At 49.5% G+C, this 54,214-nt stretch overlaps 2 protein-coding genes across 3 annotated transcripts; both read right to left on the bottom strand.

The window, feature by feature from the left end:
* Nucleotides 1–19,565: 19,565 nt before the first annotated feature.
* On the bottom strand, nt 19,566–33,996 carry ACVRL1 (activin A receptor like type 1). Of its 2 annotated transcripts, XM_014481910.2 has the most exons (11): nt 33,848–33,996; nt 33,171–33,362; nt 28,411–28,479; nt 27,614–27,862; nt 27,217–27,428; nt 26,866–26,965; nt 26,359–26,505; nt 25,800–26,075; nt 24,850–25,047; nt 21,968–22,098; nt 19,566–20,648 (listed from the first exon to the last, which is right to left on the bottom strand). In XM_014481910.2, exons 3-11 carry the CDS (start codon nt 28,472–28,474, stop codon nt 20,514–20,516), a joined length of 1,512 nt encoding a protein of 503 aa, XP_014337396.2. In that variant the 5' UTR covers nt 28,475–28,479; nt 33,171–33,362; nt 33,848–33,996; the 3' UTR covers nt 19,566–20,513. The 2 variants fall into 2 exon arrangements, with proteins under 2 accessions (XP_014337396.2, XP_005907040.2); XM_005906978.2 differs by lacking the exons at nt 33,171–33,362; nt 33,848–33,996 and adding an exon at nt 32,592–32,613.
* A 16,282-nt stretch (nt 33,997–50,278) lies between these two features.
* On the bottom strand, nt 50,279–53,596 carry ANKRD33 (ankyrin repeat domain 33). The gene is given in 6 exon segments (XM_070369983.1): nt 50,279–50,736; nt 50,739–51,131; nt 52,229–52,369; nt 52,548–52,677; nt 52,886–53,137; nt 53,479–53,596. Coding segments are annotated over 5 exon segments (1,191 nt in total). The 5' UTR covers nt 53,093–53,137; nt 53,479–53,596; the 3' UTR covers nt 50,279–50,416.
* Nucleotides 53,597–54,214: the final 618 nt, after the last annotated feature.

Genomic DNA, 54,214 nt, shown 5'->3' with positions numbered 1-54,214 from the left:
TCCTCTTTTCTCACTTCCACTGGTTTGAGTGTGTTGGTTCTCTTAGCCTAGGAGCCCTGGCTAGAACACCAGCTCAAGGAATTCTACCCATCCTTCAGACAGAGCTCAAAGCCCTCCTCCTCCAGGAAGCCTTTCCCCTTCCTGGGTGTGCTGTTCCTGCTTCCCCAGACAGACCATAAACCCCGCCTCTTCCACTGCCCTCCTCATGTTCAGAATGTACTAACTTTGGGACACCCAGCTCTGATTTTGCCATCTGAAGCTGGATTATCTTTATTCCTATCATTTTATATTCTGGCAAATCCATGGGTCCAGCCATCATTTATTCATCCTGGAACATATTTTGAATGTGTTTGTGCCAGGCACCAGGCTAGACTTTGGGAATGGTTCAGATGCAGTTCTTAGTTCTTTGCCCAACCGGAGTTCAAAGGCCAGGAGGGAAGTCCATGTTCTCCTTGCCAAACTAGTCACACCAACACTGCCTCCGGTTTCATGATTCCAGACACGCACACACACACACACATTCCCCAAACAAGACTATGAGACTGTCAGGTTGTCACACACAAACCCAGACCTGGGCTCTGTCTTGTCTTCTCCCCCTGGTTCATCCATTCCCTTCCTCAGGCCGAGTGCCCACCCTTCCAGGGCCTGAGCTCACACTTGCCATGCTCTCTGCTCAGGAAGATGCCCTGGAGTTTCCACTCCTCTCTCCCCCAATTTTGATCACTCTGTGGTATGGGAATTGACACTATAGTCTGAGTGTGTGTGTGCCTTCCTGCTATTTTAAGACCCCAGCACTTTTCAAAAACCTGGTGGAGATTATAGCCAAAGCTAGAGGTGGGGGAGGGGAGGATAAGCAACCTGAGCCCCAGGCGGCTGGGTGTCTGTGAGCCCGGTTAGCCTGGAGCCAGCTGCAGAGGCTCCGCTGTGGACTGCTGGCTGCCTGGCCCGATCTGGCCCAGCCCGACCCGTCCTCTACCTTCTCTTTGTTATGTCGAGGCCTCATCCATCCCCAGGAGTTACTTTGGAGTTTGCACACCAGGCAGCATGTAAAATTGTTTGTGCTTCTGGAAACACACTCACACACACACACACACACACACAGGCACGCACGCGCAGAGAAGCCTTGAAATTCTTCTTGGAACAATTCCAGGGATTTATTTATGAAATTCCCAGGGGGTGGGAGAGACAGAAGTCTGGACTTTGCAGACTGAGTGCTGTGCCTGTCATCTCATCAACATAACCAGCGGCTCTGGTGTGCTCTTACTAAGAGCCCGCTGCGAGCCTGGGCCAGGTTGGGTGGGGGCAGGGAGCATGCACAGGTGCCCTGTTCTCAAGGCAGCAGGGATGCCCTGCCCACCATTCCCTCAAGAGGGAAAAACAAGCATGATATTGACATATTTTGGCCGTGGTCCCTGCCTCTGCTCTCTCTTCCACCACCCCGTTTCCTCACTTTCTGGCTCTCTTTCTTCCTGAGCCTGCAGCTTCTCTCCCACTTGTGCACTTCCCTATGGAGTCCGTCTGCCCTGTGGTTGGACATCTGAGTCCTCTAAAGACAGGCTTCGTAGCTGGTTTCTCCACAGGTGAGAAGCTGGGAGCTGCCTGTCGAGTGTTCCCATCCCCACATCATTCTTCTCTGATCCCTGGCAGTTTGGCAGGGTCTAGGCACAGGCATGGCAGGGTCTGCCAGCTTCTGGAGAAAACTGGGGTGTCCAGGCCTCCTAGGATGGCTTCCAAGTTGTTCCCCCTGGACATGCCATGGGAGTTTCAGAGAGAAACTGGATGGAGGCAGATGGTCAGGCTGATAAGAGTTGGGGAGAGAGCCTTAATTCTGCTTCTAGTAGAAAAGGCTGCAGAAGCTTCCTGCTCCAGACAGGCTTCAGTAGGTCTTCCAGCCCCAGTCAAACCTTCTGATGACTGAAGCCCCAGTCAGTATTATAGCTGCAATCTCATGAAAAACCCTGGGCTGGAACCACCAGTAAGCCACTCCCAAATTCTAGAGCCACAGACATTATGTGAGATACGTGTTTATTACTGTTGAAAGCTGCTACAGTGTGGGGTAAACAGCAATTGATAACTAGTATATGACTTACAAGTTTGCATGATATATACCCCTCCTTTGACCCTTAGACCACATCTGCTACAACTCTCTCCCTTGTTCATTCAGCGCCAGCCACAATTTTTACCTAGTTGGTTTTACCAAGTGATCTCTAAAATCACTTATAAGCCTGAGGGTTTAGAATACAGATGATAGAGAATAAACTAAGAAAAGAAATCATCTGTGTTTAAGAAATAGACTCACAGACAAAGAAAACAAACTTAAGGTATAGTTTGTTTGTATCATATATATTAAAACACTGTACAGTGCAGGGAGCTATATTTAATATCCTGTAATAAGTCATGAAATTAAAAGACGCTTACTCCTTGGAAGGAAAGCTATGAACAACCTAGATAGCATAGTCAAAAGCAGAGACATTACTTTGCCAACAAAGGTCCGTCTAGTCAAGGCTATGGTTTTTCCAGTGGTCATGTATGGATGTGAGAGTTGGACTATGAAGAAAGCTGAGCGCCGAAGAATTGATGCTTTTGAACTGTGGTGTTGGAGAAGACTCTTGAGAGTCCCTTGGACTGCAAGGAGATTCAACCAGTCCATTCTGAAGAAGATCAGCCCTGGGATTTCTTTGGAAGGAATGATGCTAAAGCTGAAACTCCAATACTTTGGCCACCTCATGCGAAGAGTTGACTCATTGGAAAAGACTGATGCTGGGAGGGATTGGGGGCAGGAGGAGAAGGGGACGACAGAGGATGAGATGGCTGGATGGCATCACTGACTCGATGGACGTGAGTCTGTGTGAACTCCGGGAGTTGGTGATGGACAGGGAGGCCTGGCGTGCTGCGATTCATGGGGTTGCAAAGAGTCAGACATGACTGAGCGACTGAACTGAACTGACCTGAATAACTTTTAATGGAAAAGAACCTGAAAAGGAAAATGTATAATTGAATCACTTTGCCATACACCTGAAACATAAATCAATGATACTTCAATTTTAAATGTTTTTCTAATAATAAAAAAAGATAGGTTTGAAGTCTCTGCCATTCGGCTGGCCCACCACCTGAGAGGAACCTGACAGAGTGTGAGGTTCTCTTGCCACCCACCCTTAACTCTGTAGAGGTGGGAACAGGTGGGTCTAAATGTGTCTTTAGTTTTTGGTGCAAACTCTGCCTTTCGGGGGAAAGTTATAGGATCAATATCTGTGCAATGACTGATCTAATGCAAATGTTGTGGTTTTACTTCAAGACCTTAAAGGTAATCTCCCAGGTAAAACTATGGGATGGTCTGACAGAGATGAGACAGAAGGACACACAGAAGGCCACCACACTTACTGCAGGGATTGCAGGACTTTTAAAAATCAAAGACCACTACCCAGAAAATAATTAAATGAGGGGAGAAATAATTAAATATATTAAGTAAAAAAGGGACACCGGAAGAACAACAGGAATGATGTCCTTTAGGAATAACAGAACCTCCCCTTCTTTAAGGAGCCCAGACTCCGAGCTCTGAAGTTTAGGCTCCCCACTCTCTTTAAGAGAAAAAAAAAATTCCCAAAAGTCCCAGCAGCCTCACAGACTTCCGGAAGTTTCTCCCTCCATTGGGAAGTCCCAGCCTGGTTATGCAGCATGAGCTGGGGTGGAGAGACGTGCCTTCCAGCAGCCTCTCCCAGCTGAGGCAAGCAGGTGTGGGCAGGCTCACTCCTGGGAAGACTCTTGTGAGTGGGCGGGCCCACTCCTGGCTGGGAGGAGGGCAGCGTCATCAGCCTGCCAGGGCCTGTGTGCCTGTGTGTATATGTGTGTATGCGTGTGTGTGTTGACACAGTGCTAAAGGCACAGAAACACACCCCCCACGCATGCCAACCACACACACCCCTAAAGCTATAGTAAGCAACCATAACCTGTCTCTCCAGGCTTATGGACAAATGGACCCAGGTGAAGATGTGAAGGTCCAGATTGATTTCCTTAAAAGTAAAAAGGGCCATGGGCTCTGGGTTCAGACAGATCTGAGTTCAAATCCCAGCTCTGCTATTTACTAGATGTGTGATTTGGGGCCCATCATTTAACCTCTCTGACCTTTGGGTTCCTCATCTGTATTATGGGAATAATGAGTTTTATCTTAAAAATTTTGGTGAGGATAGAATGAAGCCATCCTTTATCACCTGCCAAAGGCTGAAGACAGGAGAGTTATGACTTCCAAGAGGTCTTTGATGCAGACACTGAAGTCAGACTGCCAGTTTTTAAACCTCACCATGCTAGTCTCTTAAAAGACGGGCTTGTTCCTTGGAAGAAAAGCTACGACAAACCTAGACAGCATATTAAAAAGCAGAGACATTACTTTGCCATTTGCCAACAAAGGTCTGTCTACTCAAAGCTATGGTCTTTCTAGTAATGTACGAATTTGAGAGTTGGACCAGAAAGGAGGCTGAGTACCGAAGAACTGATGCTTTTGAAATGTGGTGTTGGAGAAGACTCTTGAGAGCCCCTTGGACTGCAAGGAGATCAAACCAGTCAATCCTAAAGGAAATCAACCCTGAATATTCATTGGAAGGACTGATGCTGAAGCTGAAGCTCCAATACTTTGGCCACCTGATGTGAAGAACCAACTCATTAGAAAAGACCCTGATATTGGGAAAGATTGAAGGCAGGAGGAGAAGGGGACAACAGAGGATGAGATGGTTGGATAGCATCACCAACTCAATGGACATGAGTTTGAGCAAGCTCTGGGAGATAATGGAGGGCAGGGAAGCCTGGCGTGCTGCAGTTCATGAGGTTGCAAAGAGTCAGACACGACTGAGTGACTGAACAACAACAATGCTGGTCTCCTCACCTGTAACACAGGTAAAAGAAGGGCCCTACCCTGCAGGTTTGTCCTGAGGATCAGACAGGTCAATACATATACAGCAGCACATTTAATGGTGTCCAGCCACGAGAAGTCCTCCATACATGTCAGATATTGTTCCATAGATTGCCTAGCACTGAGCCTGTGCTCACACCTCACCACAGAGCCCCTGTCCCAGCTTGCCTTGCCTGTGGCTTCTGATCAGTTTTTCTTACAGTAAAATCTGGTTTTTCCTCAAACTGGTCCTTCCCAGGCGTGCCGTTGTCATGGGAACCTACAGGGGCCGCCTGGGTTTGGGGGAGGAAAGGGTTGTGGATGAAAGCCAAAGAATCCCACCGCTGCTGTTGCAGCCACTACAGCAGTAGGCTGGCCACCATTCTAGCCCCCCAAAAAAGATCCTGACAGTGCCAGAGGGTAAGGTTTATAGGGGCTTACTCCCGCCCTGACTTGCCACAGGTCACATGGGTGAAATCCCATGATTCAACATGCTCCACCGTCACATCTCCATCCCATTGTCCGGAGTGGATTCTGATACTAAACACAAGTGTTTCTTTCTGAGGCTGAACAAAGGCACAGCTTAGAATAGGGATTTATAATTGATATATTATTACTCCGCCTTCAAGACAAACTACAGGACTCCAGAGTAGGTATAATTAACATCTGTAGATCTGTAGATCTTGGAGCTTCTGTAGATCTGTAATTACTTTACAGATGGGATAACTGGTGAGTCCTCAGAACACCTAAGTAATTTGCCTGAATCATTTAGCCAGTAAAAATTTGGAACTCGCACCTGGAACCCAAGTCTTTTGAGCTTTGCTATTGCCCAGAAGTGACTGGGACTGGAGGGGAGTTTGCCCCAGAGAGCAGGGGAGGAGGGAGGAGGACCAAGAGCTGGTCCCACAGCCCAGTGCTTGCCGCCTGCCTCTCCTCTGGGAGGTGATTCAGAGAGGACAAAAACCCTCTCTCCTATCCCACTAAAATTCCACTCAACAATTAAGACAGCCTTTTTTTTTTTTTTTTGTCCTAAGAATTTCTATGTTTGGACCTCATAATTCCACTCCTGGGAATTATCCCAAGCATATCCGTATACTTCTTGACCCTACAATTCCATTTGTAGGAATTTATCCTAAAGAAATATTGTATTCAGATACCTGCATAATGATTTGAAAATTAGGAATGTCATCACAGCTTCAGCTGAAATAGTAAAATATTGGTAACAAATGAAAGCTATGACAAACCCAGATAGCTCATCAATAAGCATGGCTTTGCCAACAAAGGACCCTATAGTCAGAGCTATGGTTTTTCCAGCAGTCATGTACAGATGTAAGAGTTGGGCCATAAAGAAGGCTGAGTGCTGAAAAATTAATGCTTTCAAACTGTAGTGCTGGAGAAGATGCTTGAGAGTCCCTTGGACTGCAAGAAGATCAAACCAGTCAATCCTAAAGGAAATCAACCCTGAATATTCATTGGAAGGACTGTTTTTGAAGCTGAAGCTCCAATACTTTGGCCACCTGATGTAAAGAGCTGACTCATTGGAAAAGACCCTGAGGCTGGGAAAGACTGAGGGCAAAAGGAGAAGACGGGAGTGGAAGATGAGATAGTTAGATAGCATCACCTACTCAATGGACATGAATTTGAGCAAACTTCAGGAGATAGTGGATGACAAAGGAGCCTGGCGTGCTACAATCTATGAGGTTGCAAAGAGTCAGACATGACTTAGTGACTGAACAGCAACAATAATAAATGTTCAAAAAGAATTGTTTGTGTAAGGTACATCTGTATAAAGGATTGCAGAAAATTTAAAGATGTTTATGATCTACAGTTAAAATGGGGAAAAGAAGGTTATAAAATATGCAGTATAGTATAATCTAATATTACTTTTTAATTATTATAAAAAAGATCTGGAACGATATTTAGCAAAATGTTTACAAGAGTTATCTCTGGGTGGTTAAAATACAAATATTTTCCTCTTGACTATACTATCAACACGTTCAAAGATGACTATATATTATTTTTATAACTAAAACAATCATTTTATAACTTTAAATGGAATAAAACCTATAAAAATATCAAATCACTATGTTGTACACCTAAAATTAGTATAACATGGTAAATCAATTATGCTTCAACTAAAAAAAATCAATGTAAGCTGATTTGAAGTAGCAGTTCCACAAAGATACATATTGCAGCATGATTTGCGACAGAAAAAAACAGGAAATATATATATTTTTGGAATGCCTTAATAACTACATTATTTTGGCATGGCTTAATAAATTAATGGCTTAATAAATTACTTAAGACCACCACTGTTCTTATAGAAATAACTTACTTAATAAAGTAGCATTTCCACAAAGATACATATTGCAGCATGATTTACGACAGACAAAAACAGAAAATATATATATTTTTGGAATTAAAATGATTATGAATTCTATATAGAATTATTTAAATGTTTACGATAAAAGTAAATAATACTGGCCACAAAATAGAATATGCCTCACGATTATAATCATTTAAAGTATGTATGCAAATATTTGCTTCAGTTTGGTAGGATGAGATAAAGTGTAATTTTTTCCCTTTCTTTCAGGAATACAAAAATACGATACTTTGCCTTTTCAATTAAAAAGAAAATACCCATGGGATGATATGGTGCTAAGCACTAGGCCCTATTTCTGAGACTGTTCTAGAGAAATGGTTGCAGAGAGTTCTGACATCCCTTCCTCAGTCATTCATCCTTTGAATGTAAAAATAATATTATCATCATTATTTCTTGATTACCTACCATATGTGTACATACCTCATTTCTAACTTTCACAATAACTCTGTAAGATAGATATATTACTTCGGACTTCGTTGATTCTAAATAATAGAAATTCAAGCTATTTAAGAAAAAAGAATTTTTTTCTTTAGTTTCTCCCAGATTCAGTGCAGCTGGCCTCAAGCTGTGCCTGGAAGCAGGAGTCAAATGGACAAGACTCTCCATTTCCACCCTCTTCCCCTCCCGCTTTTGCTTCATCTGTGCCTGTGGTTCCATCTTCCTTGATGTAGACCACCGTTCTTTGTGTCCCATCCACAAGGAACATATGACTTCAAGAGAAGTCATCAGGTCTATATTCTCAGGGGAGATTCTGGTATGACGCTGTATGGGTCCCAACGCCTCATTCAGGAGGTAGGGACTGATGATCCAGGTTGGGTCAGGTGTCAACCTCTGGTCCAAAAATCTGTGGGGAGGGGATTTGGTCATGTTGTACAAACCTGGCTGCAAGGGACCACCACTGTTCTTATAGAAATGGGGAAGAAAGTGTGGTACCCGAAAAAGTGGGTGAGGAGAGGTGGAGTGAGCCAGGTAGTTGAAAAGAAAAATCTGTATATGCTAGGTATCCTTCTTCTTTATACAGATGAGGACACATAGGCTCAGAGAGGTTAGTTGACATGCTCAAGGTCATACATAAAGATTGAAAACAACAGAGCTGGAATTTGAAACCCAGGTCTGCCTCTCTCTGCAGTCCACTTCATCACACCACCATACCCATTTGCTGACAAATGCAAGTAGTCAGACCAAGAGTGTCTTAGACGGAGGGGAGAGCATGTGCAAAGGCCCACAGACAAAGGAAACTATGGGTCTAAGGAGTTGAAGTCCAGTGTTACTGGAAGGTGAAGTTGGAGGAAAGCTATGGAAAGAGACATGGCCAGAATTGTGTGCTGGGTCAGATCGAGCAATAGGGGCCTGTTAATAAGGAGCTTAGACTTTAACCTGAAGGCAGCGACATTCAGCAGAGAGCATTATGGAGTGTCCATTTGTATTTTAGAGAAAGTTCTCCAGTTTCGGTGTAAAGTATGAGCTGGAGGGGCTAGATGGATGCAGGAGAGCAGGTGGATGACCCACTAAACTAGAGGAGAAAAGGGGACAGAAAGAGGTGGATGGAATTGGTAAGATAATTGGGAGGTAGGATGGACAAGAATTTGTGTTTCATTGATGGGAAGGGTGGTAGGGAGATGATGGTGGTGATGGGAGAAGGTGGTCATGAGTGAATCTGTTTGCTTGGATTGTAATACCATTTTCTGAACATTAGGGGCAGAGCAGGTTTGGGGTGACAGATAAGGAGTTATGTTTTGAACATGATGAATTTGAGACGTCTGGGAGACATCCAAGGAGCTGTTCGAAAACAGCTGGATCTTGAGGTCTAGAGCACAGGGTGGAGGTGGGGGCTGGAGACACAGATTTGAAAGTCATCACTGGAGAGCCTTAGAGGTGTCATGAGCTCATACAGGGGGCATGTGTTCACGAAGAAGAGGATCTCAGACAGAATGCCGGGAACACCAGCATTTCCAAGAGAGATAAAGAGACGTCTTCAAAGACATCTGAAAAGGAGCCACCAGAGAAGCTGGAGAGAGATCAGCAACTTGTGGCAGGAAAAGCCAAGAGGCGGGAGCAGTCAGTGGTCAAATGTTGCTGAGAGGTCGAGTTAAAAAAGGAAAGACTGATAAGGGTGCACTGGATTTTGCAACAAGGAGGCCAGTGGTGACCTCCAGGAGCAGAGCCAGAAGGTGGTGGGCTGAGGAATGAGTGGGAGCTGTGGAAGCAGAGACTTCACCAACAAATGTGACCATGAAGGGAAGGGAGAGAAATTGGGGTGGTTGGAAGGGAGGTAAAGGTGAGAGTACTTTGTTTGCAGCAAGTTCACACCCCGGTGGGAAGGACTCCATAGAGAAGGGCAAGTCAAGGATTCATTTTGAAAAGTAAGGGTGAGGACCTGAGAGGGGACCTAAGGAGGGAGATATTCGGATGCAGCAAGTTTATGGGTTTGGTGTCTGCAGTTGAGAGCATCCTGGTGCTTCCATTTTCTATGAAAGAAAAGGCAAAATCGATGGAGATCTGAGAGTTGCAACCCTCTCATTTACACAACTGTGATATGTCCATTTTTGTGTTTTCACCTCAATACCATGGAATCAAATTCTCAAATTAAAAAAAAAATCAAACTTTTATTGAAATGGGAGGAAAGTGCAAATCCAGTAGAATTGTGGAAAGGCCAGTTTGAATGAGTGAATATTGGCTTAAAAAAAAAGAAAGAATTTTATTCATTTCAGGTACATACAGTAACACAAAATATTGCCTAGTAGTTGGGAAAGAATCATTTGCAATTAGCATAGAAATTGTTTGGAATGTAAATTAGTTTTTCTGAAGTACTTGACTGTGCTTAAAAACAGTACTTTAGTATTTTAAGAATTCCCCTTGTGGGGTGAAACCACTTTATATCTATTTTAAAACCTTGTTAAGTCTGCTTAAATGTAGTTAATTTTTTTTTTCTGGAAAAGATACCAGCTACATCAGAAAACAGTTTCTGGCAAAGGTAAGATTGTGCAACTGTGCACCGCACAGCACTTTCCAAAGGCCATTTCCACCAGAGAGCAGATCTGATTGCCGGAGATTGTTACTAAGGGAACGGTGGGCGTGAATATAAATTTCATTTCACAAAAGACCTAACCAAAGTATTGATCCAAAAGGAGCAGCCAGTAAGTACAGGATGAAGAATCTTTTTCTCATTGAAATAAGTACACATAAATATCCATTCACATGTACCTATATATGTATATGGCTTATACATGTATACACATATATCTGCAATCACATTTCAAATCTCCCTGGAAATCTCTCCTCTTAAGCTGTTTCCCACATGAGGAGGCTGGGGAGATTTGAGAGCCCGCCAGGGCCTGGGGAGAGGGACTGCCTTTGATCTTAGTTCTCTGACTAGGGATTGATCCCATGCCCCCTGCAATGGAAGCAAGGGGTCCTAACCACTGGACCACCAGGGAAGTCCCAGCAAGAGGTATTGACCCCAAGCTAGCCTGTAGCTCTGCAGAGCCAAAGCTGTGAACACTACTGGCAAGGGCAGAGCACTCTCAATGCTATTATTATTAATTATTGAACAGCAGTTTTGGCCAGGCCCCTTATCCAACATGATCACGATTCCTCAAGAGTATTTCCATTTCAAGATGAGGAAACCTAGTATTATGTGCTGTTTCATGTCCAAGTCACGAACTCCTGAACTGCTGAGTCAAGACTCAGACTCTGTGGTTTTGTCTTCTCCCCGTGTATGTGTGGGCCTCAGGTTAATCACACAGTAGCTTGTTATTATCACTGGCCTGTGCAAGGCAGCAAGTCTTCTCTCAGATTGTATCTTCCACCTCTTTTTCCAATCCCCTTTTCAATCTCCGTCCACCTTGCTCCCTCTCCGCACAAGCATTCTAGTGAGCTTGTGTCCTTAAGTACATGCATATCCTTGTTAAGAACGCAGTACTGTTTTGAATATGTATGAATTCTATTATTATTGTGTGTGTGTGTTAAGAACACTTGACATAAGCTCTCCCCTCTTAGTGTATTTTTAAGATTACAATACTGTATTGTTAACCAGAGGCTCTCTGCTGTACAGTAGATCTCTAGGTCTTGTTCTTTTTGCGTAAATGAAACGTTGTACCCTTCTAATGACTGCCACCCCATTTCTACCTCAGCCATTCTACATGCCTATTTTGTTTTCATTTTGCTGCGCTGGGTCTTAGTTGCGGCATGTGGGATCTTTAGTTGTGACATGTGGGATCTAGTTCCCTAACCAGGAATTGAACCCTGGCCCCCTGCATAGGGAGCCCGGAGTCTTAGCCACTGGACAACCAGGGAAGTCCTGAGTCTAACTATTTTAGGGCCCTCATATAAGCGGTGTTCTGTAGTATTTGTCCTTCTGTGTCTGGCTTATTTCACTTAGCATGCGGTCCTCTGTGTTCACCTACATTGTTGCACATGGCAGGATTTCCTTCTTTTTAAATATTAATATTAAAATGAATTAATGGCTGGATAATATTCCTTTGTATGTATATACTACGTTTTCTTTGTTCATTTATCTGTCAACGGACATTTAGTTTGCTTCATGCCTTGGCTATTGTGAGTAATGCTGCAATGAACACGGAAGTGCAGAGGTCTCTTTGGAATTCTGATTTCAATTCCTTTGGATACATACCTAGAAGTGAGATTGCAGGATCACAGGATAGTTCTATTATGCATTCTAAATTTATATAAAAGGCACTGTGATTTGGCCCTCATTGTCTTCCGCCAATCAGTTCTATATTTTAAAGATCTATCCATATTGCTGTATGTTATGTATATCTGGTTCCATCTGATGAATGACATAATACCCTGAACTATTTGATCCCTGCATCAGGAAGATCCCCTGGAGGAGTGCATGACAACCCACTCCAGTATTCTTGCCTGGAGAATCCCATGGACAGAGGAGCCTGGCGGGCTACAGTCCATAGGGTTGCACAGAGTTGGACACGACTGAAGCGACTTAGCACGCACGCATTCATCCACAACATTTTACTTATCTGTTCCTCCAAGAATGGACACCGAGGTTGGCTCCAGCTCCCCGCTATCATAAGCACCACAGTGTTAAACATCCTTGTGCATGTCCCCTGTGGGCTTGTATGAGAATTTCTCTGAGATATGGACCCAAAGATGGTATCTCGAGATCAAATCAAATGGACACACCCACTTTCATTAAGCAATGCTGAAAAGGCTACACCAGTTTAGACTTCTCCAAGAAGTGAATAAGAATTCTTATTTCCCCATCTCCTTGCTAATACTTGACATTACTCACTTTTCTAATTTTGCCATTTTGGTAGATATTAATTTTATGTCATTTGAATATGCATTTCTCTGACCACTAGTGAGTTTTAGCATTTTTTTTTTTAAATTTTGGGTTTCCTTTTCTGTGAATAAACTCTCAAGTATTTTGCCCATTTTTTAAATTGACTTTTGTTGATTTGCAGGAGTTTCTCATATACTGTAGATATCATTCTCATATCTTGTAGAGTTTTTCAAGGATTGTAAATATCTCTTTTGGTCTGCCATTTATTTATTAGTTCTATTAATTCACTGATGTTAAATTGATGGTGTATCTCTGAAAATGTACTGATGTCATCGTATCTGTATAGTTCTTCATTTTGTAGTTTGTCTTTTAAGAGTCTTGTTTAAATCTTTCCCCATACCTGGGTCACAGGGATGTCCTCTTACATTTTCTTTTATTAGCCTCATGGTTTTGCCTTTCACATTTTGGCCCTTAATCCATTTGGAGTCCATCTTTGTCTTCACTAATATTTCAACAGCTTTATTGAGATATAACTCATATACCATACAATTCACCCATTTAAAGTGGCTTTTAGTATATTCACAGAATTGCGTAACAGTTATCATAATTAATTTAGAAGATTTTCATCACTCCCCCTGGGAAAAAACCCAGTATACCCTTTAGTTATCATCTTCACCAAATTTTGATGACATCTTTATCACATATCAGTTCTCAAGTGTATATGGATCTTTTCTGAGCCCTTAATTATGTTCCACTTGTCCATTTGTCTGTGTCTGTCCATCGTCTGGTACTATACTATTTCTATTACTATGGCTTGTCATGTTTTATTTTCTGCTACGGCAAGTCTCCACTCTTCACACTATTTTAAAACTGGCTTGGCCAAATTCATATATTGTTTGACCTAGGCACTTCACTTTTTAGAATTTATCCTATGGGTATGTTTGAATGAAGCAAAATGATACACAAACAAATTTAGTCATTGCGGCTTTGTTTGCTGTAGCCCTAAACTGGAAACAACCAAAACTTCCAATATGGGGGACTGGTTTAATTATGGCACATTCAAACAGCAGAATACTATGCTGTTTTTAAAAACCAGAAGATGAAGGAGAAGAGGAAAAAGAAGGAGAAGAAGGAGAAAAATGAAGAAAGAATCTTAAAGCTCTCTGCTGGATATGGAAAGATCTCCAAGGCATATTATTAAGTGAAAAAAAAACAAGGCGTTGCATAGTGTATATAATGTTACTTTTGTATAAAGATGGGAAAGGACAAGGATCCATATTCAAATTCACTTAAATCCATATAAAGAAACTTTGGAGAGACAGAAGCATAAGAAACTAAAACCAGTCATTTCTTTGGGGTTCAAGGAACTTGGGCAGATGGGCAACAAGGATGAGAAGGAGACACTTCACTGTCTGCCTTTTGACACTTTTGTTTCCTAACAATGTGAATATATAACCTATGCAAAAAGTAACCTAAAATAAGGGAATACTGACTTAGCTCTTCATGAGTTTATATTCTTCCATATACAATTTAGAATACATTTATTGAATTACTAAAAAAAAAATTCCAACTAGAATCTGGACTTGGATAAAACCCTTGGCACCACACTGCTCCTCCCCTCACGGGTCAGAATTACACTGACAGCTTTCAGGGCCTGAAGCCAAGAGAAAGCCCTGGTCAGGTGTAAGCAGGAGTGGAAACAATTCCGAATTCAGGAGAAAGACCTCAAGTTGTAGATGGCTGTTGGTTTTCTTTTAAACACTGGCCATTTAGAGATATATTTCACCCCTTTACTTTGGCCTAACTGTTGTATCAATAAATGCTCTCTCTAGGGGAAAAGGAAGAAGTATGGAGTACAAATCTTTAAAACACCCTTGTCTGTGATCCATGACTACTTGCGTTAGTGAGGACAAAGCCTCATCAACCGCCTGGTGGCAGGTCATCTTAACTGCAGGCTGAGCACTTGAGAAAAGGGCCTTTGTTGAGCTGAGCTTACAAAGCCAAGCCCAGGAAGGGCAGTCGGACCCACTTTGCAAACTTGTTTGTTTTTTTTTCTAAACATCAGTCCAGCTTCTTGTCCCGAAGGATCATAGATTCCAAATTAGTAGAGTCAAAATTAATGAGATTTTCCAGTAATGAGCCCGAGACTAAAATGATGGAAAATCCACTAATTATCGACTAAGCGGCCACCTAAGCACGACTTGGATCCAGGCCTCTGGGGGGAGGAGGAGAAGGGAAGAGTGAAGGTCGTAGATGCAACCTGATCCTGACAGTCCTTCCTTCCTGCTGCCACTGCCCTTTCCCCTGGACTTGGGGGCCTTGCAGCACCCAGAGCTTCCTGCCTCTGAGCTCCTACCGCCTCCCCGCAATCCACGCCCCCCAGGTCAAACGAGGCCCTGCTTCTAAGGGCTCTGTGAGGCGAAATTCCTGGAAACTGCAGATCAGGGCCCACAGTGGAGGTGGGGGGCCTGTTTTCGCCCCAGTTCTGGGAAGCAGTGGGGGAGGAGTACTGGAAGAAGGAGGAAGGGTAGAAAAGGCAGACGGAAATGCCCAGTATACCCAGGCCCCGTCAATTTCCTTTTCTCATCTCTTTATCAGTGTTTGTTGACTGAGCTTCTTATCAACAGGAAACGCCTGCCTAAGGGGACGAGGCAGGTCCAGGGGGACTGGGCGCCAGGGGTCAGGAACTCTGGGTGGTATGGTGTTGCTGTCCAACCTGCCTGACGGAGCGACCTCATGACTCCCAGGACCCAGCAAGTCTCCCAGGCTCCTTGCCTTGGCATCTGGTGAATCCTTAGGTGTCCACAGTAAGACAGTACAGCAGACAGGCCCTGATCACAGCCTAGGTGGGGCTTCAGCCCTAGCCCTCTGTGACATGAGAATTGCCCTCGTACTTAAAACCCACCAACCCCCCTCTTTCCTAGCTGAGAGGCCAAGGGACCTGCCAAGGTCAATAGTCAAGGTCTTAGTAAGTCACCCCAACTGGCCCTTCTATTCTGTTTGCCTTGTGCCTGTTCTGGGCATCTAGGCCCGGGACAATTAGGTGCTTGGCAGAGACTTCTAGAGGAAGGAGAGGAAGGGGACTCTGGCACTGAGTGACCTCCTACTACGTGCCAGATGTTTTATAAACACTGATCATCAGACTAGCTTACTGGTCTCCCAGATGGGGTTCCCAGGAGAGGGACAGAAAGAGGGTCAGATTTCACAGGAGGCTAAGATCAAACCTTACTGCTGAAAATAAATGCCCAAGAGGGATAGCTGGGCCAAGCCAAGCTTTATGGTGGCTGAGAGGAACAGGTTTATCTAGATGTCTTCCTTCAAACTGGCATAAGACTAAATCGAGGGTATGGGAACTGGCTGTTCTGGTAGAAGAGGCGGGAGCAGTTTGTGCAGAACAGAGCATGAGCCAGCCACCTTGCTTCCCGTTCCTTGCCTCTGCCTATCGGCTGCCCTTGAACAGCTCCACATTGCTTTGGGTGGTGGTGGTAACAAAGGAAATGCCAGTGTGCCTTTTGCCCTGCCCCCGTGTCTCCCCGGACAACCCCAGTCTGCCCCCCACCCTGCCGCTGGCTCCTGCAGTTGGGGATCTAGGTCAGTAAGAGTGGGTGGGTGAGAAAGAACAGAGAAGAGACTCATCCAGACGTGACACCCCGCAGGGCAGCAGTGACAACACTTTAACCTGAAAGCTGCCTGAAAATAGACTGTGTGTCTATGACATTATGCAAATCGTATGCAAAGTCAAGAAGCCCTCTGTCTCTATTTCTAGCAAACTGAATGTGGTCCTGGTGGAAGCAGCTCGTTCCAAGAGTCGCCCACCCACAGTGACGACTGCATAGTCAGCATCCGTCCCCTCTCTGGACCTGCACCCCTCCACGCCACCCCCAGGGCTGAATAGACATGGAGATTTGCTACCTCTTGGTCTGTTAATCTTGATGTGAGTGAAGCTCTGGAGGAAGACGATCCAGCCTCTGTGAGGGCAGATGTAGGCAGGGCTGAGGGAGAATGGGGACTTCGAGAGTAGGGAGAACTGCGTACCACAAGGGCTTGGCAAAGGAAGTCGTGGTCATCAAAGCACATGCTCCAGGAAACAAGCAAGCTTCACTCTCATTTGGGCATGTGATAGACACTCATCACCCCTGAGGGAGCATCCTTACCACTTAGATGATCCCGTCTCTCTTTATATAGGTAAGGAAATTAGAGCCTGGGGTTCCCCCAGGAAAGCAGGACAAAACAGAAAAAGTTGATGGATTTTCTTCTTTCAAAGGCAGGCAGATTCCCTGAGGCTCTACATGGAGGCAGTGGCTTGGATGCCATGACCTTCTAACCCTGGAGGGCAATGGGCCAGTTCTTCTTTCCCAGATCGCAGCCTGTCTTGTGATTTCTTTTCCGCAGTGTACTCACTGCATTTCTGCCCATAGTCAACGTTATGCGGACATCACGTGGGATGTAAGGATCAGGGTCTGGCAGAGACAGGAGGGGAAAAGAACACTCATTTTCTCCTTTTCCCAAAGCTGGTTTAAAAGGTCCTCTGGGAAAGAGGGCATTGTCTTTTGTGGGGGAGTCCATGGACAAAGGCTTCTGGAGTCAGTAGCAGGCTCCAGGCACGAGCCACCTTGCAGGCTGCTAGGAGGAGGGGAAGTCCTCCGTGGTAAAAGGGAGGTCATCCTTGGTAAGGGTACCCCAGTTCTGTGATTCCCTAAGGGAGCCTCTACTGCAAAGGCACAGATTTCCTAGGATGGGCAGTCAAATATAAGAGTCACCTCTTGGCTTCTTCCAGTACCTGCCTCCCCTATGGCATGTCCCCACCCTCAATTTCGGGGGTGGGGGGAGGTGCTTTCTGAAGCCTCCCTGGACGCCAAGGTAGGTCCGAAGGATGGCGGTCACTTTCCCATCCTGGGGATGAGGAGTGACTCCTGGCAAGGTAGGGGTGGGCATTTAAAGAGGGAATTGAGAACAACGGATTCAGGCGGGCGTGTCCAAGCTGCCTCTGAGTGAGGACGCAGCTCCTTTCTAGATGTGGTTTTCGGGGGACAGTCCCTACAGAACAGAAGCATGGGTAAGCGCACGCACTCTGCCGCCTGGGAGCGGCCTAAGAAGATCCCAGGCAGGGAAGGGCTCGCGGCGCTAAGCGCGGGGTGGGGCGGGAGGCGGCTGCTGGGTCGCCCTTTGGCCAGCAGAGGGCGTGCGGAGGCGCCGCGAGAGGGCTTCTCCCAGCCGGCGGTGGGAATTGAGATTTGGGCGGCAGCTTGACGTCCAAGCAGCCTCCTCCACCAACTGTGACTTCTCTCTGAAGGGCAGAGCCCAGGCAGGATACTCTGGGACCATCTCCTTCTGCATCCCCTGTTGTTCCCTCGGCGAACCAGAGGGAACCAGAGGCACCGACCTGGGAAGACTTAGCCAGAGCTCTGGACTCAACCATGCTTTATTGAGGACCTACTATGTGCTAAGCGGCTTCCCTGATAGCTCACTTGGTAAAGAATCTGCCTCCAATGCAGGAGACCCCAGTTCGGTTCCTGGGTCGGGAAGATCTGCTGGAGAAGGGACAGGCTACCCACTCCAGTATTCTTGGGCTTCTTGGTCTGGTAAAGAATCCGCCTGCAATGCGGGAGACCTGGTTCCTTTCCTGGGATGGTAAAATCTTCCTGGAGAAGGGAATGGCTACCCACTCCAGTATTCTGGCCTGGAGAATTCCATGGACTGCAGAGTCCATGGGGTCACAAACAGTAGGACATGACTGAGCGACTTTCACTCACTCATGTGCTAAGCAGGAGTTAAGCACTCCCACAAACAGTACCTCCAGGCTAAGAGACCAATATTGGGCCTGGAACACCATCCTGAACTCAGCAGCATTATGCAGACTTCTTTCACCAATGTCTCCTACTCTGGCCATAGCTGTTCTCCCAACTCTGGCCCCTTCTCTCAACCCTCCCCCATCACTTGGCCTCCTGCCTCAGACTTTATCTTCTTAGGGATTTTCCACCCTTTGGGGAGCTGCTGCCTTCAGTCTCTGGCTTGGAGCCTAAGGAGACTTTTTGCCCCCCAAATCCAGTAGAGATAAAATCCTTCAGGGGGATTCCTGGTCTAGGTGGGTTCCAGTGACCCAGAAGACATGACTCTGCCAGGAAGCAAAGTGCCCTGCGATGTTGTGGGAACCTGGCAGGTTCATGCAGCTTTCTGTTTCACCCAGTTTCACTTCCTGCTTCTCCTCTGGGCCTTGCACAATGCTGGGAGGCAGCCTGGGAAAGTGCTGCTCTGATGGTGGAAGGAACGCTCGAGAAGCTGACCAGGGAGGCTGTGCTGGGGCATTTCCAGTAGGAGGGGAGGAGGCTGTCTCCTTCACCTCCTGTAGAGAACTGAGGGTCCTTCTCCATGCCATCCCAGGGCCGAGGGATGCAAGACCAGGTCTTTCCAAGTTTGGGGCTGTCGTGTTCCCTAACCTGAGCCCCGCGCCTCACCTCCCAACCCTTAGGCCCTACCTCCAACCCAACTGCCCTCCAGGCCATCCACCCACTGAGGGCTCGGGTAACCTCCTCAGCGCATGGACATACGCCCTGGAACATCAAAAATTTGATATTTCCAAATGGTGAACTTTCCATGTGTTTCTCTACAGCCATCAGGTTCTTCCTAGACACATATACTCTGGGGTCTGGCCAAACATGTGGGACTAGGAAGGCCACACAGGGGCCCGTGGGGGAAGAATCTGGGTGCTGGAGGCTTGTTGGTTAGAGCCAGATTTCTTCTGAGCCTTGGATGCCCCGCAGGAAGCTCCCTCGGACCCTCTCAGCCCTGGGGAGAGAAGGTGAAGCCACAGAGCAGGTGAGTGGCTGATTCGCCTGCCAGACGACCCAGGGTTGTCTGAGCCCAAGGATGGCCAGAGGCATCGGTTAAGACAGGAACTGGAGCTTGCAGAATTAGACTAGGAAACATTTCAGATACTCTTGGCCTCAAATAAAGTTATTTTCAAATTTCCATCTTGCAAATTGCCAGGGGCTGGGGCATAAGGAGTACAAGACACTGATGAACAGAGTTTTGACACAGGCTGAAATTTCAAAGAACTTTAGAGCTGAAAAAACTTCTAAGGACATCAGGACAAAACCTTTCGATATAGAGATGAAGAAACAAAGGTCCTGGTTCAGGGAGGGCCTCCTTTTTGTCGCATAGAGCAAGCACCCAGACCAGACTCTGGGACTTCTGACTCCCAGATGGGCCTTTCCCCAGCCATGCTTGGCCCCAACATCCTCTCGTTTATTCTGGAAGTCCTGGGCCTTGCCCATCTGCCCTGCCACTTCTCCACTGGCCACACCCACAGCAAGACTCCTTGGGTTTCATGTCACAATAAGTCAGCTAGGAAGGGGTGGGGGAGGGGCTGAGGATCAGGCTCCACCTCTGCGGGGCGGAGGCTGCGGGGGCTGGAGGGGTGGGTCATGTCTAGAAGACAGGGGCCCAAGGTGGCCTAGAGCTGAAATACAAACCCACAAAGAAAAGCTGATGGGCCCTGGGTGTCTGGGGCTTGGGCCAGAGGCTGAAGCCTGGCAGGGCAGGGTGTCTGCTGAAGGCTGGACAGGGCTCTGAGCCACGCTGGCAGCTCCAGTGGGGCAGTGGGGTTGATGGAGGGCAGGGGGTAAAGTGCAGGTCCAGGCTCTGGGCCCAGGAGGGTTCCCTGGATTGACCACTGTGGCTCTGGGATCTCTTGCATCCTGTCCTGAGGGTGGTAGGGGGTGCGTCCAGGGCATGTCAGGTAGGGAGGGAGCCAGGCGGCAGAGAGCCTGCTGCCTGGAGCAGGCCAGACGGTGGGGGATCGGGTTTCAGCCCAGCTGTATTTTTGGCTGGATGGGCTGGGGGCCGAGTCGGACAGGCACAGCTGCCCATAGAGGGGCACCCCCCTCCTCAGCATACACACTCACAGAATGGCTACCCAGGCAGGCTGCCATCCACCAGCCACCCCACAAACACTGCAGGCAGAGGGGAGTCAGGCTTCAGCCCCATGGCTAGGGAATAACTTTGGGCTTCTGGAGACCATTGCTGAGTTTCTGTAGTGTCTTCTTGATCCGCAGCGCAGTGAGGCGGGCAGAGGGGTTGGGGTACCAGCACTCCCGCATCATCTGAGCCAGGCCTGAGAGGACCTGGGTGGGGGGAGAGTGAAGGAGAGGAGAGGAAGCAGAGACATGGGTCAGGGACCGTGGAAAGGAAGAGACAAGGAGGATGCCCAAGTGAACAGAAAAGTCGAGAAGAGGGAAACGAGAGTGTCGAAAAGGAGAGGAGAGACAGCAGTGGTGAAAGGGAGATAGTGGGAACAGGGCAAGGATGAGAAAAGAAAGACAAAAATGGGAGAGAAAGGGAGTGGAGTGAGAAGGGGATAGAGAAAGGTAGGCAGGACGGAAAGAGAGATGTAACTCAGGCCGTCACGGACACCCTCCGGTGAGTACCCCCACCCTCGCTCCACCAAGACCCAAGAGAGGGGAGAGCTCAGGCCTTGGGACTCTCACATCCCCGCTCTGAGGCCAGACCTCACTGCAGAAGGCAGTGGCTCCCACCACCTCCACCAACCCTGGCCTGCTCCAGTGGACACTGGGAGATTGGGTGGTGGGTGCTGCCCTCAAAATGCCTGTGTCCAGGAAGCTCAGTGGTCGCAGAGTGAGCCAGCCTCACCTCTGCCTTGGAACTCAAGCCAGTTCCTGGCAGGGACTGTATGTGTGTGTGCATAGGAGTGGCTTTTTGTGGCTCTGTAATGTTGTGCAGAAATGTACATGGGTCTGTGTATATATACATGTATACACATATCAGTGTTCAGTCATTCATTCCATAAACATTGCTTGAGTACCTAGTGCGTGCCAGGCACTGTGACAGGGAACAAGGAGAAAAGTGCCAAGAGAGACAAAAGGTCTTTTTCTCTGTCATCATGGGGCCAACATGCATGTGTGTGTACTTGTGAGTGTGTGCATGTGTGTGTACTTGTGAGTGTGTGCATATGTGTGTACCTGTGTGTGCATGTGCGTGTACCTATGAGCGTGTGCGTGTGCGTGTACCTATGAGCGTGTGCGTGCGTGTGCATGTGCGTGTCCCTGTATGTACATGTGTGTGTTTGTACAGAAGTGTGTATATGCCTATATTTGCCTATATATACGTATGTGTGCATTCTATATAAAGTATGTGGAGTGCTTTGAGAAAAAAGAACAACAACAGTAACTTCACAGCAAAAAATAGCAGAGAACCTCTGTCTTTGCAGGCAAGGTGAAATGTTCTAAAAAAATCCCAGAATAACCAGAGGGTCTCTGGAGGTCCACAGGCAGGAATGTGGGAGGGAGTACCCAGAGAGGTCCCCTGGGATCTGTCCCCTAGAGCCTACCCAGGGGAAGCAGAGGCCAGACACGAGTTCCTCAGCCCAGAAACCCCAGTGCTGAGCCACCACCGCACACCATCCCAGCACCCCCAGGGGCCTCACCGGATCTGCAGCCAGCCGGTTGGGGATGGTAGGGGTCTGCTGGTCAACACACACCACCTTCTTCATGTCCTCAAAGCTGGGGTCATTGGGCACCACATCATAGAAGGGTGGCCGGTAGTCCTCCACAATGCCTGGGGATGAAGGACAACGGGACAGTCACTTGGGACCGCAAACAGGTCCCATACCACCCAGAAGTGAGCTTTGCCCACACTCAGTCCCAGGGTCCAGGAAGCCAGCTGCCTGCCCATGCTACCTCTGAGAGGGACACCATAATATAATAAATATATTTATAAACAATAATTACTGCCATTTATCTTACACTTACCAAATATGCCAGGCATTGTGCTATAAACACTTTACATGCATTATCCTGTTAGTCTTCACAGCAACCTGACCACCCATTTTACAGATGAAGAAACTGATGCTCAGAGAAGTTAAGCCCAAGGTTACACAGCTTGTAATGGCAGAGTTGAGAATTAAACACATTGCATTCGTAGGACAGACCTTGTTCCAGTCTTTCCACAGCTGCCTCTAACCCAGGGTCTGGGTACTGCTTCCAGGCCCCAACTATCAGAGATGCCCCAAAATATCTAATGTTTACCAAGCAATTACTATGTGGCAGGCACTGTCCTAACAGCATGGCATTAGATCCTCACAAAACAACCCTATCAGATGAGGAAGACTATTAGCTCCACTTTATAAGCAATGAAGGGGCTCCCAAGTCACACTAGTGGTAAAGAACACATCTGCCAATGCAGGAGACATTAAGAGACTTGGGTTCGATCCCTGGGTCAGGATGATCTCCTGGAGAAGGGCACGGCAACCCACTCCAGTATTCTTGCCTGGAGAATCCCATGGACAGAGGAGCCTGGCGGGCTACAGTCCATGGAGTTGCAAAGAGTCGGACAGGACTGAAGCGACTTAGCACACACACACACAATGAAATTCAGGCCAGATTCAGGCCCGAGAGGTTAAGAAGCTTGTCTAAAATCACACAGATAGTAAGTGACAGAGCTAGGAGTTAAGCCTAGGAAGTCTTACCAAAGCCCATGCTCTTGATCTCCAAGCTACACTTAAGGGAGGGAGGCAGACTGCTGGGTGAGGATGTAGAATGAGGAGAAGGGGAAGAAAACACATCTTCTAAGGGAAGGAGATTTACCCAGGTCCAGATCATATCCACCCAGTCTCAGGGGTGGCACAGGCCTCTGCTGACCCTCCCAGCCAGCAGCACCCCTCCCCTCATCATCCCAAGTGTGCCATCCTGAGCAGGATCTTTCTGAAAATGATGCTGGTGAAGCGGCAGTCACTGGGCCAGAAGAGGCCAGACCCCAGAAAAGCACCTTAGGCCCCACCCTTCTTCCAGCCCGAGGCTGGGGGCTGCAGCCGCACAGAACAGCCACAGCCTCGGGAGAGCCCGAGCCAGCTGTGCTCCCCGTGGCGGGCGTCCAGGCCGGCCCCTGTGCTGCTTGAGCCCTAATCAGTGCTGCGCAGAGGCCTGAGCGTGTCTAATGGGCCTTTAATCAGCGCCGGGGCTGACACCAGATTACAGTGTTTATAATGCGCCGCGAATCTGTGTGGAGCTGACAGAGCTTCCCTCCTCCCCAGGAGTCTGCAATCAGCCTCCTCTTCAGCCCAGGCTGCTCCAGCCTTCCTTTCCTGCCTGTGGCTGGCTCCAAGGGGCCTCAGTTGCTTCCAGGTGCCCCCTTTACCAGCCCCAACCTCTGGAGTTTGTGTCTGAAGCTGAGCCCAGCAAGAGGGTGGTCCCCAACCTGTCAAGACTCCTGGCAGCCCCTCTCCGTGGACAGCCTCCACAAAGACTGACCAGCCTCCCTACCTGGTCCCATCCACCCCAGGACTGGGAGGGCACCAGCCACAGGGCAGGCCCTCTATATGGGACCATGAAGAATGAGGTCCCTGTGCCTGCTCCCCTCCAAATTTCAGTTCTCTGTAGCACCCATGGTAATAATGAGGCAATAGGGACTTCCTTGGTGGTCCAATGGTTAAGACTCCACTCCCAGGGCAGGGGGCACTGGTTTGATCTCTGGTCAGGGAACTAAGATACTGCATGCCGCACAGTACAGCCATTAATAATAATAGTAGTAAGGCATCAATAAGCAGGAAGTGCAGGCACTATCACATCCCGAATTTCTGTGGAAACAAGGACCAAGGGGTGGAAGTAGCACAGTAATAAAGAGCACTGGTCCTGAGAGTCAAATTGCCTGGTTTCAGACCTCCGTGCTGCCTCTAGCCAGTTGTAATTCTGTGCCTCAGTCCCCTCATCTGTAAAATGGGGGTGTTGCTGTGTCAAGTATTTGTCATTACAACAACAATTGCCACCAATATTTACTGAACTCCACAACAGTTCCAGATACTGCCTGATTACCTTATTTGGATTATCTCAACAACTGGAAATTATTTTTCTTCTCATTTTACAAATGAGGAAACTGAGGCACAGAAAAGTAAAGTACTTTGCACATGGCAAAAATCAGGAACTGAGTCTGATTTCCCACCCTTGCTCTTAACCACTAAAGCATACCACCTCCCTGCCAACACAGGACAATTCAATAAGATAATACATGTATACAGCATGGCATCTGGCACGTACTGAAACTCAATAAACATTAGCTGCTATTAATACTTCTGTTATTATCAATTACCCAAGATTTCACAGCCAGAATCAGACTCAGAGGAACCTGAAAAGGTCACTCAGCTGAACCAGCTGGTGAGTGACAGTAAAGGGAATTTGGAAGGTCTGACCACAAGCCCCTCAGGCCATGGGCACCAGCTGGTGGCAGGAAGCCCCGTCTCCCACCTGTCTGCCTGGGTATCCACCTGCCCTGTTCCCCTGCTCCACCCTGTGCAGTGGGGTGCCGGAGGCTCACCATTGACAATGGTCCGGCGGGTGATCTCCCACAGCACCAGGCCAAAGGCCCAGATGTCCGTCCACTTGTAGGATTCGAAGCAGTCGGTTCGGATCTGCTCTTCCAGCACCTCAGGGGCCATGTACCGCTTGGTGCCCACTCGCGGGTTGTTGCCAATGTCCAGGTAATCGCTACCCTGAGAGTGCATCACAGCCAGGCCTGTGGGCACCAGGCCTGTCACTGCTGCTGCTCACCCAGGCCCACAGATAGGGCGGCCCTGGGGAGGCTGGAATCCCAGCGTGAGGTGAGAGGGCGACAGACGGCAGGACACAGAGGGGCTGGCAACTGGAGCCTGCCCTGAGCTGGGCTGGGAGCCAGCAGCCACGGGAGAATAACTGTCCCTGTCATACTTGGCCTGCGTGGTGCTCTCTAGGCGTAGGAATCCGGTGAGATGCGAGTAGGCAAGGCAGGCATATATTTCAGAACTGAACCCCAACGCACGGTGACAGCGAGCGCTGTGGTCAGCAAAGCCGGGATGAGAACCCAGGTTGCTGGCTCCCTGCCCCTTTCTCCCCACACCTGGAGCCTGGCTGAAGTGGTGGAAGGAGTCTGGGCTTGAAAATAGTGTTCAAGCCGCTGGTGGGGTGTGGGGTTCTTGTGGAGGTGAGACGAGAACACACACACACACGTCTGCAAGTTTTAAAATGCCAATCAGTGTACACACACACACACACACACACACACACACAGGAGGTGAGATGAGAACATACATACGTCTGTAAGTTTTAAAGCGCCAGTGTGTAGACACACCCCCCCACACCTCCACACACACCCACCCACACCCCTGTGAGTTTTAACGCGCCAATCAGGCCACTGAAGCCAGGCATCCAAACAGGCGAAGGCAGAACCGCGTGGAGAGGAAGGGCGCACGGACTCCACCCCCTGCCAAGGGCCCGCCCCTCCGCGCTCACCCAGGTCGGCGATGCAGCACTGCAGGTTGCTCTTGACCAGCACGTTGCGGCTCTTGAGGTCGCGGTGGGCGATGGCCGGTTTGCCCTGCGTGCCGAAGATCTCCACGTGCAGGTGCGCCAGGCCGCAGGCCGCGGACACGGCTAGCTTCAGGGCCAGCTGAGGCTCCAGCGTCTGCCTCTGCAGAAAGTCGTAGAGCGAGCCGTGCTCGTGGTAGTGCGTGATGAGCCACAGCTGCGTGCTCGAGTTGCGGGAAGTCATGTCCGAGGCGATAAAGCCTGTGGGCAGAGGATCAGGTGGCTCACCGCCGGGCTAGGGATGAAGGAGGCTGGACCAGTCAGGGTCGGGGCTGGGGAGACAGGCTGGAGAGGTCAGGGCAAAGCTGGGAATGGGGTGGAGGCTGGTCTGGCTTAGGGCAGAGAGGAAGCTGGAGTCAGAAGCTGGGGCCGAGCCCCGCTGGGAGCCCTTCAAGGTTAGGTCAGTGTTCAGAGGCGGGGTCGTGGGGCAAGGCGATGAGAACCCCGGGTCTGGCCCAGCGCTCCCCGCCCCATCCCCGCTTGCCTAGGATGTTGTCGTGTCTGAGCAGCACTGTGTTGTAGATCTCAGTCTCCCGGAACCAGGACTGTTCGTCTCTGGAGGAGAAGATCTTGACTGCTACGCTCTCACCATGCCACAGGCCCCGCCACACCTCACCATAGCGGCCCTTTCCTGATCCAGCAACCAGGGAGGAGGGAGGGGGGATCACATACTGGACACACAGAGCCCTTGGCCACAGTCACCCTCAGAAGAGGCCCCCCTCACATTGCTGCCCTGGCTCCGACTGCAGAACCTCGGAAGATTCTGTTTAACTGAATTCAGACCCACACACCTCTGGCAGGCTACCTCCATTTGCCTCTTGCTCCACCCCAGCTCCTGGCCAAGGATCAGGCACTGCCTCATCTCCAACCCCCTCCCTGACTGGCAGAATTCCTGTTCTGACCCGGGCCTGGCCCCACCTGTGACTCCCTCACCCCTCTAAGCTCACTGGGAGCGCTTGGTCCCCATCCCCTGAGCTCACCCACTGCTCACCCACACACTCCACCAGGGCGACCTGTCGAGCCACTGTCCTCTGCACCAGGAACGGGAGCCCTGAGCCACTGCCCGTGGTACAGTCACTGTCCAGGAGGTCCTGGGAGTACCGAGAGGCCGCTGAGGGGCAGCCCCCACCCACCAAACCCGTTTCTCCCTCCTCAACCTGGGCCCCACTGCCTCATCTCACCACACTTCTCACTCACAAACCCCTCCCGCCCAGTGCCCAGCCAAATCTCTGAGTGCCCGCCACGTGCCTTTCTCAGCCACCTGCCACTCTGTGCCCCCTCTGACTCTGTGGCTCCTGTCTACCCCCCACCACCCGGTGTCCCAGGTCCCCCAGGCCCACACCCCCAACATGCTGTCCCCCTGCTCAGATGGCTTCAGGATGAGGCTGGACTCGCCCAGCTCACTGTTCGCGCCCCGCTGCTTCTCCTTCCTCCGCCGGACATGCCACAGGCCCAGGGCACCCAGGGCCACAAGCACTAGAAAGGCCAGCACGGGGCCCAGGATCAAAGGCAGCTGGCCATCTCCTTGAGGCTGCTCCGGAGGAGTCTGGGTGGCTGGCGGAAGAGGGATACTGAGGCCCAGCTTCCACCAGGCCGGATGCCCCCCACCTTGCCTCTGCCAGTCAGACCCCGGGGGCCCTGCCTCCCCCACCCTCCAGACCAGAGCATGAGAGGCAAGCAGGGCAGGGAGGGCAGAGTCAGAGAAGCCGGGGAGGGGTTTCCGGGGCAGCCAGACATACCTTCTAGCGTCAGGGACACGTTGTGGTTGCATAGGGGGCTGTAGCAGCAGTAGTGGTTGACGAACTCCGTGGGGCGTGCCCTACAGACCTCTGGGTGCATGTTCCCGCAGCCCCGGTATTCCTGGAGGTGTCCATCCTCCCACACCAGCACAACTGTACACCAGGACCCCTGGCAGGTAGGCCCCTTGCAGTGTGGGTTCTCACACGTGCAGGTCACCAGCGGGCCCCGAGAGGGTTTCAAGGGGTCACCTGAGGGACACACTGGAAGCTCAGCCACTCTGGGCCCAGCTCTCCAAGAGGAGCCTAACCCCAAAGTCTGCCCAACCGCCCCCTCCCTTCTGAGCTCTCAAACCAGCCCTTTGAGGTCCCAGTCCTTTAGTTCCATCCTCAGCCTTCCCTCCAGTGACTTATCTCCACCAGGGGCAGCTGCCACCTTGAGAACCAGGCTTCTCTCCCCTCCCTGATCCTTGGACCTCCCCTCCCAGTTCCAGGCCCAGCAGGCCCCCCAGCCCCAGTGCTAAGAGCTCTCCCAGGCCTCCTCTGCCAACAGCCCCACTGTCTGAATCCCCATACACATGTTCCCACCCTGGAGTCTGAAAGAGCTCCAGCCTCTTGGTTTGGATCAAGAGGCTAGTACAAGAGGGTTGGCGTAGCTGAGAGCTCAGTCTCACTGAGCCCTGTCTCCCCAGTGCCTCTCCTCCCAGCTCCTCAGACTCAGCCCAACAAGAGCTGAGCCCAGACAACCCTTTCTTTATCCCCTCAGGCCTCTGTTTCCTACCTGCTTCCCCAGTACTCACCCTGGGTCAGGCCCAAGGCTATCAGTAGCATCAGAAGCCTTCTCCTGGGAAGGTTCAAGGTCATGATCCCTGGAGAGGAGAAGGGGTGCAATAACATCTATGAAATGTGATTCCCCTCAGTGTTTTCAGCCACTGACTGTGGGTCCCTCCCACCCAGAGGAAATTGCTGGGAGTTTTTTTTTTTTTTGTAGGGGGGGAGGCAGGGAGGCCTCCTCCCTGCCTCTGGCTTTGGGGCGGGGCCTGCAGGGGAAGTCCTGGTTCACTTCCCCATGGAAACCATCCTGTTAGGGGTAAAGGGTGGGGAGCCATGTTTAAGTGACCGAGAGCTTGGGGGACTCCCAGCTGTCCTGCCACTGAGTACAGACTGGAGGGCGCAGAGGGCATGGGGCTGGGGTAGAAGGAGCATCTCTTCAGCAGTCCCCCACCCCTGTCTGTCCCTGTCCCTTGCCCACCCCTTCCCAGCCTCCACCCCTGTCCACCCCTTTCCCAGTGCCCCCCCGACTCAGGCCTGGCTGCCTCAAACATAAACAGGCTCCTGTCTTCACTTCCTGCCATTCAGGGTCCCGCCAAGCTGGGAACAGGAATCAAGATTGTTTAGATTGGGGTCTGGATAGAACAGGCAGGAGTCACGCACATCAGGGAGCTCAGGACATGGTCTCAGGGCAGGCTGGAGTCGCTACAGGGTCTGCAGGAGCCACCTGGGGCTGGGACACCCCCGTGACGGAATCCTCGTACACCCTGTGAATCACAGAGCCCAGTTCCTTATTTCAGAGAAGATGGGGATCAAGGCTCAGCCAGGAGAGCAGGCTTGTCCAAGGTCAATTGGGGTTCAGTGGCAGTGCTAGGAGTACAACCCAGGTGTCCAGACTCCCAGTCCAGTGCTGCTTCTACTCCATATCCCAATCTGGGGTGACAGCCCATGTCTGAGCTTGTGGGGTTCTATCAGCCATACCAAGCCTGGACAGTGCCAGGCCGCACTGTCTCTAAGGAACCTCCCTGCACCCTCATTAGACTATAAGATGTCCTCTCTGAGCCACTCCCCTGCTTCTCTCTGTCCTTGAGGTCCTGGGAAAGAGTGGGGGTAGGGCCAGTGATGTGGAAGGGAAGTGAAACATACTTAGACATTGAATGTTTGACCTTCTGTGGTTGGTTAAGATTGAATTTTTTCAAAAGTTTGGTGGGGATTATTAGGGGAGTAATTCTGGTCTATGATAGTCCCATCTCAAGTCCCAGACCAGCTAGTGCTTCAGAAGTGACCCCCATCTTCATCTCTCAAAGGCTTAGAATGAAAAGATTAGGGCTGAGGCTGCAAAAAAAGGACTGAGGTCAGACAGCAAGAAGAACTTTCTGAATGGTGGCAAGTAGCAGGTGTGTGCCTGGGGAATGTCCAGGTAGGGGCAGCAGACATGAGGGAAGAGAACTGTCTTCTGGCGTAACATGGTAAGGCTGGAGGGCTGGGCATAGGGCCATATAGGCTGCAGAAGGCCCCTAGTCTAAGAATGATGCCAAATGAAGATCCATGATGCTGAGACTCTGAGGGCAGGATGACTGGGGGGTGGGGGGTGCTTCATGGGCCTCACTGGCTGGTGGCAGCTCTGGTCTTCCTGCCTGGGCTTCCTCTGCCCCAGAGGCCCAGGGCTGGGGGAGGAAACGGAGCCCTGGTCTGCTGCAGCTGTGTCCCCAGCCTTTGCCTGACCTCCTGTCTCATGCCCCTCCCGCAATACAGTGGGGACTCTGGCAAGCACTCTGCAGTGGGACTGGTGGCTGGAGAAGGAACCCCAGACAAGCTGGCTTTGCCCACTGGGGTAAGGGTGGGAATCCATCCTTGGCAGTCTTTGCTCAGAAAGCAGCTAAAGGAGAGGGGATGAAGCAAGAAGGAAAACGTGGGTAACAATAAGGATGATAGCCAGCATCCTTCTAGAATCCTCTCCCCATGCTTTCCCTTCTCTGTGCTCCGGTGCACCCTCTCACTACACTATTAAGCAGCAGAATCATCTCAAGTGCTTCATTAGAAATGCACTCTCTTTGGTCTCACTCCTGCTCCAGATTCTGGTTCAGTCCATTGGGACCAGTAAGAAATATGCATTTAAAAAAATTTCCCCAGGGAATTCAGATCAGTTTGTGTGGGTACCACACTTTGAACTGGGTCCTATTCAACTCCATGCTGGAGTGGAGTACAGAGGGCAGGGATTCTAATTCCCATTCAGGGACCTCTCCCCCACCTGCTTCTACTGGGGAAGGGACAGAAAAGGCTAAACACTGGAGCCGAGGACTTGGAGATGCTGCAGAGAGAGGGTGAGGTATAGGCTTTGTTCAGGCCATCTCCAGCCTCTGGGGCCCAAGAACAGTGCAGGGAAGGCTTGGCAGCATTTGCAGAATCTGCCTCTGGTCTAAAACTGGGAATGCAGTGAAGGAAAGCTGTGACTGTCCAATTTTTTACTGGGCTCAGAGTAAGATTCAGTACAGGAGGATGCTGATCATCAGTCCCAACTCAGAGCTGACCCGGCATAATGCGCCCTGACACCTGACTCCAGAACAGACAGACTCCTGGGGGCTGGTAGACTCCTTTCCCACCTAACAAAACTTCTTGAATGATCTCCTGCTGACAGAAGCATCACAGTCTTTAGCCAGAAATCACAAATGCTAGACTAATTTAAAACATTAACTTAACCACTGTGAAATTCTTAGTAATGAGTTAGCCTTCTCTGAGTACTGCTTATGTGCTAAGTACTGAACTTTGATGGATGATCTCATTTAATCCTCACGACAATCTAATAGGGAAACGGAAGCTGGGGGATGTTAGGTTTCTTGCCCAGAATCACCATGTGCGTCTTGATCAACTTAAATTGCTGGTAATACATCCTCACTTGGTCATTTAATTTCTGCAGTTGTTTGGTGTTAGATAGGTCCCTCAAGGAGGAAAAAGAGCAAGTGGGGGTTGCATTAACCGACTGCAGTTGTCATCACCTGGCACCCAATATGCGTTTGTCTAGAAATAATCTATGTGCTATAGCCTTAGTCTTAGGTGGGGAGAACCAGAGTAGGGGTGTGCTCAGAAAGTGGAGGTCAGTTTCCTTCTCCCCAGCACACCTGGGGATTGATTTAATGAGCTCCCATGAGTAGCAGTTTCTCAGCACAGCAGTACTGTCCTGGGGCTGCAAGTGCCTTGCTCTGTGTACATCAACAGGTCTTATCCACACAGCAGAGACCAGACTGAACTGCTCATTCTGGGTGGCCCCTTACCATCACAAAGCACTTTCCTCTGCATCACTTCATTAACCCTTCACAGTACTGGACTGGGATGTAGCATCAAGTAGGGAGTTTAGGATCTCAGACAGAATGCAAAGGCAGCACAGTGTAGCACAGGGGTCAGGTTGTCGTCTCTGGATCATATAGACCCAGGTTCAAATCCTGCTTCTACCACTTAGGGCTATGAGAGTGAGGGCAAGTTCCTTAACCTTTCCGAAGCTTCAGATCCCCTATAAAATATGAGAAAAATAACAGTGCTCATTTCAAGACTTTCCTGGTGGTCCAGCGGTTAAGGATCTGCCTTGCAATGGAGGGGACACAGATTCAACCCCTGGTCCGGGAACTAAGATCCCACACGCCTCTGAACAACTAAGTCCACTCACCACAACTACTGGGCCCATGGGCTCTAGAGCCCACCACAACGAGTTCACATGCCTCAACGAAAAGATCCCATGTGCCACAATTAAGACCCAACATAGGCAAATAAATAATAAAAAAATTATAATAGTGCTCATTTCATAGGTATAAGTGTACTACGTGGTACACCATGAGCACTTAACAAAAGTTACTAAAAACCCAACCATCCATGGAGCTTTGGACAAATGACTCACATCTGATTCTCTTTCCTCTTCTATAGGATGGACATAATAACACCTCTTGTCCTAGGTTGCGGCCAGGATTACTTGACAAAAATGTATTATACCTAAGTGTCCACATAGTAAGTACTCAATAAATAGAGGCTGTTTTTTAACTACCTGATGGGATGAAAAGACAAATAAACAGTCAGGGGTCAGGGATGTCAGACAGACGCTGACTTAGCCAGAAGCTGCCCATATAGAGAGGGTGAGAGCTATTGTCCACTATCTCCCTGTCCTTAGAAAAGAAAAGAGAGGGTGGGTGACCAGTTCAGAGATGGTCATAACAGCACTGGCCTCCAGGGCAGACTGAGAATCTGGGGTCCCAGACTGGAGGAAGAGTGGGATCACCTTTGACCTGGATCCTGAAAGAAGTCCATGGCATGGGGGCTATGCGACCATACAGGGTTGGAGGTGAGGTTTGGGGGAAGGGGCCAGAGTGTCAGATTCCTGTAGCAAGACCTGCAAGGGCTGCTCTGGGAAAGATGGGCTTCAAGGAGAGGCTCAACAGCGCTGGAAGTGGACACCCACCCCCAGGTCAAGCCAGGAGCCTGGAAGGACATGTGACCCCCTTCTCCCTAAGTGAAGCAGGGTGGGTATCTTTCTGCCCATTTTATGGATGAGGATAGGAAAACAGCGAAGCTAAGTGGCCCCAGGAACAAAGTTTTCTGAATCCCAGTTCAGGTTCGATCCAATCCGCTGCAGTCTTAGGTGGGGTGATGGGCAGATGTTCGCGGAGGGCGAGGGGCAGCTAGCCCTACGAGGAGCTGGGACTGACCCTACGGCCACCTCTCTGAGGGTCTCTCTGGGATCTGCCGTGGCAAAGGGCCCATTGGGGTAGGGGTCAGCTGCCCCCCTCACTGGACTTCGACTCACCTCTGGGCCTGCCTTGCGGTCGGCGGGGCGCGGACGTGCAGCGGGCGGCCTCCTCCCCTCCCCGGCGGCGGCCGCGGTCACACGACGGGCGCTGGACAGCGGGCCGGGGTCCGAGGTCCGGGCGCGGCCCCAGGCGGGGCTGGGGCCGGGGAGGGGCTCGCTCCGCGCGGCTGGCGCTGCGGCCTCCGGGGACTGGGAAAGGGGCCGGAGCAAAAATGTTTCTTATTCCAGCGTCTTCCTGCCTGGCCCGGCTCCACCACTCCCTCCTAATAAACCGTTTCCTATTGCCCAGCTAGCCGACGGCCGCCGGCTCGCCCCTATCCAGGGCTCAGGGCCGGACCCTCCCTTGCGCGCAGCAGCAGACCCCCTAGGGCGGCCTCCCCCTCGGCTGCCCCTGCCCCAGGATCAAGGCCGCGCCCCCGCCTCCAGCCTCCCACATCCGCCTCCCCGAGGGGGCGGGCCTTGGCCTTGGGCTGCAGGGGGTCTCGTGGGGTCCAGGCCCAGAGCCATCGGGGCCACAGCCGGGACGCGAGGCACCCTCCGTCGACCGGCCGGGGGAGGGGTGGAGGTGGAGGCTCCTCTCCCACCTGGAGCCGCTGAGGGATGCCGGGGAACCCCTGACGAGAAGCGGGCACCGAGGGAAGGACATGCGGGGTGGGCAGATGGAGAGAAGTTACCTGTCTTCCCACCCACAACTCCGGATCCTCCGCCTGCCTACGAGGCTCAGCGGCAAGGGCAGACGTTGGGGCTAGCAGCCTGAAATATTTTGGCTCCGCCCTCTGCCCCCCTCCCTCTGAGATTCCCTACATCGTCCAACTCCTTCAGCCTCCTCCCGGGGGCCCCTTCACCCCCTCTTGTTCCCTCCCCTCTTCCGCAGCCTCTATCTGCGCAGCGCTCAGTGCAGGGCAAACAGGCCCAGAAGCAGCAGCTGTGGGTCAGTGGTGACGGGTCTGAGTCCTTCTGGCAGCGCAGCTCAGTGACAGGGCCGCTTCTTCCCACCATGGGCGGCCGGAATGGAGTGAGAGGCCTTGGACTGCCCCCTTCGAGGCTGGCCCTTCACCCCACCAAATGGACCTCTAGATGTGGGGAGCCCCAGCTCCCTGGGGACATTGCTGGGACAAGGTGGAAAAGATGCGTTGGGGAGGGGAGTAGAATGGTTTCTCCCAGAGAGAGAAGCAAACCCTTCCTCCTAATGGCCTTCCCAGGGATCAGAGCAGTGACACTGTTGTCTTGCTTTGCTCCAACCACTGTGAGCACCTTGAAGGCAGCACTCCGCTTTAGCCCTGTGCTATGCTTAGTTGCTCAGTCATGTCTGATTCTTTGCCACCCCCTAGACTGCAGCCCACCAGCCTCCTCTGTCCATGGGGATTCTCCAGGCAAAAAATAATGGAGTGGGCTGCATGCCCTCCTCCAGGGAATCTTCCCAACCCAGGGATGGAACCCAGGTCTCCAGTATTGCCGGCAGATTTTTTAGTGTCTGAGCTACCAGGGAAGCCCACTTTATCCCTAGCCTCTAGATTATCCACAAAGACTCTGAAATCTGAATCCGGACTAGTTGTGTAACCCTAGACAAGTGACACATCTCCTAATTCTAACCCTCAGTCTCCCATCTGCTAAATGGGCATAATAAACAGTTCTGGTCTCATAGGGTGGCTGGGAGAATGAAGGGACATGATGCTTATCTTGGCTCACAGCAAAGACACTAGCTGACTCAGACTGACACAGGCTGGCTAAGCCCTCCATCAGAGAGTATAATTAAGATAATGAATGAAAGGCTGGGGAGAAGATGGCCTCAGAGCTAGGTGGAAAGACATGGGTGTTAGAAGCAGAACAGACTTCTAAGGTGTCTTGCTCTAATATGGGGATTCTGTAAGATGGGCCAGGACATCTCCTCCAGCCACCCCCTCCACACACACACCCTTTGACAGGAATAGAGGCTGGGGGAGACAATGACTAAAGGCTCAGACAGGCATCAATTGTTGACTGACCTCACTTCCTCCGCTGAAACCCTCCCCAGCCCCCACCCACAGCAGCTTCACAGCTTGTGAGCATTGTGAATTCCAGAACCAAGGCACACCCAGACTTCAGTGTCAGGGCAGAACTGTGTCCTGCAGCCAATAGGAAGTACTATGGGATTACAGTATCTACTCTTTCAGATTATAGTAGCTGCTTCGGCACTCTATTAGCTAGAGAACTGGGAGTGTGGCTGGTGTCCATCCTTCATACCCACTCTCACCCATGCCTTGCTATGGCTTCTGGTAAACCCTTTTCAATCCCAACCCAGCGATATCTGTCCTGGGAGATAGAAGTGGGGGCTCCCCCAAGGAAAACATTCAGTCTGAAACACACACTGAGAACAGAAACATGGAGATGAACAAGAACTGAGCACTGCTGGGGAGAGTCGGGGGGGTGGGGCGCTTTATCTAGGAAGAGCTCATGAGACAGATAAAAGGAGAGTAGGGTTTGGAGGAGGAAGTCAGGGTCCGATGGGGGGTGGGGGGAATGGCTGTTCCTCAGTGCTGGAGTCTCCCTGCCTCTTCAGAGCATGGAGCCTTCTGGACTTTGTGTTCTTTGGGGCTTCTGGGGGACTCTGTGCTTCCCCTCCCTGGGGAATACATCAGAGGAGGGATGCAGAGTTGGAAAAAGCGCTGGAGACTCAACCCAATGAGGAAAGGGAAAAGGAATTACAGACTGTGTCCAAGTCTACAAGAATTAATTACTCAAAAGGACCAGCTGTTCCTTATATTCAGTGAGGACAGAACAAAAGGAAACAGGCCTGAAGGGCTAAGACTTATATTTAGACATTTAGAAGGATTTCCCAGCAGTGTGTAAAGCTGAGGCCCGGAGATCCTAGGAAGGGTAGGTGGGGGTGACCTCTCAAGGAGATTCTCACCTATGGAAGGCAGGAGATGTGGGCCTGGCATGAAGGCAGGGGATTGAACAGCCTGAACTTTCAGGATCAGCTGAGTACTGAGTTCAAGCATTGCTTCTGACACTAGGGCAGGGCCAACTTTGTGGGTGTCTAACCTTTGCATCTTTCATGCAAAGATGGGCTCAATAAAGGACAGAAATGGTAGGGACCTAACAGAAGCAGAAGATATTAAGAAGAGGTGGCAAGAATACACAGAAGAACTATACAAAAAAGATCTTCACAACCCAGATAATCACAATGGTGTGATCACTCACCTAGAGCCAGACATCCTGGAATGTGAAGTCAAGTGGGCCTTAGAAAGCATCACTATGAACAAAGCTAGTGGAGGTGATGGAATTCCAGCTGAGCTATTTCAAATCCTGAAAGATGATGCTGTGAAAGTGCTGCACTCAATATGCCAGCAAATCTGGAAAACTCAGCAGTGGCCACAGGACTGGAAAAGGTCAGTTTTCATTCCAATCCCAAAGAAAGGCAATGCCAAAGAAGGCTCAAACTACCGCACAATTGCACTCCATCTCCCATGCTAGTAAAGTAATACTCAAAATTCTCCAAGCCAGGCTTCAGCAATATGTGAACCGTGAACTTCCAGATGTTCAAGCTGGTTTTAGGAAAGGCAGAGGAACCAGAGACCAAATTGCCAACATCCGCTGGATCATCAAAAAAGCAAGAGAGTTCCAGAAAAACATCTATTTCTGCTTTATTGACTATGCCAAAGCCTTTGACTGTGGATCACAATAAACTGTGGAAAATTCTGAAAGAGATGGGAATACCAGACCACCTGACCTTCCTCTTGAGAAATCTGTATGCAGGTCAGGAAGCAACAGTTAGAACTGGACATGGAACAACAGACTGGTTCCAAATAGGAAAAGGAGTATGTCAAGGCTGTATATTGTCACCCTATTTATTTAACTTATATGCAGAGTACATCATGAGAAACGCTGGGCTGGAAGAAGCACAAGCTGGAAACAAAGGTTGCCGGGAGAAATATCAATAACCTCAGATATGCAGATGACACCACCCTTATGGCAGAAAGTGAAGAGGAACTAAAAAGCCTCTTGATGAAAGTGAAAGTGAAGAGTGAAAAAGTTGGCTTAAAGCTCAACATTCAGAAAACGAAGATCATGGCATCTGGTCCCATCACTTCATGGGAAATAGATGGGGAAACAGTGGAAAGAGTGTCAGACTTTATTTTTTTGGGCTCCAAAATCACTGCAGATGGTGACTGCAGCCATGAAATGAAAAGATGCTTACTCCTTGGAAGGAAAGTTATGACCAACCTAGATAGCATATTCAAAAGCAGAGACATTACTTTGCCAACTAAGGTCCGTCTAGTCAAGGCTATGGTTTTTCCTGTGATCATGTATGGATGTGAGAGTTGGACTGTGATGAAGGCTGAGGGCTGAAGAATTGATGCTTTTGAACTGTGGTGTTGGAGAAGACTCCTGAGAGTCCCTTGGACTGCAAGGAGATTCAACCAGTCTATTCTGAAGATCAGCCCTGGGATTTCTTTGGAAGGAATGATGCTAAAGCTGAAACTCCAGTACTTTGGCCACCTCATGCGAAGAGTTGACTCATTGGAAGACACTCTGATGCTGGGAGGGATTGGGAGCAGGAGGAGAAGGGGATGACAGAGGATGAGATGGCTGGATGGCATCACTGACTCAATGGACGTGAGTCTATGTGAACTCCGGGAGTTGGTGATGGACAGGGAGGCCTGGCATGCTGCAATTCAGAGTCGCAAAGAGTCGGACACGACTGAGCGACTGAACTGAACTGAACTGAACTGAACTGTGCAGACCCACAGCGCCCTACACTGGGTTTAATGCGCTGCTGTTGCCATCTTAGAATTCTTACTCATGTTTGAACAGAAAGCCTAGAATTTTCATTTTGTACTGGGCCCTACAAAGTATGTAGCCAGTTCTGCACCAGGATGAGTAGGAAAGAAAAGCCAGGCGTAGGAGGTAGGGGTGGGTGGGTGAGTGGGGGTTAGCAAAGGGTAAGGTGGGTTTGGTTTCATTTTAATTGTAGAGTGGGAAATTAAAGTCAGACAACCTAAGGATTTTTCAAATGTGAGAGACATGGAAACATTAGAACAGGGTACCAGAGAAGGAAGAACTGTGGGTCTCTTCACAGAAGTGGGGTGATCCCTGTGGATTCCATTTATCCACCTGCTCAGCACATAGGAGAGAGTCTCAGCTCTGTGGGCTTCAGGGAGAGGATGTTCCTCTTTGGGTCTCCTCCGCTGAGGCCAGAGGCACCATGGAGTCCTGGCAAGAGCGGTAACCCTGGGGGAGTGGGGCCTCAGTGCCAGCCTGACTTGGACTGGATACCCCCAAAGGCTTTTCCCAGCTGTGTGCTGTTTTCTTTGATTCTAAGTTTCAGAAAACCGCCCGCTCCCGGGATCTGACACCACAGCTCAGGTGAAAAGGCAGTTTGGCCAGTGCTAAGTTTGATGAGGGTGGGGCGGCCAGAGCTCTGCCCAGCACCTCAGGAAGAGGCTGGCAGACAGGGACCACAGTTTGTCACTGAGTCACCTTCCTCTTCCTCTCCAGCTCCTCCAGGATGTCCTCAGGATGGCTTTGCCCACCCAGAGCCAGAACCCCAAAGATGACTCATCTCAGGAGAGAATCTCTTAAGAAACGAGAGCACATCAGGGCAGGAGTTTGTGACAAGATGGTGCCCGCACAATGCTAGAGGGACTGGGCTCTGTTAAGAGGCTGCCCCTGCACCATCTCTTGACAGTCCAGCCACCTGTGGATTGCCCCTTCCCATGAGCCTCCTTGAGGATGACTCTCCTCCACCCAACTGCCCATGTTGGAGGACAGCATCCAGCCTCAGAGTTGGAGGCCCTGTGTGTGAGCCTCAGGTTCCATATCTGTATGAAGGGGATGCAAACTTTGTCTCTACCACATTCTCCAAATAAAAACAAAAGACCCAGGACTTCCCTGGTGGTCCAGTGGCTAAGACTCCATTCTCCCAATGAAAGAGGCCTAGGTTCAATCCTTGGTCAGGGAACTAGATCCCACGTGGTGCAACTAAGATCCAGGGCAGGCAAATTAATTAATTAAAAAAAAAAAAAAAGGCCTGTAAGCTTCATTTTCCAGATGTAAAACCCTCACAGACACCTAGTTTTGAGAGAGAGGAGCTGAGCTGTGGGGCAAGATAAACAGCATGAACAGAGAATCAGGAGGTTGGAGGCTTGGCTGTGTGGCAGGGAGGTGAATTTCCTTACCTGTTCAAATACCAGGGCTAAAAGTTGCCTCTTGTATGAATAGCACTCTGAGGAGTTGTTGTATAGATGAGTGTAGAGCCACTGCACAGGACTTTGAGGGATGAGGCAGCCATTCTGAAAATAACTCAGGAAATCCCAAATAAGCACCAAGTAAATATGTTTTCTTTTTTAATTCTGCAGAAGAGTTTACCATGAGAAGCGACTCTCATCCCCAGGCTCTCCTGCTGGGGCCAAACCCTTCCCAAAGCTGTGTAGTTCTCTGACATTTACTTCGATCACTCTAAATAATATGCATACACTTTGTATCTCTAGATTTTTTTTCAAGTTTATTGAGGTATAACTGACAAATACAGTTGTAAGATATTTAAAGTATAAACACTGTAAATCAACTATACTTCAATGTTTTAAAAGATGCAAGATTTTTAAAAGATATTTAAAGTGTACATCATGATGATGTGATATACATACTCATTGTGAAAGGATTCTTCCCATCTAGTTAATCAACACATCCATCACCTCACATATTTATCTTTTATTTATTTCTTTTTTTGGTGAGAAGTTTTTTAGGTAAGTAAAATTTAAGTTCTATTCTCTCGGCTAATTTCAATTATCCAACACAGTATTAGGAACTACAGTTGTCACTGAGGGAAGGGTTCCTGTGCCCACTGTGCAGAAAACCCAACTCTGACAGTGGGAGTTTGCAGAAAAGTAAGGAATTATTGCAAGGCACCAAGCGAGGGACTGGAAGACAAGCCTCCCACTTGGTCTTTGAGTTAGGGGTTTTTTAAGGGGAAGAACAAAGAGGCTGGGATTAATCATCGTCTTGTGCCAGTTCTGTGACATTTCTTAATCGTAGTATTGAGATTCAGCATATCTCTGGTTTATGATTCTCTGGCCAGGTGGTTCATGGCTTTGGGGTTTGTTAGTTCATCTTGCCCTGTAGAAACAACCTGAGTTTGTACATTAATGATGGTATTTATATTAGCAGTTTTAGTCATGAACGATGTTATCAGCAACAGCAATTTTAGTCATCTGACTGGTTGATTGGTGTTCAGTTATCACAGGATTGTGGTCAGAGGGGACAAGAAAGGGAGCATTTTGGATAAAGAGATTGATCATAAACTTGGTAAGGGAACTCTGTTTTAGGGGGCCTCGGTGTCACAGTTGCCATGTTATACATTAGATCCTCAGACCTTATTCACCTTAGAGCTGAAAGTATGTATCCTTTATCAACCTCTCTCCATTTCTCCGCCCCTCCACTCTCAGTTTTTATGAGTTTGACTTGCTTTTAGATTCCACATGTAAGGCATCCCATGCAGTATTTGTCTCTCTGCTATCTCTAGATTTTAAAGCTTCAGAATTAGGTCACTTAGGTTCTCTTCCTTCTAATTATTGATAATATGTTATTCTTTTTGTAAATTTAACAATATACCTTTGTCCTTGGTCGCTCAGTCCTGTCTGACTCTTTGCAACCCCATGGACTGCAGCTCACCAGGCTCCTCTGTCCATGGAGATTCTCCAGGCAAGAATACTGAGAGGTTGCCATGCCCTCCTCCAGGGATCAAACCTAAGTCTCCCACATTAGAGGTGGATTTTTTACCATCTGAGCCACAAGGGAAGCCCAATATACCTTTAGTTCCTGTTCTATTTGTATCACACAGTGTCTCTTGACTCTTCAATACGTCAGGAGAGTGAAGCTCCAATTTTGCCACAGTAAAGGAAGATGTGGGGACTTCTCTGGTGGTCCAATGGTTAAGACTCCGTGCTTCCATCGCAGAGGATGTGGTATCGATCCCTAGTCGGTGATCTCACATGCTCCATGGCGTGGCAAAGAAAAAAAGGGGAAGATGGGTCCACTGATTTTGGTTTGGGAGGATGTTCCATCGAGACTCAGGACATGAAGATACCCCGCAGGTCTGGTTGAGCGTTTTGTATGCCACAGGAGTTCCCAGATCATCGAGGCTTTTGCCCACTCTAAACAGAAGCAGAGCCTGAGTTTGCTGGAGTGAGGGTGGGCAGAGTTGCCCAGCAAGGGGAAATGGGCCTGCCAGGCTCTTGAGTGGTATTAAGGGGATCCTTGCTGCCAGAAGAGAGAGTCTGAGGGGCTAAGGGAACCATTCCCAATGGGGAGGGCTTGGTATTTGTACAAGGAGGGGGGTCTCTAGGAGAAGGGGGAGTCCTCTTTGTACAAGGAGGCTGGGAGAGAGATTGTTTGAAAGAGACGCCGAGTGGCTGGGTGAGGCCAGAGGCCAGCGGGACTTCCTTCAGCTCCCGCCACTCGGGTGGGTGGGACCGGATTGTTGGAGCGGGACACAGGAATCTGCCTTTGTTTCCAGCTGGAGGGGAAATGCCACAAATCCTGCCCCTTTCCTACCCCTTCCAGCATCCGTGCCCAGACGCTGCCCTTCCCAGCGCCAGGGAGCCTGGCACTGAGGGTTCCCAGCGACCTCTTGTCTCCAGGACTCCCTCATCTGCAGGTTCTGCCCCTTGTTCCCCAGGGCAGATCCCAGATGTAGGACGAACGGGAGGGGCGTAGCCAAGACTGGTGTGGAGGAAATAACCATACAGCTGGATTTAGGCTTCATCTGCCCACCTCTTTCCTTCCCCTGAGAGGACCATGGATTTCACAGTTGAGGAAGGTACCCAGGTCTGTGGGGAGGACTTGAGGGTCAGGCTGGGACCTCCCTCGACCCCCCAACTCCCGCTCCCCACAGTTAGACAGACTCTGCAGCCTCCACCACAGTCACACAGGCCAAGTGTGGAGCCAGGTGGCTGGGGGACCACAAAGCGTTGGGGAGCAGTGGGGATCAGAAGGGGAGGGGTGGGCCAGGAACCTCAGGGAGTAGGGGGACCCTGCCTTTATTTTTTCCTTTGCCAGTGAGCAGATGTGTTTGTGCAGCTGTGTGATGGGGTGTTTATGTGTGCTTGTGTGGGTGGCTTCTCGGGTGTGACTAGGAGGTTGTGGACCAATGGGCCTGTGTATATTTCCATGCCTGTGTGCCCACAGGCCCCCGTGGGCCCCGGGTGACTGTGTGTCCACATGCGACATTGCCTGTGTGACTTCGAGTGATGCAGAGTCTATCCAGCCCCATGCCTTGCATGCAAATATTCCCTTCAGGTGTGGTGTCTTCCTTAAACTTGGGAAGCCATGGGCCCTCTGAGGCAGAGAGAGCATGACTGGCTGGTGACTGGTGGGGTGGATGATACATAGAAGATGTTTTCAACCATTTGGAAAATAGGACAGCTGGAGAGGAGGGAATCCTGTCCAGGTGCCCCAGGTGGGGAAAAGCGGGACAGAAACCAATGAGCCCCAACTGGTCTCTCTGTCCTCCCCACATATATGCACTCCCTTGCCTTCTCTTGACCTAAAAGGGGTCTCCTAGGCCGTTTTCTGAAATAACCAGGGACACTGCCACTCCTGGAACCAGGGCAGCCCCTGAAAAAAAGAGGGAGATGATAACAGCCCCTCTGAGCATCCCAGAGAAGGGTCAGATACAACTTAGCAACAGAATAACCATCCCAGGCCTTGGTGGAACCTATACACATTCATTGAACCTGTATGGGTCAGGCCCAGAGCCAGGGGTGAGGAAGACAGATTGGTTTCTGCCTTTGCAGGACTGAGGGGAGAGTTTCCCAGGAGTCCCCACAAGCCTGGCTGACATCCCAGTGAGGACAGTCAACCTGCAGTCCTCTCTGGAGGAGCCAGTCTGCCATGCTGGTGGGCCATGCCTGCTGCAGTGTTGGGAATGGGCTTAGGCTGCAGAGCTGCCTGTGGGAGAGCAGGTCTGAGAAGGTCATCTAGGAGAAGTGTGTATTCTCATTCAAGGGCCACCAGAATAGTATCCAAGACTCGCAGGGGAGGCCATGGGGTTCCAAGGACACATCCACTGGCCCCCTCCACAGAACTGCCCCCTTGGCCACTTCCTTACCCATTGCCGCCCAGCGCAGTAACAAAAGCTGCTGTTTACCAGGTGCTGACTGTGAGCCAGGCCATGCTCTAAGCCTGGCGTGCCTCCCGCTGTTTAGGCTGCACAGCAACCCTGGGAAGTAGCGATTGGATATTATCACCACTGGATGTTACAAAGGAGGAGACCAAGGCTGGAGAGGACCTGGTCACAGAGATAAGAGGCCGGGCCAGGAGTCAAACCCAGGTCTGCGGGTTGCAGAAGGGCAGCTCTGATGTGGCCTGTGTTCTTTATCGCCAGGGGCCTTGTCCTGGGCTCCTTGGCCTCTGCTGGCGGGGACTCAGTTGGGAAGCGTCAGGAGCCCGGCTAAGGTGTGGAGAAGCTGGGATGCTAGTGGAGGGGTTGACTCAGGGCGGCAGAGGTAGAGTGGCCCACTAGGCTTCTTTTCTCGCTGGTGACCTGAAGGGCTGTCAGGAGCTGCTAGAGGATTAGAGAGAAAAGGCTTGACCTGGGACTCTGGCTTTCTAAGGCCCACTGGACTTCACATTCCAGGATGTCTGGCTCTAGGTCAGTGATCACACCATCGTGATTATCTGCGTCGTGAAGATCTTTTTTGTACAGTTCTTCTGTGTATTCTTGCCACCTCTTCTTAATATCTTCTGCTTCTGTTAGGTCCATACCATTTCTGTCCTTTATCGAGCCCATCTTTGCATGAAATGTTCCCTTGGTATCTCTAATTTTCTTGAAGAGATCTCTAGTCTTTCCCATTCTGTTGTTTTCCTCTATTTCTTTGCATTGATCGCTGAGGAAGGCTTTCTTATCTCTTCTTACTATTCTTTGGAACTCTGCATTCAGATGCTTATATCTTTCCTTTTCTCCTTTGCTTTTCGCTTCTCTTCTTTTCACAGCTATTTGTAAGGTGGAGATAGTGGAGGTGATGGAATTCCAGCTGAGCTATTTCAAATCCTGAAAGATGATGCTGTGAAAGTGCTGCACTCAATATGCCAGCAAATTTGGAAAACTCAGCAGTGGCCACAGGACTGGAAAAGGTCAGTTTTCATTCCAATCCCAAAGAAAGGCAATGCCAAAGAAGGCTCAAACTACCACACAATTGCACTCATTTCACACACTAGTAAAGTAATGCTCAAAATTCTCCAAGCCAGGCTTCAGCAATACGTGAACCGTGAACTTCCAGATGTTCAAGCTGGTTTTAGAAAAGGCAGAGGAACCAGAGATCAAATTGCCAACATCCACTGGATCATGGAAAAAGCAAGAGAGTTCCAGAAAAACATCTATTTCTGCTTTATTGATATGCCAAAGCCTTTGACTGTGTGGATCACAATAAACTGTGGAAAATTCTGAAAAAGATGAGAATACCAGACCACCCGACCTGCCTCTTGAGAAATCTGTATGCAGGTCAGGAAGCAACAGTTAGAACTGGACATGGAACAACAGACTGGTTCCAAATAGGAAAAGGAATATGTCAAGGCTGTATATTGTCCCCTGCTTATTTAACTTCTACGTAGAGTACATCATGAGAAACGCTGGGCTGGAAGAAACACAAGCTGGAATCAAGATTGCCGGGAGAAATATCAATAACCTCAGATATGCAGATGACACCACCCTTATGGCAGAAAGTGAAGAGGAACTAAAAAGCCTCTTGATGAAAGTGAAAGAAGAGAGTGAAAAAGTTGGTCTAAAGCTCAACATTCAGAAAATGAAGATCATGGCATCTGGTCCCATCACTTCATGGGAAATAGATGGGGAAACAGTGGAAAGAGTGTCAGACTTTATTTTTGGGGGCTCCAAAATCACAGCAGATGGTGACTGCAGCCATGAAATTAAAAGACACTTACTCCTTGGAAGGAAAGTTATGACCAAACTAGATAGCATATTCAAAAGCAGAGACATTACTTTGCCAACTAAGGTCCGTCTAGTCAAGGCTATGGTTTTTCCTGTGGTCATGTATGGATGTGAGAGTTGGTCTGTGAAGAAGGCTGAACACCGAAGAACTGATGCTTTTGAACTGTGGTGTTGGAGAAGACTCTTGAGAGTCCCTTGGACTGCAAGGAGATCCAACCAATCCATTCTGAAGGAGATCAGCCCTGGGATTTCTTTGGAAGGAATGATGCTAAAGCTGAAACTCCAGTACTTTGGCCACCTCATGCGAAGAGTTGACTCACTGCAAAAGACTCTGATGCTGGGAGGGATTGGGGGCAGGAGGAGAAGGGGATGACAGAGGATGAGATGGCTGGATGGCATCACTGACTCGATGGACATGAGTCTGAGTGAACTCCGGGAGTTGGTAATGGACAGGGGGGCTTGGCATGCTGCAATTCATGGGGTCGCAAAGAGTCGGACACGACTGAACGACTGAACTGAACTGAACTGGGACTCTGGCTGCCCTGGAGATGGCCAGGGATGGACAGGTGGGTATTCTTCAGGGTGGAAAGGCTCCCTCTGCTGGAAAATGTTATATGACCTGTGGCCCAGGTATGACTGCCTGCCCATGGAACCTCCCAGCCCAGATCTACCCCAGGCCAGCCAGCTGGGAGCAAGAGCCACGGTGGGTAGTTCTCTGGCCCCGAGGATGCCACGGTCACCCCTGCACATTCGTAAAACTCAAGCCAGTTAGAAGTGGGAGGGAGAGTCTCAAGAGAGCCAGGGAGCCTGGGCTGTGGGTGGGGGTGTGTGCTGCAGTGGAAGGGACATGGGATCCAGAGCCCACAGACTTGAACTCCAAGTACCACTTAGCCACTTACCAGCTGGTGACCTTGGGCAGGAGCTTAACCTTCACATTGCCTCCATTTTCTCAGCTGTGAAAGAGGAAGGTTGCAAGAATTAGGCCAGGCACAGGCTTTCCAGGTTGCACTAGTGGTAAAGAACCTACCTGCCAATGCAGGTGCCATAAGAGACTCCTGGGTGAGGAAGATCCCCAGAAGAGAAAATTTTGCAACCTACTCCAGTGTTCTTGCCTTGAGAATCCTGTGGACAGAGGAGCCTGGTGGGCTGCAGTTCATGGGGTTGCAAAGCATCAGACACGACTAAAGCAACTTGGCACATGGTACAGACAGCTGCGTTTGCTCATCGAATTCTCACAACAGCCCCACATGCTAATGTTACCTCCACTCTACATATGAGAGTCTTGAGGCCTAGAAAGCTCCTATAACTTAGCAGAGCCCAAAGGCGAGCTCCTAGGCTGAAGCATGTAACCCCCATGCTGTCCCAAGCCTGTCATGTGGTTCTTTCCTGGCTGCAATGTCCAGTGCCAGGGACGGCTTCTTGGGCTTTGATTTCAGCAGTGGCTGAGGAGGAAAGAACTCTAGCTCCATTCTGGAGGTTTGGAAGCAACTCAATCAAACTCGGTTCTCCAAGACCCTTCCATAGCACTTCAGCTCTTGGCAGCACTTTACAGTATACAGATCCTCTTTACCTTTATTAGCTAATGCATCTTTCTAATAATCCTGTTTGCCCCCAATTAACAGATGAGAAAAAGAGGGGTAAGAGAAACTTAAGTGTCTTATTCAGGATCACACAGGTAGGAAATGGCAAAATTAGCCTCAAATCCACTCTGGTCCACCACAGTTTCTAGGAGAAATCACAATCTAACCCTAATAGTTGCTGTCACCTCAGCATGGGTGTGTGTTTTCCTCTGTTTAAAGAACAAATTTGTTTTATTTGTTTTAAATTGAGGTATTCACATGTACACCCATGGCTGATTTATGTCAATGTATGGCAAAAACCACTACAATATTTATAAAGTAATTAGCCTCCAATTAAAATTAATTAAAAAAATAAATTGAGGTATAACTGACTACAATATTATATAAATTTCAGTTGTATAAATAGTGATTTACGATTTTAAAGGTTATATTCCATTTATAGTTATTATAAAGTATTGGCTATATTCCCTGTGCTATACAGTGTTTCCTTGTAGTTTTATTTGATACATGGTAGTTTGTACCTCGGAGAAGGCAATGGAACCCTACTCCAGTGTTCTTGCCTGGAGAATCCCAGGGATGGGAAGCCTGATGGGCTGCCGTCTATGGGGTCGCACAGAGTCGGACACGACTGAAGCGACTTAGCAGCAGCAGCAGTTTGTACCTCTTAATTGCCTAACCTCATCTTTCCCCTCGCACTTGCCTCTTCCCTTGGGTTACCACCAGTTTATCCTCTTTATCTGTGAGTCTATTTCTTATTTGTTATGCTCACTAATTTATGTTTTATTTTTTTATTTTTCACGCAGCATTTGTCTTTCTCTGACTTATTTCACTTAGCATAATGCCCTCCAAGTCCATTCATGTTGTTGCAAATGCCAAAATTTTATTCTTTTTTATAGTGGTGCTCCCTTGTGTGCGTATGTATATATGCATAACATAGTTTTATTCATTCATCTTTTGATGGACACAAGAGCAGATTCATTTTTAAGTCTTGCAAAATTTGGTAATACATGACTAAAAAGTCAAAACATTTTGTGCAGAAGAATTGCAAATAATTTATGTAGATATTCCACCCCCAAGAGAAGGGAGTATAATTCTCCACTCCTTAAGTGTGGGCTTCCGATAATGACAGTATAATATAGAAAGGCGGGCAGAGTAACAGCACAGTGGAGAAACCTGAAACAGCGCCTCAGCCAGGTGGTCAAGTCATGTTTATAATAGGATATGTACCCTGGACGTATGTAAAGAGAATGGCACATAACCTCTGTGGTCTTCTTCCCAAAAACCCACAACCCGGTCTATTCAGAAAAACATCAGACAAATCCCAGTTAAGGGACCACCTACAAAATACTGACCTCAAAACTGTCGTTATCGGAAACAAGGAAAATCTGAGAAACTGTCACAGTCTTTGGCTAAATGGAAGGAATCCTAGACAGACAAAGGATGTTAGGAAAAAACTAAGGAAACCTGAATTAAGAATTCAATTTAGTTCAGTTCAGTAGCTCAGTCGTGTCTGACTCTTTGTGACCCCATGAATCGCAGCACACCAGGCCTCCCTGTCCATCACCAACTCCCGGAGTTCACATAGACGCACGTCCATCGAGTCAGTGATGCCATCCAGCCATCTCATCCTCTGTCGTCCCCTTCTCCTCCTGCCCCCAATCCTTTCCAGCATCAGAGTGTCTTCCAATGAGTCAACTCTTCGCATGAGGTGGCCAAAGTACTGGAGTTTCAGCTTTAGCATCATTCCTTCCAAAGAAATCCCAGGGCTGATCTCCTTCAGAATGGACTGGTTGGATCTCCTTGCAGTCCAAGGGACTCTCAAGAGTCTTCTCCAACACCACAGTTCAAAAGCATCAATTCTTCGGTGCTCAGCCTTCTTCACAGTCCAACTCTCACATCCATACATGACCACAGGAAAAACCATAGCCTTGACTAGAAGGACCTTTGTTGGCAAAGTAATGTCTCTGCTTTTGAATATGCTATCTAGTTTGGTCATAACTTTCCTTCTAAGGAGTAAGTGTCTTTTAATTTCATGGCTGCAGTCACCATCTGCAGTGATTTTGGAGCCCCCCAAAATAAAGTCTGACACTCTTTTCACTGTTTCCCCATCTATTTCCCATGAAGTGATGGGACCAGATGCCATAATCTTAGTTTTCTGAATGTTGAGCTTTAAAACAACTTTTTCACTCTCCTCTTTCAAGAGGCTTTTTAGTTCCTCTTCACTTTCTGCCATAAGGGTGGTGTTATCTGCATAATGGACTTTACTAATAGTAATGTATTAATATTCACCCATTAATTAACAAATATACTATACTTGTGTCAATAAAAAAAGATACTGGGTGTGAGGTATATGGAAACCTTCTGGACAATCTTCACAATTTTTCTGTAAATCTAAAACTGCTAGAAAAAAATTAACTTTATTTTTTAAAGAAGCTTGAAGTTTCAAAAAAAAAAAATACTCAGTGAAAAGTCTCCCTTCTACCCTTGATCATCTGCTCAGTTTTCTTCCCCTCCAAACCACCATGCCTCCTTCCAGGAGGGTTCCAGTGAGGCAGCATGGTTTGGTGTTAAGAGTCTGGCCCCCACAACTGGAATAACTGGCCCTCAGTCTTGATCTATGTTGGTTTCTAGCTGTGTGACCCTGGCAGTTCCTTACCCTCTCTGTGCCTTGTGCCCTCAAAGCTAAAATCCTCATAAAATTATTGGGAGTGTTAAATGTATTAATGTATATAATAAGCATGTTATAAGTGTTTGCTTTTATTATTGCATATAAGTAAGCAAATATATTTATGCAACAAATATGCTAATAAAAATATCCAAAACTTGCAAATAAGGCACATCAAAAAGAACTAAGTGCCCTTTCAGAGTTATTTGAGATCACTGGCTAATAACCCCACCTATGGGTCAGCCGGGGAAAGTAACTGCTATATGATTTGCTATTGATTGATTAGTGTTCAGACTCTATAAAGAGGTTAACTTGTAGAAGATTGATGAATAGCAATTTTTTTTGCCTGGTAGGAAAAGAAAAAGTTATGGTTTTATTGCCAAGTAGGAATTAATTTCTTTGTATCTAACTTTGCAATCTTATTCAAGTTCTTTTTCCTCCTGAATGTCAATAATAATTTTTCATTTCTTCCTTTTTTCTAAATTTATTTTTGTAGTATTATTTGTTTGGCTGTCCCAGCACATGGAATCTTGTTCCCTGACCAGGGATCAAACCTGGGCCTCTTGTGTTGGGAATGTAGATTCTTAACCACTCGACCACAAGGGAAGTCCTCATTTCTTCCTTTGATCCATCCTGCTGGTTTACTCATTAAGTAGTTAAATAAATCTTGGTTCTCACTACATATCTGCATTAGCCAAGTTTACCCTGGTGCAAATTTTGCTTTGACAAATAGTACCATGCCATATACACGGTCCTACCCTTTGGTTTTTTTCACTTAATACATCTTGAAGGTAGTTTCACATCAGAATATAAAGAGCTTCCTTCTCCTGTTTTGCCACTGTATAGAATACATCATATGGTTATGCAGCATTTATACTCAGAATCAATTTAGCCAGCCTCCTATTGATGAACATTTAGGTTTTTTCCACTCTTTTATTGTTGCAAACAATGCTGTATGAATAACCCTGTACACAGCCAGAGATAGTCAGAAGTGGATGGGAAGGCTGAAGGGCCTCTAGAGGGCAAAGGAGCCTAAGGGAGGGGCCTGGTTACCTGCTCCCAGCCCAGCCTAGCCGGTCTTCCCCTGGCTCTGTGTCAATCCGGCCTCCTCCTGTCTCTTCCTCTCCATCCTGAGCTCCTGGTATCTCCAGACAGGAAGGGACAGCCTTCGGTTCCCTGAAGACCTGAGCTCTGGCTTCCACTGAAAGCCAGCGGAGGGTGCCTTGGAGAGGAGGATCTTGGGGGCTCGGGGCCTGGGGCTGGTACTATCCCTGGGCTGGAGCCACTGAGGGCACATGCTCAACACACCCTGAGGGCTCTGGTAGGGGATGAAGACCCGGGGGCCGGGAACTTCCTGAGGGGGCTGGGGAGCTGGGGGAGGGGGCGGGCAGTGCCTAGCAGCTCTGGAACAGACTTCCTTCGGGTTCCCAGTGCAGGGGGGTGGTCAGGGCACAGGGTATGGCAGGCGGTGGTGAGGAAAGGACTGGCCAGGCTGGTCGTGATGGTCACAAGTTGGTCCAGGACACCCCCTTCCTGAGGAGACTGGACAAAGGGGAGGGTCAAGGTGGCCTGCAGTCGCTCTAGGAGAGACGGGGCGGCCTGAGCCTGGGCCACGAGCCCGGGCAAGGCTGGCCACTCAGGCTGATAATGCTGGCTGAGCTGCTCCACTTGGGGCCGCCGCAGCAGCTGCCGGATCCTCTGCACCGTGTCGAAGCTGTCTGTCAGAAATGCCCACTCCAGGGCGGTCTTTCCCCTGACGGGATCCACTGCTGTCAGGTCAGCACCTGGGGGGTGGGGGGCACAGGAGTGTCATGCGGTGGGACAGGGAATTGCTGACTTGCAGAAGGACAGATTCTTCAGTGGTAGGACTGATTTGGGTTAGATGCAAAACCATAGTGTCTCATCCTGTTGCAGCTGGAAGCTGAGGATCCTCAGTGGCTACAGCCCAGGGTCAGTACCAGCCCCAGATTCAACCTCTGGTTTAGGACTGATGAAGAAATTGGAGTCCAGCGAGGGGAAAAGATTTCAGAGAGACCTACTGGGGGGATCTCCAAACCTGGTGTAGAACAGAGACCCCCTGAGCTAAGGCACTGACCAGAGGGATGGTGTACAGGTTGCCCAGAATGGGGGGGTCAAGCTGCACCCCCTGGAGCAGGTAGGGGGGATCCTGCTAGTTCCCACTCCTGGTTCCTCCCTTCACCACCACACGCCCCTAATCCTGGGAAGCAGGGAGTGGCTGTCACTTTGAAACAAAGGAGGGGGTGCAGACCTTCTCAGCCCAAACCCAGTCTGATGCAATGGGGAAGGGAAAAGCTGGAGGCTGGGGATCCCCAGAGTGAACAACAGAGGGTAGACCCACCTCATGGAGTAATGAGGGTCTGAGACTCCACAGACCATGTGGACTTCACCCCAGAACAACTCTACACTGCCCCTACGTCTCAACTGCCCATCACTGCATCCCTGGAACCCTGGCTCCTCAGAGCTGGAAACCCAAAGAAGGCCATCGTTCTCGTTACACTGGGTAGGCTCACAGAGGAAAGCTGTTTGCCCACAGTCACTCAGCTGGTGGCAGAGCTGGGATGAGAACTCGAGAATCTGGTTCCAGACTCCAGCTTTTTTTTTTGGTATTAGGTTATCTAGCTGGTCCAGTTATCCTCCCAAGCTTTCTTTTCTGGGACCATCATTCACAGTGTAAACAGAGCTCTCAATAGCTAGACGCTTTGTCAGAAGCCCCAGCACACTCCCCCCAACTCCAGGAGGTCAGCCTGGATTGACCTTCCTTCTCCATCTCTCTCATTGCAACTATGACAGCACGCAGTGCTGGTGGGGAGGGATGGGGGAGGGACTCGAGGCCACTGATCCTGATCCAGACCCCATGCACCTGCCATGAGGAGGGCAGCAACACATTCCGAGCGATCCCGCATGGCGGCCTTCATCAGCGCGGTCAGTCCCCGCTGGTCCCGGCGCTCCAGGTCAAGGCCTGCATAGTAGTTGATCAGGTGACTCACCAGAGACACGTGGCCTACAAGGCACCAAGGGCTGAGCTTAGCTACTCAAGAAAGAGATGACAAAGCCCCAAACCCACCCTCCACCCAACAAGGCAGAGTCTGTGGTGGGAGTACGTCATTGCAGACAGTGTGGGGCTATGGTCGGGTCTGGAGCAGGGGTACTGATTAAGGATGTGGTTAGCAGCCTCTCACCTGCTTGGGCAGCCAGCATGAGGGCTGTGTCCCCTTCTTTGTCCTGCTGGTTCACATCCAGGAAAGGACAGCGGCTGAGCAGGGCCACCACACTTTGGAAACCATGGTAGCAGGCGACCATGAGACCTGTCTGGAGGAGGGGCAGCTCAGCCCCTGTGGTTTCCTCCAGGAGCTCCTTGGGGGCCCTGTGTCCTCTAACCCACAACTGTCTCAGAGATGTCCTAGGCCCTGGGGAGACCCACTCTTACCCACTCCCTCCTGAGGACCCAGGCGATGGGTGCTGACCCTGAAGCTCACAGCACCCTCACTGCCCTGCAAAGCCCTCTGGGGTGGCTCACCCTCCCGTTGCCATCCACCTGGGTGGCTTCCTCTGGGGAGACCCCATCATCCAGCATGGCTTGCAGCTGGGCAGGGTCATTGTGGACACAGGCCCAGTACAGGGCCCCCAGTGTGCAGCTTGGGGTAGAGGCCTCACTGTCCAGGCAGGATGGGGCCTCAGACGCGTCCAGCCCTCCCTTCTGCCAGGTCGGCTCCTGGTCTTCCATCTTGGAGCCAAGAAGGTGATTGGCTCCTTCTCACACAGTTTGCATCTGTAACACAGGATGAGGGGAACAGTGTCTCCCTGGACCCCAGGAGGGATCCCAGCAGTTGTGACTGCCCAACTGGCCCTGGGGAGAGCTTTTCCTTGCTGGAGTCTTCCATCCCATCCATCTAGGAGAGAGGACAACCCCCTGGCAGAGAGTTGCAAGAGTCTTAAGAGGACAGAAGTCCTTCACTATTAAATGAGGATCCTAGTGAGATTCAAGGAGAGGGGTGGTCTTCTCTTTCCCATGGGACCTTACCTGGGTTCTCAGGGTCCCTAGCAGGCAGTCACTGCTGGGGCCCAGCCTGGCGCCCACAGCATCCCCCAGACTCCTAGGAGCACACTCACCGAGTCTCTGGAGTGTCTCGAGGTGGACTATCCGCCCCAGGAAGCAACGCTGGTAACAGATGGCTCGACTTAACCGGAAAAGCTGCCTTAAACACCTCAGAGCTGAGCTGGATCAAGCCGGGTTAGTTGAGGGGAGGCGGCGGGTGGGGGGGGGGGGGGGCCGGCGCTCTCCTGTCCACGATGACAGAGACCCGCCCGCCCTCAAAGCCTGCCCAGAGTGGGCGGGGCCCGAGTCAGGGCAGCTCCGCCCCCGCGGAGGCGATTCTGGGAGTAAGCACCCCATCTCCTCCGACGCACTCAACTTGCGCCTTCAGGGGAGACTGGCTGTCTCAGAAACCGATCCTTCGATGGTGGAAGGGCTACGACGTCCCCAAACTCACTCTCAAAAGCTGAAGTCCCTTTTTCCTTGGTGGAGCGGGGTCTTGGTGAGGGGGTGGTGTTGGAAGAGGGTGATAGTGATGACATCTCACTAAACAGGAGCTGGAGCAGAGATGGGGGTTCCAGGGGTCACTCGGATCTATTTTTTGAGGTTCTGGAGAAATTAAAGTATAAAGAACTGCTAATTAAGGGTACAAAAATTATGATATAGAAAGTTTACTGGATTAGTTTGTTATGGTAAATTAAATATGAAATGTTTAAATTGTGTTGATATCTAAATGAATTCATTTGATTATGTAGGCTGTTTATTTTATAGTTATTTATTAAATTAATAATGAAGTATTGTTAAACCATTCTT

Source organism: Bos mutus, chromosome 5 (genome assembly GCF_027580195.1).
Source record: "Bos mutus isolate GX-2022 chromosome 5, NWIPB_WYAK_1.1, whole genome shotgun sequence".
NCBI lineage: Eukaryota > Metazoa > Chordata > Mammalia > Artiodactyla > Bovidae > Bos > Bos mutus.
Note: the sequence above shows the minus strand (reverse complement) of the source record. Positions and strands in the feature narration are given on the sequence as shown.

Bases quoted from the DNA above. Each gene is read 5' to 3' on its own strand.
- ACVRL1 (XM_014481910.2), bottom strand. From the start codon at position 28,474: ATGACCTTGAACCTTCCCAGGAGAAGGCTTCTGATGCTACTGATAGCC. The intron at 27,429-27,613 runs GTATGTCTGGCT...CTCTTCCGCCAG, and splicing joins CGTGTCCCTGACGCTAGAAG to CCACCCAGACTCCTCCGGAG. The intron at 25,048-25,799 runs GTGAGCGCGGAG...TGGTGCCCACAG, and splicing joins GTGCTGCATCGCCGACCTGG to GCCTGGCTGTGATGCACTCT.